The sequence below is a fragment of the Sander vitreus genome, unplaced genomic scaffold, assembly GCF_031162955.1.
Source record: "Sander vitreus isolate 19-12246 unplaced genomic scaffold, sanVit1 ctg154_0, whole genome shotgun sequence".
NCBI lineage: Eukaryota > Metazoa > Chordata > Actinopteri > Perciformes > Percidae > Sander > Sander vitreus.
In genome coordinates this window covers 730,991-801,570 of record NW_027595402.1, presented here as the reverse complement: position 1 = coordinate 801,570, position 70,580 = coordinate 730,991, and the positions used below count along the sequence as shown (strand labels likewise).

General features: G+C 41.0%; 6 protein-coding genes, 1 long non-coding RNA gene and 1 pseudogene across 15 annotated transcripts in view; 2 read left to right on the top strand and 6 right to left on the bottom strand.

Moving 5' to 3' along the window:
• The window catches only part of LOC144513227 (uncharacterized), a 33,293-nt gene extending 31,159 nt beyond the window's left edge, over positions 1-2,134 (top strand). Inside the window, exons 16-17 of one of the 3 annotated variants that reach the window (XM_078244234.1) lie at positions 504-592; positions 898-2,134. In XM_078244234.1, the coding sequence (XP_078100360.1) occupies positions 504-592; positions 898-1,008 (200 nt within the window). In that variant the 3' untranslated portion in view covers positions 1,009-2,134. The remainder of the gene's footprint in view (positions 1-503; positions 593-897) is intronic. The other 2 variants (XM_078244232.1, XM_078244233.1) reach the window with 2 other exon arrangements.
• A 4,561-nt stretch (positions 2,135-6,695) lies between these two features.
• LOC144513233 (tripartite motif-containing protein 16-like) lies at positions 6,696-8,936 on the bottom strand. The gene has a single exon (XM_078244245.1). The coding sequence runs from the start codon at positions 8,889-8,891 to the stop codon at positions 7,272-7,274; it is 1,620 nt and encodes a 539-aa protein (XP_078100371.1). The 5' UTR covers positions 8,892-8,936; the 3' UTR covers positions 6,696-7,271.
• Positions 8,937-11,961: 3,025 nt separating this feature from the next.
• LOC144513232 (tripartite motif-containing protein 16-like) lies at positions 11,962-15,500 on the bottom strand. Its single transcript, XM_078244244.1, has one exon. The coding sequence runs from the start codon at positions 15,387-15,389 to the stop codon at positions 13,653-13,655; it is 1,737 nt and encodes a 578-aa protein (XP_078100370.1). The 5' UTR covers positions 15,390-15,500; the 3' UTR covers positions 11,962-13,652.
• Positions 15,501-17,920: 2,420 nt separating this feature from the next.
• Positions 17,921-23,036, bottom strand: LOC144513211 (tripartite motif-containing protein 16-like; annotated as a pseudogene).
• A 5,186-nt stretch (positions 23,037-28,222) lies between these two features.
• Positions 28,223-48,500, bottom strand: LOC144513231 (serine/threonine-protein kinase DCLK2-like). Its single transcript, XM_078244243.1, has 16 exons — positions 48,226-48,500; positions 46,374-47,726; positions 41,974-42,377; positions 37,803-37,929; positions 37,034-37,165; positions 36,855-36,943; positions 35,767-35,839; positions 35,011-35,116; positions 34,779-34,836; positions 32,698-32,817; positions 32,452-32,598; positions 31,385-31,518; positions 29,939-30,016; positions 29,699-29,795; positions 29,147-29,227; positions 28,223-28,489 (listed from the first exon to the last, which is right to left on the bottom strand). Exons 2-16 carry the CDS (start codon positions 46,801-46,803, stop codon positions 28,364-28,366), a joined length of 2,202 nt encoding a protein of 733 aa, XP_078100369.1. The 5' UTR covers positions 46,804-47,726; positions 48,226-48,500; the 3' UTR covers positions 28,223-28,363.
• Positions 46,081-50,382, top strand: LOC144513234 (uncharacterized). The gene is made up of 3 exons (XR_013501098.1): positions 46,081-46,345; positions 48,315-48,513; positions 50,153-50,382. It is a non-coding gene; the product is annotated as an uncharacterized LOC144513234 (long non-coding RNA).
• A 205-nt stretch (positions 50,383-50,587) lies between these two features.
• Positions 50,588-60,346, bottom strand: LOC144513230 (NLR family CARD domain-containing protein 3-like). Of its 3 annotated transcripts, XR_013501097.1 has the most exons (10): positions 60,204-60,346; positions 59,704-59,788; positions 58,152-58,256; positions 56,957-57,057; positions 55,006-56,797; positions 53,980-54,153; positions 53,023-53,196; positions 52,695-52,741; positions 52,296-52,566; positions 52,104-52,191 (listed from the first exon to the last, which is right to left on the bottom strand). XR_013501097.1 is itself a non-coding variant. In XM_078244241.1 (9 exons), the coding sequence occupies exons 2-9, from the start codon at positions 59,781-59,783 to the stop codon at positions 51,665-51,667; spliced, it is 3,000 nt and encodes a 999-aa protein (XP_078100367.1). In that variant the 5' UTR covers positions 59,784-59,808; positions 60,204-60,345; the 3' UTR covers positions 50,588-51,664. The 3 variants fall into 3 exon arrangements, 2 of the variants coding, with proteins under 2 accessions (XP_078100367.1, XP_078100366.1); XM_078244241.1 differs by lacking the exon at positions 52,296-52,566 and having other exon boundaries at positions 50,588-52,191; positions 59,704-59,808; positions 60,204-60,345; XM_078244240.1 differs by lacking the exon at positions 52,296-52,566 and having other exon boundaries at positions 50,588-52,191; positions 60,204-60,345.
• A 1,028-nt stretch (positions 60,347-61,374) lies between these two features.
• LOC144513228 (NLR family CARD domain-containing protein 3-like) overlaps positions 61,375-70,580 on the bottom strand; it is a 15,598-nt gene continuing 6,392 nt past the window's right edge. For all 5 annotated transcript variants that reach the window (XM_078244236.1, XM_078244235.1, XM_078244237.1 and 2 more), the window contains 5 exons: positions 68,224-70,009; positions 67,965-68,138; positions 67,254-67,427; positions 66,681-66,727; positions 61,375-66,430 (listed from right to left, as the gene is read on the bottom strand). In XM_078244236.1, the coding sequence (XP_078100362.1) occupies positions 65,904-66,430; positions 66,681-66,727; positions 67,254-67,427; positions 67,965-68,138; positions 68,224-70,009 (2,708 nt within the window). In that variant the 3' untranslated portion in view covers positions 61,375-65,903. The remainder of the gene's footprint in view (positions 66,431-66,680; positions 66,728-67,253; positions 67,428-67,964; positions 68,139-68,223; positions 70,010-70,580) is intronic.

The window sequence follows — 70,580 nt, the reverse complement described above, 5'->3', positions numbered from 1 at the left end:
CATAGAGGAAACACTGCTGTTACAGGTGGAAGTTCTGCATTGTAAATCTATTTGTTTAGTTTATAAAAGCGTACGTTTGTAAACCCCGCCCGTCTGGTGATCCTGGGACAAGAAAAGAAACGCCACTCAGTATTTGCAGCTTATATGACTGAATGTACACCGTTTTCAATCTGATGTCTTAGTTTTCATGAGTTTTTTGGATGCTTTTATACCATAATGTGGCTTGATTATTATAACTATGAGATGCCATTTATTTGTGCTTGTTTGGCACACTCTTCGTCTTGTTTAGGTTTTTATTAGTGGGTATTTGAATCATTTTTTGATAATGTTGATAGTTTTGTGTTTTTGATTTGGTTGTATTAAGATTAGCTGTTTTTTTTATCAATTTGAAATGCTTTTTTTCTGTTTCTTTTAACACCTGGTGTTCACGATTGTATTAATGTTAGCTGGAATCTTGTGCGTGAGCGCACACTCTAACCACAACTTCCTGTTCTTGTTTCCAGCTCAGCCAATCCCAGGCCAGCAGTCAGCGGTTAAAGGAGTGGCCAAGTTTGACTTCACAGCAGAGAGCGAGGATGAGCTCACGTTAAAGGTGTGTGTGTGTGTGTGTGTGTGTGTGTGTGTGTGTGTGTGTGTGTGTGTGTGTGTGTGTATGTGTGTCCTGAGGAGTTTTAAGTTTAGATTCTCTGCACAGACTCAATGTAGGTTTATGTAAAATTTAAATATTTATTTAGGCCTATTAAGTTAAGTAATGTTCATTTATCAGTGAGGGCAAACCATTATTTTCAGGCAAACTATCAGAACTGCAGTTTAAGTTTGTCTGTTTCAAAATTAAGCTAAAACATCTCACTGTTTTTGTCTGTGCTCTCCCTCTGTCTTCCTGTCTTCCTCCTGCAGGTCGGTGACATTATTACGCAGGTGGAGTTTGTGGATGAGCAGTGGATTCTGGGAGTTGTGGGCGGGAGGCGTGGGATTGTGCCGACAAACTACATTTCACTTCTCTCATGAGGAAAATCCTGAAAAAAGCCGATGGGGGTAACTAGGAAACAACTTTTTTCTTTGGTTTTTGTAGCCGCTCTCTGTGAACAGGTTGGTGGGTTTTGAACTCTGCAGAGAGCGCTGGGAATACTGACCTCTGGTACAACAGTGTTTCACAGTTTTTCCTCAAAAACTTTTCAGGCAGTTTTTGGTTAAACAAAAGCCGCCTGCTCAGTTTTTATTGGTACCAGAATTCTTAAGTTCCACTCTGAGTGGATCGTCTGTTGAATGGGAACGGGACGGACCTGCGCTGCCTTAACGTCGGAGTAAAACGGATTTTACGCCGGTGATTTGTGTCTTCCTTTCTCTGTGCTCTGATTGACTCCGTGGATTATATCCCACATGGACTGGATTGGACTTTGGTTCTTTCTCGGACTGTTTGGTTCATTAAGTCCTGACCGGCCAGTGGACTTTCCCAGGAAATCAAAAAACCCTGAAGCTCCTACGACTCAACGGTTGTCATCCTGCACTAATGGTTCAAATCGATCTGCATGATGGGAAAGGATGGAAAAATATAATCAAGATCGGACATTTTGCTTTAAACAGCCGCCGTTTGACGACTTTTCCTCTTTGTGTCTGATTACAGGTGTTTAACACAGACTGTTAAAAATGTTATTATGTGTCAGATACATTTTCAAAATCAGGCCAACTTGCAGTATTCGAACTGGAAAAACTTTCAAGGTTTAGAGAGGGGGGACTAATTCACTTTAAAGGGATATTTGAGATGTTTTGCAGTGTGGTTGTATGAGCTACTTCTCCAGTCAGTGTGTTAGCTACAGTAGATGTTTGGAGAAGCAGGCAGGAGTACTGACACGGAAGCTAAGCAATGTCCTGCTGTGGACGGGGACAGCAGCTAAATGCATTTTACACACCTAAAAACATCCATATCAGTTTAAGTGGACGCTATATTTAGAATATTTTCACTACTTTACCTTGCTGTCAGACAGCCCTTTACGACGGGGAACTGAAGCCGTTATCTCTGCTCTCTTCAAAGCCACCAGACTCCTTTTTATGACAAAAACATTTTATCTCTCAGAACACTGTTTTTTTTTAAATGAGTCTGGTGGCTTTGAAGAGAGCAGAGATAACGGCTTCAGTTCCCCGTCGTAAAGGGCTGTCTGACAGCGAGGTAAAGTAGTGAAAATATTCTAAATATAGCGTAAACTTAAACTGATTTTTTTTTTTTGTGTGTCTAAAATGGGTTTAGCTGCCCGTGTCCACAGCAGGACATTAGCTTAGCTTCTGTGTCAGTACTCCTGCCTGCTTCTCCAAACTGGGGGCATGCAATGGATAAGTACCTCATACTGTACAACCCCAGTTTAAAAAAATCTGAACTATCCCTTAAACTAACTGAGTTAAAACTTACGTTTATATTTAACATAGTGTACCGTGAAGAACACTATTTTCATCTTAAGCCAGAGGAAAACTGAATAATGTGGAGCTGTGAGTCGGTCGGCGAGTGCGAGCTGTCGCCGGATGTTTGTCTGCTGAAGCCTCCTGAGAGGAAACACCAGCTCTGGTTCGGGTTGTTTCCTGAATGTTTTTAACTTCCAGCGATCAGCAAGCTGAGGGCCAAAAATTGTCACTTTTAAGACAGAAAATTATGGGACACCAGTTTTAGTTGAAATAAACTGTCAGAATGTTTTGTTTTATGACACTGTAGGTACCTTTAGCTATTTATAAAAGTTAGTTCTTTTGTTGCACATTCTCAAAGCTTTGAAGCTTAAACCAGATCACTTTACACAAAGAACACTATGGCTGGTGTTCATTGGTTATCTAGAAATCCATGATACTACACTGCTAAACATGTTCCAGAGCTTAACTTTTCAGGTTGAGCTGAATGTTTTCGGCTGTCCTGCCGCCCCGATGAAGGCAACGTAGCCTCAAAGATTTGAGAAAAAAGCACGACGTACAGGAGAAAAGTTGTGCGACATGATTTGGAAAATGTTTGGCGGTCACGTAGAGTAAACATGATTTGTATTTAACAGATTTGAACGTGCAGCCAAAACTATGAGACACTAGAAGAGCGTGCAGCTCAATGAAAGCAACCATACATGGATTATGAACGTATTTTTAAACTGTTATATGAAGATAAGCTTTACAAAACTTAAAAATCACTTTTCATACATAAAGATATCATCTTAAAACATGTTTATAGTTTATAATAGTTCAATCTAAATGTCATATACTGTAAATGCATAAGTCACACAGAGTGAACCAGAAACTGAAAGCTGCGATGTTAAGGAACTAAAACGTTATTTGACACTAGGGATGCCCCGAATCCAGATTTTTGGGGTTCGGCCGAATACCAAATCCACTGGTTAAGATTCTGCCGAAACCGATACCGAATCCTCCTCCCATCCTCAGTCCATTAACACCGTAAACACATTAATGAAGGAAACGACGTCCACAGCAGTGTATTTTTCATTTTATATACCTGAAGTTGCTGCATTCTGGCTGCTGTCTGTAGATTCCTTCATCACAGCTCGTATTCTTCCAGATGTTTCAGACCAGATGTTGTAACAGCGGTGATGTTGTGTATTGTTTAGGGTCCTCGCCACCACCAGACTAATCAGCATTGCAGATTGAACGTGTAGCTGGACTTGAACGGCCTTCTTTTGACTGAAAGTACTGCCAAACAACACTTTTTCTGCTCACCAGTTCCATTTCCACTTCCTCACAGCCTGCTGCATTGAACGCTCCACCTACGTCAACACCTTCCCGTAATCAACGGCGGCGTCATTACGTCGACCAGCTTAGCGCGCGGAGTGCAAGCGTAGGGTTCGGTGGGAAAACATTCTAAGGTTCGGCAGAAACCGAGCCCCGTCAAAAAGCCTAATATTCAGCCGAATCCTGGATTCGGTGCATCCCTATTTGACATCCACGTTAGCACATGTTTGATTTCCTGCCGTTAAGCAGTATCGAAAGGCGGTTTTGCACCGACAATAGGAAGTGTGTTGTCACAAAATTATTGTTCGAACTCTTTCATTTGTAAAGATCTAGCTGTAGTTTCAAAAACATGTTCTGTACTTCTGTGTTCTGTGTTAAAACACTAAATCTCAAAAAACAACTTTTCCGTTTTCCAGACTGAATATAAGAGTCATACTTCATGAAATGTGTTTTTTATTAAAGGTTAAACATGGAGGATTTTCTCTCAATGTGCTGTCAGCAAATTTCTATTTGGGTGGGGAGAAAAAACTAAATGTAACAAATCAAATGCAGCCAGATGACAGTAAATGCTCAGTGTGTCATAAGATGGGATGTTTTTCAGCAGTTGCAATACAAAGTAAGAGAGTGCAAACATATGGAGTGCAAATAAAACAAAAAGAAACAATACAAGTGATCAGTAAGGTGCAAAAAAGAAAGTAGATGGGGCTTGGTAAAGGACTATTTCTTGTCCACTTATTTTAACATTGCATTGTGACAGAATCTGAGTCCTGAAGTATGAAGAACGGCCGTGCTGTTAATGCTGTTATGCAGTGGTGTAGTCTACTGTATTGTAGTGTGTGTATACTGTACTGTATGTATATATATATAGGCCAGAATCTGCCTGTGGGGGTGGGGACATATCATAGTGGGGGGGGGGTCTGGGTGTCCGTCCCCCCCCCCCAAGGGAAGTTTTGAGCATCAACAACTTAATTTCCTGTATTCATATACACTTGTATGCACCAATTTGCGATGGAAATGCCTCCATTTAGCCTATGTGAAGAAGGAATACAGAGATGACAATTCAAAATATATCAAAATTATAATGTAAAGTATGTTGTTTTGGGTCATTGGGCATTTTTAAGTGGGTATATGGAAATCCTGGAGCTTCCTTAGTGGGTGTACTGCGTATACCTGCGTATCACGTAGACTACACCACTGCTGTTATGTCAAGATCATCAGTCAATTATTTTGTTATCATGAGAAAACGAAAGATTGTTTCCTCTTATTACTTACAGTGTTTATCAGAGATCAGGAGTTCAGACGACCCAGATGGAGCTGATGGTGAGCGGAAGAATAATCCGATAAACATTAAAAGTATTAAGAGGATGCAAAATGTAGTTCTCTCATAACATTTGTGATCTCGAGATAACGTTGTGTAAACAAAATCAATGTTCTCGGCCTCCGTACAGAAGATAACACTGATTTGTTTATTTGGTCAAACCTACGAAGCGGAACATGTACAAAAGTCTGTTCGTTGTTAAAGAGCAAAACAAAAAGTTTTTCTGTTAGCTGATGTATTATTTTTCATGCACATGGTGTGTGTGTAGCTCACAGATATTACATGACCGTTAAAGTCCTTAAAATGTCAAAATCACGGTTACTGCATCTGATGTCATACGAAAAACTGATTTTGCAATTAATTGACGGTCATAAAAGAAGCACGTAGAAATGTCCGCACTATATATTTGTACATTTTACCACTAGAGCTCAGCAAATGCTCAGTATTTCCTGCAGTTAACCGTTCGTTAGGTGATTCTCATCAGACAATCGGGCACGGGGAGGAAAGACTGGACCGGTTTAGTTTCAGTCAGTTTTATTAAGTTAGGGTTAGGAAGTCTTCTGTTTTCTTTCTGTTGTTGGGAGTTGCAGCATTGAGGGTATTTGCAGACTAATTTAGTGTCATTTCTTTAGAGAAAATCCTACATGTGGCATCTTTAACCTTTAAGACCGTGACACTAACTTGTGTGTGTGTGTGTGTGTGAGTGAGAAAGACGCACAATGAAAGACGTTTATGAAGAGCTTTGTAAGAGATATTTTATGTTTAACCAAACATTCCAACTTTATAATACAAATAAAACTTCAAAACATTTCAACAATCGTTACCTCCGCCAAGGAGGTTAAGGTTTCGGCTCGTTTTTGGTCCTTTTGTTTGTCGGTTTGTTTGTGCATTTGTTTGTTTGTCCTTTTGTTTCTGTTTGTTTGTCTGTTGGTCATTTTGTTTGTCTGTTTGTTTGTGCATTTGTTTGTTTGTCCTTTTGTTTGTCTGTTTGTTTGTCTGTTGGTCCTTTTGTTTGTCTGTTTGTTTGTGCATTTGTTTGTTTGTCCTTTTGTTTGTCCTTTTGTTTGTCCGTTGGTCATTTTGTTTGTCTGTTTGTTTGTGCATTTGTTTGTTTGTCCGTTTGTTTGTCTGCCTGCCTGTGCGCAGGATAAAAAAAAAAAATCCTGTCCCGATTTTCATGAAACTTGGTGGGAGGTTGTAGCGTTGGCCAAAGAAGAACCAATAACACTTTGGAGCAGATCCAAATCACGGGGCAGATACACAAATTATTTCTAGTTTCGTTAACATTGCGAGATTTGTGCTGCATTCATGTGGTGTCTGAATAATCTGTAAAACGCGTTCACGGACATTCATTAACATTGTGAGATAGGGCATGCCTTTGCAGAGGTCTGTGCTCTCAGAATGCCCTTCTAGTTTAATCTTTGTTTCTTCTTTCTTTTTGTATTAATTGTTGCTCTGTTTTATCAGAGGTTGTAGTACCGCTGACGTGTTTTATTTCACCTTCACTAGCTCTGACTTACTGACCGGCAGCTGAACATGAATGCAACCAAAAGATAGAAATGTTTAAAGGAGGATGAGCTGTTTATTTCCCCCTAGCGAGAGCGATGGACACAATAATTCATGTCAAAATGGCCGGAGACTTTATCTCTCAAACAATAAACACGGTCTATGAATTTAGAAAATCACAGGCAGGAGTTTATTACATTTTACATTTCATCATCATTCTCATTTAAAATGCGTCTTCAGAAAACATCCTTTATTTCCTCTACCTATTAAATGTATCTAATAACAGCATAAAATATATAGTTAGCTATTATAAATTTGCTAATGTACAGTCACATCAGTAAAACCTTTGCATTGCATCAGAGGACTAGACAGTAATATGTAGTTATCTTATTTATCACACAGGAAATAAACAGAAATACAGAAATCCACCAAATAATGAACAACTGTAACAGTCACTCAAATTATTGTTTATCAGTTTTACTCACTGCCTCAGAGTCTTCTCTGGGAAGTGATTATAATGTTGACTCCTGACTTCCTGTTTTACACGAGGCATGGGTTGAAACGGTCACACATATTTACACATTCTGCATTTTATAAAAACACAAAAGGTCCCAATAACACCAGCCACCCTGAGTTAAATCACTTAAACCTAAACTGCCTCTTTTATTCATGTCATGCAGAGGTTATGATACATTTCTTTGATATTAACCGGTACTCTGGCTTTTCATGATTACCTTGGTTAACAAAACTCAGCAGTATCTCCACAAAAACCCAAAAGACAAACTCCAGCATAGAGCGGCTCAGTGAATGTGGTCTGGACTCTGTGGAGGAGAGTCATAGTTTCAGAGATGCTGAAGAAGGCCAGAGTACCTGCGCTGTGATCCAGGTACACTCCTATTCTGGAGGATTTGGGGCCTGAGATTCTGAGTGAGCAGTTGTCATGTCTAAAGATATAACTATTGTCACAACGTAATGCCCAAGACTTCTTATTGAATCCAAATAAACGTGCATGATGGTCACCTGATCTGCCAATACTCTTGTAAGCGACTGCTACTGAAGCCGGTCTGCCGCTCATCTCCACCTCCCAGTAACAACGTCCAGTCAGTCCGTCTTCGCTCAGGACCTGAGTTGCCTGAAGGAACCTGTCTGGATGTTCAGGATATGGTTTATTTTTTACATATGTTATTTTTCTGTTCTCATCTGATAAATCCAGAGATGTGCCTGCTGTGTTTGGATCCATCGTGATTTGACATGAATATTGTAAGAACTCTGCTCTGGTCGTAGGCTCTGCTAAAGGCAGTTTCTCAGAAAGAATTTCTTGCATTTTATCTCTTGCTGCTGTCACAGCTTCCATCACATCCTCAAAGTACCACAAATGATTAGTTTTTGATAGTGGTGAGTTTGTAGATTCAGTAAGTTTTGACAGTGAGCAGTAACTTTGAAGAAACTGGGTGAGATCCTCTGAGCGTGAGAGCTCCTCCAGCTCGACGTTTTTCCTTTTTAGTTCAGCAATCTCCTGGTCCAGCTTCTCCTGAAGCTCTTTGACTCGACTCACTTCAGTTTTCTGTTGGGATCTGATCTGCTCCTTCACCTCGGAGCTTCTTTTCTCAATGACACGGATCATCTCAGTTAAGATCTTCTCACTGTCCTCCACTGCTTCATCTGCAGCGCGATTGATAGTTTCCATCTCTTTCTGAAGCAGCTTCACATCTTTTTCTCGTTCCTGGATTCTCCGCTGTATGTTTTGCCGACTTTCACCGAGCTCCTTTTGCTTCTCTGTCCTTTCTGCTGCAGCTGAGACGGTGTCGTGGCCTTTATGTTCATCCATTAAACAGAGGTGACAGATACACTGCTGATCAGTGCGGCAGAAAATCTTCATCACCTCATCATGACGAGAGCAGAAGTTCTCCTGAAGATTACTGGAGGCTTCAACAAGTTTGTGTTTTTGAAAAGCAGGAGATTGGTAGTGAGGCTGAAGGTGTTGTTCACAGTAAGAGACCTGACAAACCAGACAGGACTTGAAGGCTTTCAGCTTCCTCCCAGTGCAGACATCACAGCCCACATCTCCAGGTCTGGCATAGCAGCGATCAGCTGGAGCAGCTTGGTGTCCAGTCTTCTTCAGTTCCTCCACTAAATCTGCCAACATGGTGTTTTTCACCAGGACAGGCCTCGGGTAGAAAGTCTCTCGGCACAGAGGACAGCTGTAGTTTCCTCTCTGATCTCCTTCATCCCAGGAGGTTTTAATACAGCTCATGCAGTAGTTGTGTCCACAGGGAATAGTCACCGGATCCTTCAGTAGATCCAGACAGATCGAACAGCAGAATTTCTCCTCTGGTGCTTGATTTCTTTGCTGCGCCATTTCACCTCTCGACAACAGGGAATGACTCGAGAGTTTCACTTTCCTCACAGCAAATAAATGCATCACCCAGGAAGCCACGCCTTCTTTTCTTTCACAACTGCATGATGATCTGTAGTAAAGTGGCTTGTCAGCTCTTGCAGCTTACAACATGTTGGTCACACCCATCTTCAAACTTGTAGATCTACGAAAGGAGGGAGTTTGAGTCCGTGTTTGAGAAAAAAGGGAGGGCTTACCAGTGTTTGTTTCATTAAAGGAAATGAAGCAGTTTGAGCTGTGGCTGCACGTATAGCCTTCTTTGGTAGAATGTTCAGCTGTCTTTTACAGGTTTACAGAGCTTTTTTAAGTTGATCTATTGACCTGAGATACGCCTGTGAATGTGTCTGATCAAATGTGTAAGCAGCTGAGATTTTTATACTTTTTCCCCCAAGAAATTATAATAGCTTTTATGCTTTTTTTGGATCCAGTAAAATTTGAATTTAGTTAAAGAACTCATGTCTGATCTTGGGCTCTGCTTTTGGCATAAAACATCCTCTTCAGTCTCTGTCATTGAGATCTTCGTCCATTTCAGAGTGTCCTGTCATGCTTTGATTAACATTTACACTTTCACGGTCAGTCTGAACTTCAGCAGTGTGTTCAGACATCCTGTATTCACACTGGATGTTTTTTAGTTTATTTACAGTATAACCTTTATACCTCCAATTAATCAAAGAAAATCTTACATTTGGCATCTTTAACCTTTAAGACTAACACTAACGTGTGTGTGTGTGTGTGTGTGTGTGTGTGTGTGCGTGTGTGTGTGTGAGACAATGAAAGATTTATAAAGTACTTTTAGGGAGATTTTTACATTTAACCAAACATTTCAACTTTTTAACACAAATCAATATTTTCAGATATTTCAGTATTAGTTTACTCTTTTTCTTGTGTCTTTTTATATTAGTTCTGTTTCATCAGAGGTTGTAGTACGGCTGTTGTTTTACATCTTTGCATGCTTGAATATTTTGTAGTTATGTTTATTTCCATTAAACTGAAGTGGTTAGTAGGGTTTCTTTATTAATAATTCAGCGTTTCAGCTGCTTATTCATGTAAAATAGCTGGATGATGAGAAGAATTAGACTTTAAACACTCACAAAATAAACAGTCTGAATCTATGAATTTAGAAAATCACAGGCAGTTTATTACATTTTACATTTCATCATCATTCTCATTTAAAATGCGTCTTCAGAAAACATCCTTTAGTTCCTCTACCTATTAAATGTATCTAATAACAGCATAAAATATATAGTTAGCTATTATAAATTTACTAATGTACAGTCACATCAGTAAAACCTTTGCATTGCATCAGAGGACTAGACAGTAATATGTAGTTATCTTATTTATCACACAGGAAATATTAAACAGCCCAACAGAAATCCACCAAGTTTAACAGTCACTTTTCAGGACAGGCCTCGGGTAGAAAGTCTCTCGGCACAGAGGACAGCTGTAGACTCCTCTCTGATCTCCTTCATCCCAGGAGGTTTTAATACAGCTCATGCAGTAGCTGTGTCCACAGGGAATAGTCACCGGATCCTTCAGTAGATCCAGACAGATCGAACAGCTGAGTTTCTCCTCGGGTGCTTGATTTCTTTGCTGCGCCATTTCACCTCTCGACAACAGTGAATGACTCGAGAGTTTCACTTTCTTCACAGCAAATAAATGCATCACCCAGGAAGCCATGCCTTCTTTTCCTACACAACAGCATGCTGATCTGTAGTAAAGTGACGTGTCAGCTCTTGCAGCTTACAACCTGTTGGTAACACCGATCTTCAAACTGGCAGACCTGTAAAAAGGGACAGGATCCTGGAAATATACAGTCAGAGTTTGAGTCTGTTTATCAGAAAGGGAGGGGTTATCACTGTTAGTTTCATTAAAGACAATGGAGCAGTTTGAGCCGTAGCTGCAGTTATAGATTTCCTTTAGTGATTTGTAGTTGGTTTGAACTTTAGTAGCATTTTCATCTGTCTTTTACAGTTTATTCAGTTGATAAATTAAGATAAGATAAGCCTATTAAAATGTCTGATCATATGTGTAAGCAGTTGAGATTGGTCTTCATTTTTTTATTCTTTTTTTTTTTCCAACAACTAATAATATTAATAATTATCTTTGTGCCTTTTTCTGTTTGGATCCTGTAAAAATTTAAATCTAGTATTAAAGAACTCATGTCTGATCTCGGGCTCTGCTTTTGGCAATAAAACATCCACTTCAGTCTCTGTCAGTGAGATCTTTGTCCATTTCAGAGTGCCCTGTCCTGTCATGCTTTGCTTTGCTTTAACATTTACACGTTCACAGTCAGTCTGAACTTTGAGGATTCAAGAGGTTTATTGTCATACGCACAGTAAAGACATCTGACACCATGCAATGAAAAGCTGGCTTTGCTGGTCTTCCTTACACAGCGAATAAAAAGGAGAATAATACAATGAAGCTAAAACAAACAATAAATACAAACAATGAAAACGTCATGAAGAGATAAAAAGTGGATAAAGTGCACTGTGCCTATAGCTCTGTATGTGGTGTGAGTCCAGGAGATTAGGAGGGGAGGATGGAGTGTGTGGGGGGATATTGAAGTGTTCAGGAGTCTGATGGTCTGGTTTAGCAGTGTGTTGAGCCATCCCGTATGCATTCACATTGGAGGTTTTCAGTTAATATGCAATATTACCTCAATGCCTCCAACTAATCAGAGGAAATCTTACATGTGGCATCTTTTACTTATAGGTCTGTAACACACAATGAAAGAGATTTATAACCTACTTTTGGGGAGATATTTACGATTAACCAAACAATCCAACTTTTTAACACCAATAAAAACTTTCAGATAATTAGTTTAATCTTTTTTTTTCTCATATTAGTTCTGTTTCATCAGAGGTTGTAGTACAGCTGTTTTACATCTTTTCATGCTTGAATATTTTGTAGTTATGTTTATTTCCATTAAACTGAAGTGGTTAGTAGGGTTTCTTTATTAATAATTCAGCGTTTCAGCTGCTTATTCATGTAAAATAGCTGGATGATGAGAAGAATTAGACTTTAAACACTCACAAAATAAACAGTCTGAATCTATGAATTTAGAAAATCACAGGCAGTTTATTACATTTTACATTTCATCATCATTCTCATTTAAAATGCGTCTTCAGAAAACATCCTTTAGTTCCTCTACCTATTAAATGTATCTAATAACAGCATAAAATATATAGTTAGCTATTATAAATTTACTAATGTACAGTCACATCAGTAAAACCTTTGCATTGCATCAGAGGACTAGACAGTAATATGTAGTTATCTTATTTATCACACAGGAAATATTAAACAGCCCAACAGAAATCCACCAAGTTTAACAGTCACTCAAATTATTGATTATCAGTTTTACTCACTGCGTCAGAGTCTTCTCCGGGAAGTAATTATAATGTTGACTCCTGACTTCCGGTCTTATACGCAGACGCGGTGTCAGCCGATTTTTCCGGCGCTTCAGCCCCGAATGTATTTGGAAAAGTTGACTGACAAATATAAAACCGGACAATAGCCTATGTAAACCCCCGAAATCATAAGTTGCCTTATTTCATTGTGCTTTGGCTTTGCACATACTGTATACAGCCTGTTAAAATAGACATAGGTCTTCCACCTCCGACGTAGAGCAGCGTTCAGCCACTTCCCTAAACCTTCTCTCATTCAGAGACCAGAGTCTCAAACAGGGCTCTGAGTCTGTCAGAAGGTCTGAGATCTACCGTATCAGCAGAGCAACGATGCACAGCAGACTATGGTGTAGGTCGATTATTTTCTGAAATATAGTGACTTTATTCTTGTAACAGCCTATTATCACTTTAATTTTCTCAAAATATCACGACTCCTCCAAATCTCAGAGAACACAGATGAGATATATTTTGATTGTGCACAAAGTTTTGAACATGAGTAGAAATATTGCTCAAACACATCTGAAATATTACAGTCCAGGGGTTTATTCATTCTTTAAAATGAATTCATGTATCATTGAGGTGAATAATTGTCATGTGCACATTTAAGGAGGTTACTTCCTCAACAAAATACCCAAAAGAGGAGGGAGGAGTAAGTCCTGCCTAGACTAGATGTGTGCTGACTCAGATATAATTAGAAAGTTGATCTACAGGAGAAGAAATAGATGAAAGCGATACAGAATGTCTGAGAGCTTTACTGCTAAATATTCATTATGTTTTTATATTTTGAATTGTCCCCTATGTTTCCCTTTACATAAAGATATTTACAGCATAAATTGATTCAGAAAAAGGTGGAAATAGGTGCATAAAAATTAACCAGAATGCAGGAAATGAAGTGTTTAATGCTCAAAATGTTCTAGAGGTGGACACCCAGCCCCCAGCATCATAAGTCACCAAAGAAATCTGGAAACAAAATCTTGGCCTTTGGGTTGCCACGCCACTTATGATTAGGCCAAATGTTGGTTCCATCTAACAAACATCTACAAACTGGGGCTAAAATGAACATACAGTACACTGGTTATTAACAAGCGGGGCAAGCCAATCGCTGTTTTGCATTGCATTCAGTTTATTTAAATGGGTCCTAGAAACACCCCTGCTTACACGAGGCATGGGTTGAAACGGTCACACATATTTACACATTCTGCATTTGATAAAAACCCAAAAGGTCCCAATAACACCATCCATACTGACTCAAATCACTTGAATTGACCCTGTAAATCTAAACTGCCTCTGTATGCATGACCTACAGAAGATTTCTTTGATATTAGTCCACCCTCTGCCTCTTTAATGACGGCACGAATCTACCGAACTCAACATTGTCTCCATCAGAACAAGTCAAAAGACAAACTCCAGCATAGAGCGGCTCAGTGAATGTGGTCTGGACTCTGTGGAGGAGAGTCATAGTTTCAGAGATGCTGAAGAAGGCCAGAGTACCTGCGCTGTGATCCAGGTACACTCCTATTCTGGAGGATTTAGGGGCAGAGATGAATGTGTGGTTATCATCATGACTGAATATGGTATAACTATCTTCACATTGTAATACCCAAGACTTCTTATTCTGTCCAAATACACGTGCATTAAACTCCCCTGATCTGGCAATACTTTTGTAAGCGACTGCTACTTTAGCACCCCTGCTTATCTCCATCTCCCAGTAACAACATCCAGTCAGTCCGTCTTTACTCAGGACCTGAGGTATGTCAAATCTGTCTGGATGTTCAGGATATAACATATATTGGCCAGTATATGTTATTTTTCTGTTCTCATCTGATAAAACCAGCCATGAGCCTGCTGTGTTTGGATCCATCGTGATTTGACATGAATATTGTAAGAACTCGGCTCTGTTCGTGAGTTTCGTTAACGGCAGTTTCTCAGTAAGAATTTTCTGCATTTTATCTCTTGCTGCTTTCACAGCTGCCATCACATCCTTAAAGTACCACAAACGATCAGTGTTTGGTAGTGGTGAGTATGTAGATCCAGTAAGTATGGACAGTGAGGGGAAAATTTGAAGAAACTTGGTGTGATCCTCTGAGCGTGACAGCTCCTCCAGGTCAGCTTCTTTCATCATCATGTAAGCATTTTCTTGGTCCATCTTCTCCTGAAGCTCTTTGACTCGACTCATTTCAGTTTTCTGTTGGGATCTGATCTGCTCCTTCACCTCAGAGCTTCTTTTCTCAATGACACGGATCAGCTCAGTAAAGATCTTCTCACTGTCCTCCACTGCTTCATCTGCAGAGTTATTGATAGTTTCCATCTCTTTCTGAAGCAGCTTTGCATCTTTCTCTCGACGCTGGATTTTTTGCTGGATGTTTTGCCAAATTTCACCGAGCTCGTTTTGCTTCTCGGTCCTTTCTGCTGCAGCTGAGACGGTGTCGTGGCCTTTATGTTCATCCATTAAACAGAGGTGACAGATACACTGCTGATCAGTGCGGCAGAAAATCTTCATCACCTCATCATGACGAGAGCAGATGTTCTCCTGAAGATTACTGGAGGCTTCAACAAGTTTGTGTTTTTGAAAAGCAGGAGATTGGTAGTGAGGCTGAAGGTGTTGTTCACAGTAAGAGACCTGACAAACCAGACAGGACTTGAAGGCTTTCAGCTTCCTCCCAGTGCAGACATCACAGCCCACATCTCCAGGTCTGGCATAGCAGCGATCAGCTGGAGCAGCTTGGTGTCCAGTCTTCTTCAGTTCCTCCACTAAATCTGCCAACATGGTGTTTTTCACCAGGACAGGCCTCGGGTAGAAAGTCTCTCGGCACAGAGGACAGCTGTCGACTCCTCTCTGATCTCCTTCATCCCAGGAGGTTTTAATACAGCTCATGCAGTAGCTGTGTCCACAGGGAATAGTCACCGGATCCTTCAGTAGATCCAGACAGATCGAACAGCTGAGTTTCTCCTCGGGTGCTTGATTTCTTTGCTGTGCCATTTCACCTCTCGACAACAGTGAATGACTCGAGAGTTTCACTTTCCTCACAGCAAATAAATGCATCACCCAGGAAGCCATGCCTTCTTTTCCTACACAACAGCATGCTGATCTGTAGTAAAGTGACGTGTCAGCTCTTGCAGCTTACAACCTGTTGGTAACACCGACCTTCAAACTGGCAGACATGTAAAAAGGGACAGGATCATGGAAATATACAGTCAGAGTTTGAGTCTGTTTATCAGAAAGGGAGGGGTTATCACTGTTAGTTTCATTAAAGACAATGGAGCAGTTTGAGCCGTAGCTGCAGTTATAGATTTCCTTTAGTGATTTGTAGTTGGTTTGAACTTTAGTAGCATTTTCATCTGTCTTTTACAGTTTATTCAGTTGATAAATTAAGATAAGATAAGCCTATTAAAATGTCTGATCATATGTGTAAGCAGTTGAGATTGGTCTTCATTTTTTTATTCTTTTTTTTTTTCCAACAACTAATAATATTAATAATTATCTTTGTGCCTTTTTCTGTTTGGATCCTGTAAAAATGTAAATCTAGTATTAAAGAACTCATGTCTGATCTCGGGCTCTGCTTTTGGCAATAAAACATCCACTTCAGTCTCTGTCAGTGAGATCTTTGTCCATTTCAGAGTGCCCTGTCCTGTCATGCTTTGCTTTGCTTTAACATTTACACGTTCACAGTCAGTCTGAACTTTGAGGATTCAAGAGGTTTATTGTCATACGCACAGTAAAGACATCTGACACCATGCAATGAAAAGCTGGCTTTGCTGGTCTTCCTTACACAGCGAATAAAAAGGAGAATAATACAATGAAGCTAAAACAAACAATAAATACAAACAATGAAAACGTCATGAAGAGATAAAAAGTGGATAAAGTGCACTGTGCCTATAGCTCTGTATGTGGTGTGAGTCCAGGAGATTAGGAGGGGAGGATGGAGTGTGTGGGGGGATATTGAAGTGTTCAGGAGTCTGATGGTCTGGTTTAGCAGTGTGTTGAGCCATCCCGTATGCATTCACATTGGAGGTTTTCAGTTAATGTGCAATATTACCTCAATGCCTCCAACTAATCAGAGGAAATCTTACATGTGGCATCTTTTACTTATAGGTCTGTAACACACAATGAAAGAGATTTATAACCTACTTTTGGGGAGATATTTACGATTAACCAAACAATCCAACTTTTTAACACCAATAAAAACTTTCAGATAATTAGTTTAATCTTTTTTTTTCTCATATTAGTTCTGTTTCATCAGAGGTTGTAGTACAGCTGTTTTACATGTTTTCATGCTTGAATATTTTGTAGTTATGTTTATTTCCATTAAACTGAAGTGGTTAGTAGGGTTTCTTTATTAATAATTCAGCGTTTCAGCTGCTTATTCATGTAAAATAGCTGGATGATGAGAAGAATTAGACTTTAAACACTCACAAAATAAACAGTCTGAATCTATGAATTTAGAAAATCACAGGCAGTTTATTACATTTTACATTTCATCATCATTCTCATTTAAAATGCGTCTTCAGAAAACATCCTTTATTTCCTCTACCTATTAAATGTATCTAATAACAGCATAAAATATATAGTTAGCTATTATAAATTTACTAATGTACAGTCACATCAGTAAAACCTTTGCATTGCATCAGAGGACTAGACAGTAATATGTAGTTATCTTATTTATCACACAGGAAATATTAAACAAATACAGAAATCCAACAAATGATGAACAAGTTTAACAGTCACTCAAATTATTGATTATCAGTTTTACTCACTGCGTCAGAGTCTTCTCCGGGAAGTGATTATAATGTTGACTCCTGACTTCCGGTCTTATACGCAGACGCGGTGTCAGCCGATTTTTCCGGCACTTCAGCCCCGAATGTATTTTGAAAAGTTGACTGACAAATATAAAACCGGACAATAGCCTATGTAAACCCCCGAAATCATAAGTTGCCTTATTTCATTGTGCTTTGACTTTGCACATACTGTATACAGCCTGTTAAAATAGACATAGGTCTTCCACCTCCGATGTAGAGCAGCGTTCAGCCACTTCCCTAAACTTTCTCTCATTCAGAGACCAGAGTCTCAAACAGGGCTCTGAGTCTGTCAGAAGGTCTGAGATCTACCGTATCAGCAGAGCAACGATGCACAGCAGACTATGGTGTAGGTCGATTATTTTCTGAAATATAGTGACTTTATTCTTGTAACAGCCTATTATCACTTTAATTTTCTCAAAATATCACGACTCCTCCAAATCTCAGAGAACACAGATGAGATATATTTTGATTGTGCACAAAGTTTTGAACATGAGTAGAAATATTGCTCAAACACATCTGAAATATTACAGTCCAGGGGTTTATTCATTCTTTAAAATGAATTCATGTATCATTGAGGTGAATAATTGTCATGTGCACATTTAAGGAGGTTACTTCCTCAACAAAATACCCAAAAGAGGAGGGAGGAGTAAGTCCTGCCTAGACTAGATGTGTGCTGACTCAGATATAATTAGACAAGTTGATCTACAGGAGAAGAAATAGATGAAAGTGATACAGAATGTCTGAGAGCATTACTACTAAATATTCATTGTTTTTATATTTTGAATTGTCCCCTATGTTTCCCTTTACATAAAGATATTTACAGCATAAATTGATTCAGAAAAAGGTGGAAATAGGTGCATAAAAATTAACCAGAATGCAGGAAATGAAGTGTTTAATGCTCAAAATGTTCTAGAGGTGGACACCCAGCCCCCAGCATCATAAGTCACCAAAGAAATCTGGAAACAAAATCTTGGCCTTTGGGTTGCCACGCCACTTATGATTAGGCCAAATGTTGGTTCCATCTAACAAACATCTACAAACTGGGGCTAAAATGAACATACAGTACACTGGTTATTAACAAGCGGGGCAAGCCAATCGCTGTTTTGCATTGCATTCAGTTTATTTAAATGGGTCCTAGAAACACCCCTGCTTACACGAGGCATGGGTTGAAACGGTCACACATATTTACACATTCTGCATTTGATAAAAACACAAAAGGTCCCAATAACACCATCCATACTGACTCAAATCACTTGAATTGACCCTGTAAATCTAAACTGCCTCTGTATGCATGACCTACAGAAGATTTCTTTGATATTAGTCCACCCTCTGCCTCTTTAATGACGGCACGAATCTACCGAACTCAACATTGTCTCCATCAGAACAAGTCAAAAGACAAACTCCAGCATAGAGCGGCTCAGTGAATGTGGTCTGGACTCTGTGGAGGAGAGTCATAGTTTCAGAGATGCTGAAGAAGGCCAGAGTACCTGCGCTGTGATCCAGGTACACTCCTATTCTGGAGGATTTAGGGGCAGAGATGAATGTGTGGTTGCCATCATGCATGAAGGTGTAACTATTGTTACAGTGTAATACCCAGGACTTCTTATCATATCCAAATCCTTGTATTTTAAAGGCCCCTGATCTCGCAATACTCTTGTTAGCGACTGCTACTTCAGCATCCTTTCTTATCTCCATCTCCCAGTAACAACATCCAGTCAGTCCGTCTTTACTTAACACTTGATGTAACCCAAATCTGTCTGGATGATCAGAATATAACATATATTGGCCAGTATATGTTATTTTTCTGTTCTCATCTGATAAAACCAGAGATGAGCCTGCTGTGTTTGGATCCATCGTGATTTGACATGAATATTGTAAGAACTCGGCTCTGTTCATGAGCTTTGTTAACGGCAGTTTCTCAGTAAGAATGTTCTGCATTTTATCTCTTGCTGCTTTCACAGCTGCCATCACATCCTTAAAGTACCACAAACGATCAGTTTTTGGTAGTGGTGAGTATGTAGATCCAGTAAGTATGGACAGTGAGCGGTAACTTTGAAGAAACTTGGTGTGATCCTCTGAGCGTGAGAGCTTCTTCAGCTCAGCTTCTTTCCTCTTCATGTAAGTGATCTCCTGGTCCATCTTCTCCTGAAGCTCTTTGACTCGACTCATTTCAGTTTTCTGCCAGGATCTGATCTGCTCCTTCACCTCGGAGCTTCTTTTCTCTATGACACGGATCATCTCAGTTAAGATCTTCTCACTGTCCTCCACTGCTTTATCTGCAGAGTTATTGATAGTTTCCATCTCTTTCTGAAGCAGCTTTGCATCTTTCTCCCGTTCCTGGATTTTTTGCTGGATGTTTTGCCAAATTTCACCGAGCTTGTTTTGCTTCTCGGTCCTTTCTGCTGCAGCTGATACGATGTCGTGGCCATTATGATTATCCATCGAGCAGAGAATGCAGATACACTGCTGATCCGTGCGGCAGAAAAACATCATTACCTCACCATGACGAGAGCAGATGTTCTCCTGAAGATTAACAGAGGCTTCAACAAGTTTGTGTTTTTTAAAAGCAGGAGATTGGTAGTGAGGCTGAAGGTGTTGTTCACAGTAAGAGACCTGACAAACCAGACAGGACTTGAAGGCTTTCAGCTTCCTCCCAGTGCAGACATCACAGCCCACATCTCCAGGTCTGGCATAGCAGCGATCAGCTGGAGCAGCTTGGTGTCCAGTCTTCTTCAGTTCCTCCACTAAATCTGCCAACATGGTGCTTTTTCACCAGGACAGGCCTCGGGTAGAAAGTCTCTCGGCACAGAGGACAGCTGTAGACTCTTCTCTGATCTCCTTCATCCCAGGAGGTTTTAATACAGCTCATGCAGTAGCTGTGTCCACAGGGAATAGTCACCGGATCCTTCAGTAGATCCAGACAGATCGAACAGCTGAATTTCACCTCGGGTGCTTGACAAACCTTTTATATCACAGTGATATGCTGATTTGCAGTACAGTTGTTTGTCAGCTCTTGGGCTTTGCACCATGGAACCATTGAAAGTACAGCAATCCTTAAACTCGTTGATCTATGAACGGGGTGGAAACCAGGAAACAGAGTCAAGTCAGAGTTGGATTGAAAAGGAGTGGTTTGAATGTTGATGGCCCTTATTTACACTTTTACAGTCAGTTTAAACTTTGGCAGTGTGTTCTGCCCTCTTTTAAACACCGAATATTGAGCTACGTGGATATAAGAAAGATGGTTTATAACAAAAACACAAAATACAGTTTAGCTCCCTCTGACCCTATGTCCCTATTCGGCGTTCAGATGATCGGTGGTGAAGCAAAGCAGGAAGACAGGACTCCATTAGAAGTTAGTAGAGGTCTTTAGAGCTGCAACGATTAGTTGACTGTTTGCCAATGACTCTGAGAACAGCATAGTATATGTCCATTGGAAAGTACCAGCATCAGACACAGTATGAATCATTTGGTTAACGTTGTAAATTGGAATAAAACTAATTGGTTCAGTTTAGGAAATGCTCATGGTTTGGGTTAAAATAAATTTGTTATGTAATTTACGTTATGTGTTTAAGCAGACTGATCTCATGAAATGGCGTATGTATGACACGCCAATTCGTATGCCATTATTGGCGTGTTAACAAGAGGCATACTCGCTTTTTAGCGTGTTTATCAACGCTGTTTGGCCTCCATTGAGTTACGTTACCTTGCGATTGCATGTGAATTTACGCCGTAGCGAGTAGTATGAAAGGGCGAAAATCCGCCTGGGGTGGTGGATGGGTAACACACAGGACTTTCACCCATTTCACTTGTGTCCCGCGAGTCACGTTTCCTAAAGCCAACCTTCGTTTTCTTCTTTTACTAAACCCAACCGGTTCTTCTTTTACTAAACCCAACCGTAGCTTTCTTCTCGCGATAACACGCCAAGTGGCGTGTATGTTTATGTCCGCTGTATACAGCGTAGACATACACGCAGATAGCTCAAAATGTGTACAGATAACGCGCCATTTGGCTTAAGAAAGTGGGCGTGTATGTTTATGCGAAGTCATGATGTCATGTTGGTTTAAGTTAACGTACTTTACGTACATGACGTAAACTAATTATGTTACGTAAGTTACACCCAGACCAACCGCCCATAAATACATATTATCTTTGTCCCAATATAAGTTTTTAACTGTTACAGTTAAATTAAAATATTTTATTTTATAAAGTAGTTCATATCCAGTAGACCTTATCTATCAGGAAGACAACAGTTACAAAGACACAGCAGGTTAACATGATGCCACTGCATCAGTTTTATTTTCACAGTTGAATTAATCTTTTCTCGATCCAAATCTGGGTTTATGTTTTCGTCAAATGCCCGACGCACCCTGTTCCCAACAAACATACATGTTTCATATCAACACACATCACATTACAGATCATTGTTACCATAAAAACATGCCTACAGCATGTCCTCTAAAGTTCTCACATCTCCGTCCACTTCAACTCTGGACTAGTTTTCCTAAAAGCATCTCGCAGTCAGGAACACTCAGACGTCAAACAGCTGAGCTTCCATTTAGACTTTACAATACTTACATAGACGTTGAGAAAGTTTGAGTTGCGCTGTCAAGAAATAACACATTTTAAGCAACAAACGTCAAAGTTTTGTAGCTACCAGGTTCAAGGTTTAAGGGGTTCAGCATAGTCTTTAAAAAATTGGATTTTCAAAATAATGCTTTTAATGTTTAAACTGATTGACCTCAACGTCCGACTCAAGAGATTACTTTTAGGAAAACCAGCCCAGTTTAGTTCAAACTCCTAATATCTCTACTGCACTTAAAAAAAAAGAAAGAAAAAAAAATCTGTTCCTGTCTGAAATGAGGCATGATGTGAAATGATCACACACACACACACACGTTCACATTCTGCATTTGATATAAACACACACAAAGGGCCTAATAACTACAGCCACCCTGAGTCAAGTCAGTCTGAAATCCACTCAGTCTTTGCTCGCTACAGTGGAACCCAAAGGATTGTCTTTGAAATGATTTAACTGAACTCCACCCGCCTGGGAATTAATTAAAGCTGCATTCAAGTCCCAATGAAGTCACAGTTTCAGGGAATTAGAAGCCTTTTCGACAATATTTTTAGTACACTTCTGTTTGTTACATAAAAGAAAGATGGCGTCAGATACATTCTAAGTTCCGAAAAAAGCATTAACAACCAGAGGAAAGGTTTCTTCATCTTTTACATTTTATTCAGGGAAGGTTCACTGAGAGGCAGCCTCTCTTTTGCAGGAACGCCCTGATCACATTCACACAGTTCCACATTCATACCTGGAAGCTGCCCAGTACAACCACAGTCTGATCTGTTGGCCACTGGGCAGCTCCACTGGAGTGGTTGGAGGTTAAGGGCCTTGCTCAAGGGCACCTCAGTGGTGGTAATGAGGGAGGGAGCTGCTCTTTCACTTTCCCCACCCAGATTTTCTCTTAGCGGTCTGGGGACTGAATTGATGACCTCCCCGTCACAAGCTCGCGTCTCCAACCTTTAGGCCACCACCGCCCCCATTACTCTAATATGCAATCATTTTTCTTGGAAGTTAATGCAGCACAAAACAGAGAACGGGAACAAAGAATTGCACAATGTTTACAGTGTCACAATTCTGCAACAAGATCTCTCAAACTTGAATAGCCTCAAGTGGATTTCAGTACAAAAAATTAATTATTTTTTTTGGGTAGGCAAGACGCACATTTGGGTGGGCTGAGCCCATCCTTGCCCATGCCATCACTGGCCTTAAGTGACGGACAAAAATATCGGAAAATTACAAATCAATGTGATTTTTTTATTGGCTCACGATAGGCCCCTCGTCTTCATTGGCCCCTGGGCGGTAAGCCCGTGTATTAAGGCGGCCTTTAGAAAACCCCTGCATGCAAGAAAAGGAACAAAACTTATAGTGATGGATTCAACCAAGTTTTTGCAAGAAATGAACTAAAAAAAATAAGTCAGTTTACAGACCTTTTGGAAAATAATCGCACAATGGCATAACTGCCTCTCTTCTCAGCTCTAAAACACATTTGTAGTGCTTGTAGTAAACTGTACATTAGCATCAGATGGCAGACAGCCAGTCAAAAGTCATAAAAACAGGAAAGATTTCAGCTACTTGTTGACTCAGGTGTGGCTGCAGCACTCAGAGCATCAACAGAAGGCTCCTCTTGGTTTGGTATAAAGCAAAGAGAAAAGGAATTAAGACTACTGGGTTCATAGCAGGCATAGAAGGTCGAAGGCCGAGCCGCTGATTAAAAGGTTCCACTTTTGCTGCAAACTAATTTAATTGTGAGGAACTGAATGAGTGTGATGATTGATGTGATAATTAGTGTTGGCACAGACTTTACACTGACTACGTTTCTTGTCATCTTAACCCTTGTGTTGTCTTCACGTCGATCAAGCAGCTTTTCTGGGATGATTAGATTTTTTTCTGCGCTTTAAAAAAAAAACAAAAAAAAAACGTTTTTGTTGTTTTTTCCACGTTTTTCATAGCCTAGAAATCTAGACGCACACAAGCGGCAGCAAATGTAATTTGCAGCCAGGGTCGTCTAGCAACTCTCCGTTGGCTTACGAACTGGAAAAACCAAACTCTAGTCGGGCCAATCACATCATGTATAGAGTCGGTGGGCGGGGCTTAACATAATGTCGGCAGAGTTGCGACGGTTCCGCGTGAATTCCCTGCTACTTGAAAACAAAGAAGATGGCTGCTGCTGCTGGCCAACAGCGGTCTTTGGAATCGGCTTTTGGCCGTGACTCTGGAAGACTTGGAGTTCAGCTTTTCTTCGAGAGAAGAACAAAGAACGGCACTGAAGTCATTCTTAACTACGTCACCTTCTTCGTGGCTCTGGTTGGTTGTAGCGCTATCCTATTGCGTGCAGGGGGAATCTGAAAGACAACGGTTTATCCCGCCCCTCTGATTGAGCCCGGCCAATGGGGAGTTCCCAGACCCAACATCTTGACGTGGGTCTGGCTCGTCACGCTACGTTTTTAAAGCTTTTTCCACAAAAAAAAAAGAATAAAATCTCTTTTTTCAAAGTTCTTTTATAAAAAAAAATCTTCAAATGTTGAAAAATGTAATAAAACAGCCAAATTCAATGAAAGTAGTGAACTGATCAGTTATTTTACTTCTGAAGAGTGTTGCATGATACCATCCACGTTATTTATTTTGACAATTTGGTTGAAAGGAACCCTACATTTTCTGATATAAAAACGTTTTGAGAAGAACAACAGGAGGGTTAAAGTAGCTTTTCAAGACAGCACATCATCGCCAAAAACTCCTAATCAGCGGCTCCCGCCAAAATGTCAAGGCCATGGAAAGGTCGTGCTAAGTTCAAAGGTCATGATAAGGTCATAACACTGCATCAGGTCAACGCATTTATCCAGATAACACTTAAAATCAAGATTTAAAAACAAAAGTCACCCACTTTCCTTTGATGCAGACACACACACACACAGACACATACACACACACACTGAAACTCGTACTTTCCACAGGATTTTAAGTTAAAACATTACACTGTGGAAATCAAACACACTTATTTACACACACACACCTTTCCTTCACCCTCAGTATTCTTATAACCGGTTATAACTAACGACAACTTGATGGATGTGTGGATGGAGCGATGTGATTGATGGATGACCCACTAACGTCACATCTCACAGACACATGAACACATAAGGAAAGAGATCCATCATTGTCCACTCGACGATCTCTTTCATTACGGTTTGTCAACATCCCTCAGAAACCTTGGTTTTCATGAGCCCGTTTTAGATATTAATAAAGAGCTAAAATACATGTTCAGGGGTGGAAGAGCTTTAAGTAAAAGTACTAATACAACTCTTTAAAAATAGTCAATTACAAGGAAATGTGCTGCATTGAAAATTAAAAGTACTCAATGCAGGAAAAATGTCCCCTGGGAGTTCATATAATTATATATTACTATTATATATTATTACTTATTCCTCATGAATTAATGTTTAAAGAAACATCGGCTCTTTAGTAAAAACAAGATGTTTTTTTTCGGGATGCTGACCCATGATGTCTATGATGAGAGTATTTCTTTTCATTGTGGTATATTTTTTTTTCAAAACTGCTACAGTTTTCCTACTTCACAACTGATTCACACAGACGGACACCAACAGACAGAGTGATATTTACAGTATTTACAACATATTTTATCCTCCGTTGACTGCAGGCGGGAGGAGAGGCGGGGAGCTCGGGGTTCGGACTGGAACGTGCCCCTCGACCTCAGTCATACTGCCGGTAGAAACCTTTGACAGGTTGGTGAAAATGTATTTTTTTTTGTTTAAATTGTGAGGTTTAGAAGTCACTCAGTTAATTTGAGTTACAGTACGAAGGCTGAGGAATAGGTGAAGGACGGCCGATTCTATGTAGACGAGGCTCATTATTTTTGAAGTTTTTGTGTGTGTGTTTTTCAAAAACAAATCCGGTAAAAATCGGGTTTTGGGAAAATCATAAAACCAAACATCCAGGTGGTAGGTCTGTAGAAAACCACATTTTGTGGTTTTATGAGGAGTTACATGTTGGGACAGATTTCTTGGTGAGAAAATGCACAATTTTCCATTTTCACATTTCTTTTTGTGTCTAGGTACAAGAAAACGGGAACATATAACGCCTGTCTTGGCCTCTCTTTGTTGGCTTCCGGTACGTTTTAAGATCTTATTACTTGTCTTTCAAAGACTTTAAATGGTTTGGCCCCTTTGTATCTGGCTGAACTTTTACATCACTATTCACCAGTCAGAACATTGAGGTCAACCAACTGTCCCTAGGCTAAAAAGTAGAGGGGATCGAGCTTTTGCGGTGGGTGCTGCCATCCTCTGGAATAGCCTTCCATTGTATGTTCGAGAGACACAGACTATATATACTTTTAAGTCCTTGCTAAAAAAAATTTTTTTCCTCTGGCCTTTGGTCCTAGCTGAGTCTGGGCGTCAAATGTGTTTTGTTGTTTCATGTTACTTGTAACAATTCCGTGATGATTTGATATTTACCTTGTTCAGCACATTGGTCAACCACTGTTGTTTTAATGTGCTATATAAATAAATTTGACATTGACATAGATTAACGTGGGAACGATAACATGTTAATTAGTCAGCTTTAGAGGTGCTGGTAGGCAGATTTCTGAAGTTTGGACCTTAGTCTTGAGGCTGAGCTGGGGTATTTCCTCCCTGCTCCACGCTTACGTACAAACATGAAAAAGATATACATTTTCTCATCCAACTCTTGGCAAGAAGGCATATTTTTTTTAATGTAAACTATCCCTTTAAACAGATCTGCTCCTTTTCAAAAGCCATGGTAACCTTTAGCGGGAAAAAAAATCTGTAAAAACCACAAAAAAAACAATGAGCCTTATCTGTCTATACAGCCAATGGTTGTGCTGGGGTCTGAATAGTGGAACGTATGGAAAGGTATGGGCTGAGATTTTAGGATATTAAAGGAATTAATCAGCAGCGTAAACAGGCACAGTACTCAAATATCTCCTCGGGTTGGTGGGCGCCAAGTAGAAGAAATGAGAAATGTCCTTCAGGTCAGCGAAAGGAGAGCTGGAGGGTAAAGGCAGGATAAATGGGACGTTTCCCAGAATACATGGAAGACATCCTGGTCGCCAAGCGGCAGGGACTATAAAGGAAATAATCCCTAAACCAGAGAGACTGTTGTCAATTAATCAGTTGTTTATAACCCTATGGTAGCCTTTTTCAAAGCCTCTAAATTAAGCGTAATTCAGAGCAGAGGTAAGGGTCAAATCCAGGAAATGGGTCCAGTCACATGATACTGTACACTGGGTGATGAAACAGGTTGTGTCCAATAGCACCTTCATGGTGTCCCAGTGTTGATATGGTGTGTGTCCTTCAAGTAGCAGTGCGGCAACTTCATTAGTGTCCAGCAAAAACAAAATGGGACCCCCATCTCTTGATGGAGCTCATCAGAGACAATGTAAATACTTTCCAGTACAGCAGCAGAGACGGGACTTGTGAAAGTCTTCAGTATATTAAATGCTTGTTTAGACCAGAGGAGAGGACAGTTTCCAGGAAATAAATTGGAAATACCAACGGAGAACTTCATGTTGTTTGCAGTGGACAAAACGGCATGTGTCCTAGACAAGTTGTAAAGGATACTGTTCAGTTTCCAGTAAATTAAACGGAACGTCTTTAAAGACCAATGAGAAGGAAACTTATTTGGTTTCTTTTATTCTAGACTAGAGGCAATGAAAATTGTTTGGTTTCCAGTTGATAAAATGAGACATATTGTAGACCAGATTTGAAGGATCTCGTTTGGTTTCCAGTGGATGAAAAGGAACATGTTTTGTACTAGAGGTGAGGTAACTTCTTTGTGTCCAGTACATGAATTGGGATGCGTTCTCGAGCAGAGACAGATATCTTGTTTGGTTTCCAGTGGATGAAATGGGACACGTTATAGATCATACTTGAGGGAATTTGTTTGGTTTCCAGTGGATGAAAAGGAATGTTTTCTTGACCAGAGGTGTGGGAACTCTACTTGGCCTTGGCCTTAAGTTTATAGTCGATCTCGGCAGGGCCGGCATGTGTGTGTGTGGTAGAGCGAGTGACAGAGTGACGGCGATTAGCTTCGGAGTGTCTCTAGAGTCACAGTGAGAGAAACAAAGTGTCTCCCCTGTTCTTTCTGACCACGGTGGGAAATCTGTAGCAGGAAAAGTTAACCCTCTCCTTGATCTCATGTTGTTTATGGAGAAGGAGAACCAGGAAATGAGTCGGGGGAAATGCAACGCTACCAAGCCCCTACGTGCGTCGCCGCGACATGTTACATTTTTGTTAGAGAGGTGCATGTCAGGCTACGGTGTAGGTTCGTGTCTCCACGTACCTACGTACGTAACCACGGCGTAGATTTTACGCAGAAGTATAAATCATGCTTAATAGGGAGGTATTCTAGTCCAAATGTAAGAGAATTCATTTGGTTTCTAATAGGGGAAAACTGGTCCTATCCTAGACTGAGGGTGGCGGATTTGTTTGGCTTCCAGAAGCTATAACTCATTTGGTTTCCAAAAGATCAAACAGGACGTGTTCTAAACTGAAGACGATGAAACTCATTTCGTTTTTATTGGGGAAAAAAAACAAACTTCTAGACCAGATTCAAGGGGAACTCGTCTGGGGGTTTCCAGTCGATCAAACGCACAATGTTGTGTTTGGTTTCGAGTTGATGAAAGAGGACGTGTTTTAGACCATTGGTGAGGGAACTTGTTTGGTTTCCAGGATCGGGGATTCCTGCTCTGGTTCCAGTGCTTCTCCACTGATCTGTTCTTCAGTGCTGCTCACAGTGTGGGAGTCTACGGGAGCCTCGTCCTAAACAAAAACACAACAATAACAAATCTCAGTATGAAAGTTAACATTAGACTGAGTACTCAGACTAAAAGCGACTTGTGTTTTAAAAGAGTTACTCTCTGCTTTAAAGGTACACAATGTTTTTGTTAAGGAACCATAGAACATAGTTACTTCTGCTTTAAAGTATGATCTTCCACTTCAGGGATTGCCGCCGGAAATTCTGGCGTCCTTTTTTTTGGACCGGATTTCAGTTACCTAACGCTTTCTTTATGTTTCTGAGGACTGTGGTTAACTGCTCCTCAGATCTCTGCAGGGTAAATCCAGACAGCTAGCTAGACTATCTGTCCAATCTGAGTTTTCTGTTGCACGACTAAAACAACTTTTGAACGTACACACGTTCCACCAAAACAAGTTCCTTCTCGAGGCTATTTTGCACCGCTTAGCACCGCCCAAGACGATTGTGATTGGTTTAAAGAAATGCCAATAAACCAGAGCACGTTTTTCTCCCGTCCCACAATGCTGTGTGGACTGGCCAGACCCTGTGGAGGAGGGTCTGGCAAAGCGAGACTAGCTTTAACGTAACTAACAAACTGATTTCCGAAAGTGATAAAACTTAGTTCCTCTCTTTCAGCATGTATGTGTGTAGTATTTGTGTAGTTTACATGTGCTCCCTCTTACCGTCACCCAGGGGTGAGACAGCACCTCCTCGGCAGTGAAGCGAGTGTCGACGTTCACCTGCAGCATCTGACTAATCAGCATCTGAGGAACAGGTTGTGAAAAGGTCTGAATTCATGTTCTGTTGAAATCTAACGCAGCAAGACACCTGGTGCCCCATTACAGAAAAATATCCTACTCCTTGCCCTTTCGTAACTTCTTCCTATTACAGAAGCAATTCCTCAACTCATAGCTGCGTCCTATCCTATCTCCGACCTCCTATCTTAGCTTAAGAAATCCTAACTATAACGATAAATTAGATTCTTCAATCCCCACTCGTCCCGTCATGCCTGTATATTTGATTAAAATGATTCCTCAATAGATTCTGTAAACCAAACTCACTTAGTACTCAAAATATTCAACCAAAGTTAGGCAGACAAAACAACAAACCTCCTTAAATTGTCTACAGTTTGTATTAGAGCTGACTGGAAAGCCTTGAATGTCTGACCCCCCCCCCCCCAGCATTGAATCGCTCCTCCTGAGGACAGATTCACTGTCAGTATGAGCGAGTGGTACCTTGGCTGGGAGGCTGATGGCGTCCCAGTCTGGAGACGGAAACTCCAGTTTCCCTCTGAGGATCTGATCAAACAACTCCTCCTGGACATTATTCTCACTGAGGAGCGGAAGAGGAGGGACATGTTTTGAATAAACTGGACAAAAATTACAACATATGTATCGGTTAATAGCATTAGAAACACATTTAATATAATACAAATTGACATTGTTGATGATTACCAAAACTGTGTGTACATTTACCTTCTAAATGGAGGGAATCCACATAGCAGTATGTAGGTGATCACTCCCGCCGCCCAGATATCCACCTTCAGACCATAGCTACACACACACACACACACACACACACACACACACACACACACACACACACACACACACACACACACACACACACACACACACACACACACACACACACAAACATGTCTGTTAACATGTTGTTTTAACAACTAATACCCAGAAACTGAAGCCTACTCCGCACATAGACAGGTTTTTTTTAAACGTAGCTTTTTCTCTGTTTTGGCCTTTCATCCACATACAAACGGTGTTTTAGGTCACTAAACTGAGCTTTTGCATAAAATGGCGTTTGTGTGTTAACGTATAGACAAGAAATACAGAGGTTATGGCTTGTAAAGGCTTGTGTGCGCCGTTATCTACTTTGTGAGGCGTCAACAACTGAGGTAGTCTCGCTTTGCCAGACAATCCACACGCTGCGGAGCGGAGGAGGGTCTGGCTACTCCACAAAGCATTCCGGGATGGCAGAACAACGTGCTCTCATAATCGTCATGGGCGGCGCTAAGCTCCGCACAGAGCCGCTGCTAAATAGCCTCGGGAAGGAACTTGTAACGTGTACGTTCAAAAGTTGTTTTAGTCATGCGAGAGAAAACTCAGATTGGACAGATAGTCTAGCTAGCTGTCTGGATTTACCCTGCAGAGATCTGAGGAGCAGTTAACCACAGTCCTCACAAATCCACCAGAGTTTAGAATAAAACACAAAAGGAAACGGACATCAGCTAAAATACATGCATCCGGCGGAATTTCCTGCTGCACCGTAGCAATCCCGGAAGTGGAACGTCAAGGATATAGACTACAACTGAGGTGACATTTCTTGCCATGGCAGACGTTGCCAAAATAGTGCTGGTTCTAACTGCTAACAGGACTTTTTAAATGTTTACACTAAATGTACAGGTACTCTTTCATTGTATTGTGGAACGGAGGCGTCAGAATGCGCTAAGGAGATCACTGCTACAAAATCCAACGTCGCCAGTCTTGGATGATCCCGTTGGACTTCTAGCTGTATGTAGGATCCCTAGCCTGGATGCCAGCCCAACTTAGCCCCGCCCACAACATTTTGAGGTCGGGAAGTTGGGTCAGGACTTGGAACGTTGTGGATCAACTACGCTCCAACCAGAGCTGTTCGGACCAATCAATCAATCTGAGTATGACCACCTCAGGCTATACGATTTCAGTAACTATCAGGTTTCTGATTGGCCAACATCTTTTCTTTGCGAGTCCGGGTTTATATCGCTGCCTGATGGCTTGGCGTGCTCTTGACAGCGCTTCAATTGTGTTTTAGGGGTTTTCGTGTGGACAGAGATTTTTCTAAACGGTGCATGTATGGACAGGATTTTACTTTTAAGAACGAACGAAGGAAAAACCACCACCGGGTAAAAATACCAGTCTTACCCGGTCTCAGCGATGATCTCCGGGGCGACATACGTCGGCGTGCCACAGACGGTGTACAGCGGTCCCTCCACCACCGTCGCCAAACCAAAGTCACCCAGCTTCAGTGACTTAGTGCCGTCTGGATACTCACACACCTGCAGTACACACAAACTAACACTTCCAATACGCACAGTACTATTACAAAAAAGCAATACAAAAAGAAAATGAATACGCTTATTTATTTATTTTTAAAGTCAAACTATTCCTTAAGTGTATTTTTAACAGTTGTAGCTGGTATTCATACACCTACAACACATATTTTATCCAATAAGTGTAAAGAAAAACTGCTCATATATTCATGAAGCCAGAATTACATTTGAACGTCCCTTTAAATGTATTTATTTTGTCTTATTTATGTATAATTAAATACAGAGTACCGTTACGACTTTCAAGAATTACTAATAGAACATTGTTTGTGTACTACAGTTTGAGTTTGTTTTTTTCAAATACAGGAACTTGTCAAAATAAAAGCCCAACTCTAACAGGTTACTTTAATTCTCTGTTTCTTCCATTTTGGCGAGAAGCTGTTAGAGCTGTGATTCTCTACCTGCACTTGATTGGGCCGAGCTGTCATTTCTCGAATTCTCGAGTTGAATGTGTTCCATTAACAAATGGGATTTTTCATTGTGGGGTTAAGCTATCTTAATACACCCATGGTTAGCTCTATCCAGATCAGCCATTGTTAGCAATACAAGTTGATAACAACGCATTACGCTGACTTTTGTCCATACAAACAGCGTAGCAACATGTCCACAGATTGAGGTTGGACAGAGTTCGTCTGATTTAGTGAGACACAAATAAGACAGAAGTGCTAATAACTGTATGTTACTACAGCTTTCACTACTGTTGATGCACAATGTTCCCACATTTCTAGGACATTTTCAAAATGAGGTCTTGTGTTCCTACATTTCCCTTCAATTTAAGCCCTATCCTCCCACAACATCTTTTAGGTCTTTTAGGTTCATGTTGGATTTTTAGCTTGGGGTAGGCAAGGCTGTCCAAGCTTGTGCGTGCATGTGTGTATGTACCAGCAGGTTCTCTGGTTTGATGTCTCGGTGGACGATGTTCATCCGGTGTAGGTACTTGACGGCCCCGGCCAGGTTGAACACCATGGCGCTGGAGTCGCGCTCGCTGTACTTTGTGGAGGAGGTGATGGCGTCGAACAGGTCGCCGCCCTGAAGGAGGCAAAGATCAAAGATGGGCAAAATAGTCATTTAAATATTTCTTTATATTCTTTATCGCAAAGACAAACAAGGAAGGAGATGAAGAGGCACCTTGACCAGCTCCATGACCAGGAACAGCTGACTGGGCGTTTCATCCACCTCGATCAACTGGATGATGCTCGGATGTCGAACCCTCCGCAGCACCGCCACTTCATTTTCTATCAGGTGCTCCTGACACACACACACACACACACACGCACGCACACACACACACACACACACACACACACACACACACACACACACACACACACACACACACACACACACACACGCACGCACACACACATTTAAAGAAACCTAAAATGAAAACCCAACCTTTAGGAACTTAAAGGTGCAGTCAGGACTATTTGGTTTACAGGTTGGTTGTTGGTTCCTCAGACGCTGCTGAGGTGTTAGGCTTTCTACAGAGACAGACTCGACAAGTTCTCAGATCTCCCAGCCTTCCTGAACTACACACGGTAAGTTCTGCACCTGATTTAATTTCTCCTTGTTCTTTCTGAAGATCGGTTCATTGTTTGAAAGTAAGATGGAGCTTTAAACTCTTTGCAACTTTGGAACTACTGTGGAGTTAGGATTACATCTGCAAAGTAGATTAAAGGTGCTCTAAGCGATGTTGGGTGACGTTACTTCTTGTTGACGTTCAAAGTATTTTCAAACAAAACGAAGACTAGCTCGCTCCTCCCTCCTCCTCATCCCGTCCCCTCCCTTCTGTGCGTGTGTGGACCCTAGGCTGTCTACAGAGACCGCATTTTTTTACAGTGTGTTTAGGGGACCGGCAGCTCGCGGAGAGTGAGAAGATGTTTGCTGTATGTGACAAAACATGTTGTAGCCTAAAAAACGCGTGACATCGCTTAGAGTACCTTTAAGTTAGCCACATGAGCTAACGTTTGCAACTGATGAATAAATAAATGCTATTTCCATATGTTTTTTTGCACAAACCATCAAAATAATAATTAAAATGTAGTAACATTCATGTTTACAGTAGTACCATAACATTATTAAACTGTCATTAATACTACTTGTGTTTTTGTGGTGCTGCTACATGAAAGAGTGTTACTGTCATTATTTCAAGATATGGATAAATGCTCATTTCTAATTGGATGAAGGTTGTGTGTAGTTAAAATGGTTTAGTCATCATCATCATCATCATCTTTGAGGGTGTGAGATCCCCAGGTCTGGATCTTATTTGTCTGTTATAATAATACAGGAGTAAAGGTCCTTGCACACTGAACGGGTTAGATTTTCTGCGTTTTTTCGCATCCGTAGCAAAAACATTTTGATATTTTTACAGGGAGGAAAGTATGAGCGGATCCAGAAATGCAGCACAGAAAGACGCTGGCATTTCATAACTCAGATGGTCTAATGGCTAAAGATGAGGAGAATGGAAGAGGGGAAGATGAGACGCAGGCAGAAAAAGAAGAGCAACAGTGTAGTGATGCAGACAGGGAGAGAGAGGGCGGCGCAACTCTTTCAGATAGCCGGGGGGGCAAACGCAAGAAGACGCAGGCAGAGAGGACAGGCAGGGAGAGGTTACTGTACCTGGGAGAAGCGAGGGATGAAAAGAGGGAGAAGGAGAGAGAGGCCGAGCGACAGCAGGGTCACATTTTGTTTTGTTTTGGAGAAATTTTCACGACAGATTAATTAATATGCATCGGACTCAGCGTGCAAGAGACTAGAGCTGTAATCGGGCCTTAAAAGTTCGGCCCGACAAGGCCCGAGCCCGACAGAATTCGGCGCGAGCCCGACAAGTACATTTTGATTGACAGCTTTTTAAAAGCCCGAACCCGTTTACAGCCCGACATTATTCAAATGTGCGCGCACACACACAGCTCTTTTGCCTTTTGTCAAGAATAAGTCATTGATAAATGTTTTAACATCATTCATTCATGACTAACGGAGGCTATAGGCCACTTGGAAGTTGGAACAAAGAAATAAAATAAGTCTTCCAGAGGCCAGCCCCCGTTTCACCTCCTCAGCATCCATTTGAGCACTAATTAAAACGCATCACCTGACCGCTCGACCCGGAGCGCAAGCCCGAGCCCAGACCGAGCCCATGTAAAATGATAGAAATTAAGACAAAGATCTTCAGCTGTACAATGGACCTTAAGAGTGCTATATATCAGTGTTACCTTCCCGCAGCAGCGAGCTTTATCAATGATCTTCAGAGCGTACTCCTGCCCCGTCGACCTGTCAATCAAAACACAACACAAACTTTTACAGTAGTCCATCAGTCTTAACAACATTTGAACTTTCATGAAAGTAACTAGGGTGTTATCATGTACAGTATCTGTCCATTTCTTTGAATAATAGTTTGGACTGTTCCAAAAACAACAACAACAACAAAAAAAAAAAGCTCCTTACCTCTCCACGCAGTCTTTTACCACGGCAAAGTTCCCGTCTCCGATCACTTTACCGACTTGGTACTTCTCGTTGATCATGGAGGAAGAAACGGTCCGATTACCGTTCACTGTGAGGAGGAGACGAAGAAGGGAATATTCTTTGACTTTTATAGTTAGTTTATAGCCCATGACCTTTACCTCTTCTCTAACGCTTTGAAAATGAAACTCTTGAACCCAGAAACTCAAAAGGTTTTCTGTCACCTTTTCACACGTTAAGCCACGGAGTCTTTTCTGCTTCACAGGTCAGTCGGTGTGCTGACTTTCCCTCAGAGCGTACGCCAGACTAACCCTTGATGCCTCGAGGCTTTCAAGCTGCCACTGACTCACACTGCTGCAGAGCTTTTTTTGGGCTCTTCAGTCTTTTCTTGATATGCTGTTTTAAAAAATTCACTTAGATACTCAGTCTAAAAACCAACTTGCATGACGCAGCTCTGTTATGAAAACCGTTCCGATTCATCACCTCAAAACCTTTCTGTAAAGGTCCATTCTGTTAGCTGTTTTATTTGGGCCTAAACTTAAAGATATAGGTTTCAAATGTATCGTAGTTTGATCCTAACCTTTAATGCTGGCTTTCTGAGAGCATTAAAGATTAGCTTTTCTGACAATCTCAACAAGAAGTGACTTTAGCGTCAGTTCATTTAGATTTCCAGGCCATTGATACAGACTTTAGACTATTGATGGTAAATATCGAAACATAATCACACACACACACACACACCTTCGACAGGGGTGTCATCAGGCTGCTCGGCTTCTCCGTTTACATCCGTGGAAGAAGCTCGACGCGGAGAAACCTAGAGAGGAAAATAAGAACGATGTATTCTTTTGTTTTTAAAGAATTGTGTGAATCCTGATTGGAAAGAGAGGAAACAAAAGTGAGAGACCAACGCAGGATGAAAAGGTGGAAACAGACAAATATGGAAAGAGGAAAGAAGGAGTTCCTGATTCAAGATTTAAAAGAAAAAGAAAAAGATTAAGACGGAAAAGACACAGAATCTCGGAAGCATTTCATGAACAAATTCAAAACCTGCTGATGATTGACTATTAAAGAGTAACTACCATTTTTTTCAACCCTATTTTTACTATGTGTTTGTGTATAAGTGACTGATGGGAACCACAGTCTTTGACATTGGTCCAGTATTAAGCGAGAACGCTGCAGTTGGCAGCAGAGATACAAGCTACAATGATAGTTAATAGAGTTATTGTCCAGCTTGTATTTACCTTCACAAAAGTGTTTGTTTTGCCGCTGACAGGCTCAGATTAATATTCTAAGTGTCTGACAACATTATGGAAAGGATGTCTAAGGAGGTCGACCTTTCTGTTACAGAGTAAGATCCTTTTTTTAAACATAAAAACATCCGCGAAATTGAGTTCGCTAAACCCACCAGACTCCATGTAAATAAACAGTAATTTTAGTATCGTAACATACACTTCATTCAAAGTCGACAACTAATATAATACTAACTAATATTCGAAACGAAATAAAACTATGAAAAGCCGTCTTGGGTCGTCTTTCCACTTTTCCAACCATCACAACTCTAGTTTTGGTTGAAATAAACACATAGTTTACCGATTTACATGTGAAAATACATTGGCTCTATACACGCTAAAAGTAGTGCTTTTTTAAATGGAGTCTGGTGGGTTTAGCGCTAGCGACTTCAGAGCTGTTTCTGGTTAAACAGAAAGTTCTCAAAGAGGTGGCAAAAAGAGCACTTTCGTGAAGGTAAATACAAGCTGGACAATTGCCCTATTAACTAACATTGTATAGAAATCAATCGATCGATCAACCGATTAATCAATTAATCAGACCTTGAGGCTGCGTCGTGATCCAGGGCTGGTGGGGGAGGGGCTTGACCTGAACGACTTCTCAGCTGACTGCGATCCTGAGGCCTCATTGGCTACACACACAAGAGAAAGGAGGTCACATGATTGGTCAAAGTAATCTGGTAATGAAGCCTATCAGGTCATTTTAGGGAGATTTAGATCACCTGGGCCTGGAGACTTTGTTCTGGGCTGGCCTTTGGGCGGAGTCTTGGACGAGGAGAAGCTGGAGCCGCTAGGAGTCTTGGGAGTTGTATTTTTCGGAGGGGCGGTAGAGCGAGATACCTTGACTTTGCATTCTAGAGAGAGAGAGAGAGAGAGAGAGAGAGAGAGAGAGAGAGAGAGAGAGACAGACAGACAGACAGACAGACAGACAGACAGACAGACAGAGACAGAGACAGAGAGACAGACAGAGATATGAAACGTATTTCACATTTATTCTTATCAGTATGATTTAAGCAAACATAGTAGAGAGAGACTGACGGTAAATGTTGCCAAATCTTTTCCAGAAAAAGTAGCTAGCTCTGTCTCCAGAAGTCGCCAGATAACATCATACGTTATTGTCATTGGTGATATAATATATTCATATAATATATATAAATATAATAAATGTACCATTTGCATGAAACTAAATGTTTTGTGTCAACTAACTTGCCTTTGCTCAGATTGTCTGAAGTTGTGAAATTTGTCGCTAGTCGTTTTTTAGGAATAGAGTCTATTGTTGTCTATTGTATTGTTGCAAACATGTCAAACAAGTGAAAAGATAAGGTGCATGTTACACTAAACAATGTTCTCTTTTCTCTTGTTTTTCTGTTTTCAATTTGATCCTGTTTTTAGTTATAACTTGTGGTGTTCATCTCTTCATTCTTTATCCAGCTTTATCTAAAAAAAGAAAAAGAAAACAAGAATGTATTAAACTGTGTTTGTGTGTCTCACCGTTAACAAAAGCTGGTGTTTTGCTGCAGTGTGTGAGCACAAAGTCGTCCTGAGCGTAGCGAAACTTCTCCGGCCCGCACGCCATGAACACGTCGTCATCCCCGAAGAAATCCTGCAGACAGGTCAGCTTCACACACACGCACACACACACACATACACACACACGCACACACAGATTAATCAAACTTTTGGAAACACTGCAGTGATTGTGTGTGTGTGTGTGTGTGTGTGTGTGTGTGTGTGTGTGTGTGTGTGTGTGTGTGTGTGACCAAGCAAATGACAGCTGGTATATTCTAATCACGTTTGCTGCTGCCAACGCTTCAATGGACTCACACACCAAAACACACTGTGCTGCTGTCTAAGAATTATTTTGAGGATTAAATACAAATTGTATCTCAAAATGTCCCAGATTTAGACAGACAGACAGACAGAAAATATGGGAGATGAACAGGAAAGAAAAGAGGGATCAAAAGTGTAGGAGGAGAGAGAGAGAGACAGTTCGGTCTCGGTCACATCAGAAAATGTCAGTAGTGGAAGAAGTAAAAGTACCAATACTGCATTTGTATTCTACTTAAGTAAAACTACAGTATTATCAGTTAAATTAATGATTCATTTAATAAGTATTAAAAGTACGTGTTCTGCAGTCCATTATTAGATTGTTCATACTGATGGTTAAATATATAACAATACATTGTAATTTAAAAGCTTATCGTGTTTGTTTTTTTACGTGAAATTGTCATCTGGAAAGAAACTACAGCTTTCAGATAAATGTAGTGCAGTAAAAATTAAAATATGTACCTCTAAACCGTAGCATGACATGGAAATACTCAAGTGTAGTACCTCAAATGAGTTATTTTACAGTATGTTTAAGTTACTTTCCACCACCTGGCAGTCTTAGTGCTGAGCTAACTGCCTGCGGCTTCATATTTAAACGGACAGACGGTAGTATTTATACCCAAATTATTTCTTTAATAGAGAGATAGTAGTACTCGGGATGAACTGGCTGTGAAACTAAAACTAAAATGTTTTCTTTCATGGTTTTACACATTCACCTCACACCTTCCCTCAGTTTCTCCCCTCTACACCTTCCTCCATCCCTCCTGTCCTCCATCCTTTGTCCTCGATTTCACCTCTCACTTCTCTGTCCCAGCACTCCCCCCGTTTAACTTTTTACTAAACGCCTCGGGTGTGTGTGTCTCTGTGTGTCTGTGTGTGTGTGTGTGTGTGTGTGTGTGTGTGTGTGTGTGTCTGTGTATGCGTGTGTGTCTCTGCGTGTGTGTGTGTGTGTGTGTGTGTGTGTGTCTCTGCATGTGTGTGTCTGTGTGCGTGTCTGTGTGTGTGTGTGTATATGTCTCTGTGTGGAGCAAGGACGGGGTTGTTACTGGATGGCTGGTTACCATGGTGACCACACTGCAGTGTCTGTGTGTGTGTGTGATGGGGTTTCTGTCCCGCTGCTCGAAGTGGCTGCACAAACTGAAAGGACGACGGGTCAAACACACACACACACACACACACACACACACACACACACACACACACACACACACACACACACACACTCTCTCTCTCTCTCATTCAGACTGACTGAGTCTGAAAGCCGTCTGAGGCAGACAGAGAATAAAAGCCTTCATTATGACACACTGCCTTCAAAATAAAAGCTGTCATTTTGAGTAAACTCCTTTTCACGGTTCTGTCCTTCAAAATAGGATTGAACAGTAATTAAAAACAACTCAATATTAAACAGCTGACGGTTTATAAAAGCTTCATGGCTGTCAGGTTGAAAGATGACATATATTCATACATGGAACTCCCAATAGGGCTGCAACTAACGATTGCTTTCATGGTTGATTCATTGTTTGATCTTTAAAATGTAAAAACAGTTAACAAAAAAAAAAAATCACAGTTTCCCAAAGCTCAACTTGATGTCTTCAAATTGTTTGTTTTGGCTTTCTATTGTTGTTTTTAGAATTTCTGGCATTTATGCTTCAAAAAAATGACTTAAACCATCAATTGATCGTCAACATAGCTGTTAATTCATTTTCTGTCAAATGACTATTAATTGCGTCAGCTCTGATTTCCTAAAAGTGACGACATTTGGGTTTGACCTGTCAGCAGTGGGATGTCCAGGTGTTTTCAGTCTGTTAAAAAGGTGACTGCTATATGACTATGACTATAGGAACCTTTGGATTTGTACAAAACACACTAACAGGATGTGCAGGATTTTGCTAAATATATGGACTAAAATGTACAGACATTGAACAAAAACTAATAGATAAGCCTGCTCAAATTCTTTGGTTACACTTTACTTGAAGGTATCTACATAAGTATGATATAGTACTTATGTAGATACCTTCAAGTAAAGTGTAACCAATTCTTTTAATATAGCAAGTATGCTAATGCTTCTCGGCTGTTAAACTCCGATACACAGAAGCTTCTGAAATCCACCAAAAGAATCCTTCCATCTTGTTATTTTGGGGTGTCCTTTTTGCACCTAACTCTATAAATCTTAGCAATTGTTTAATGTTGTTTTTGTAGTCTGTTCTTATGTTTTCTGTGGTGTTTGTATGTCTTACTTGTGTAACTTATTTTACATTTAAAAAGAAAGCTCAAGAGTTATAATGTAATGGATGCTTTTACTTTGAAGGCAGTGTATTGCTTTCATTTCCTCGAGGCCGACGCAGCAACGTCTGAGCAAGTGCAAACAGGATTGTGGTTATTGTGTGGAGTCTGTTGTGTGTTTGTGGGTCTGACGCTGATGTGTGTTTAAATGTGAGCTGCGTTCGCTGCAACAACCTTCATTCAGTCACACCGACGCCCCGACAAGCTCCCTGCTGTCTCTGCTTTTCTTCAGCTCTCCGCTGCCATTGTGTCACAGCCGACAGCCTTATCTGTAACTTCAAAGTGTGTGTGTGTGTGTGTGTGTGTGTGTGTGTGTGTGTGTGTGTGTGTTAAAAATAGCCCTGCCAGTGAACATTGTAATCCACAATCCTTAACTCAATATGAGTTGCACAAAAGAGGATCAGAGCATATTCAAAGTCATACAAATTTACTTGAGCTGACTGTCGAGGTTCCACCGCGTTAAACAGACACATTTCACTGAAAGTACCAAATATTAAGCTTCAAAAGAGACCGAACTCACTGTCCCAACACTTCAAACTGAAAGGTGCATCTTCAAGATGCTCTTTTATACATAACCAATCCTGGTTTTCAACACAATTCAGCAGGAACTTTCTAATAAAGTGCTGTAATTACATTTTTTTCCCCCACTTCCTCTCAGCCTGTGTTGTCTGATTCTACGTCAGTTCAGGGATGATATCAGCCGTTTCAAACAACTGGTGTTCATCCGTAGCTATCTTGCAATGTTTACTAATGACTTCGACGTCACAGCGCTGTCGTCATCTGTTTAGCTCGCCTCTGGCCCGCCTATATCAGATACACCGATGTGATTGGTGCAGCTCGGCGAGAACTCTGGATTTCCAGGGTAGCGGAGTATCTGAACACCCTGACAAAGTGTCCACGTTTGGCCTCGTAACCAGCGCTGGGTATCATTCCAAAATCTTCGATACCGTCTCTGTGTAACGTAGAGTTTCTCCTGCGTGTCTCCACGACGTGTAACGTGAAACAGCCAATCCCAGACATTATTAGATCTCGGTAGAAGCATGCTGCGTGCTGATTGGCTCACTGCCGCTGATGAGATTTACTTCTTAGGTACTGAAATTGGGTTCTTGAATGACGAGGCATTTTTCAATACTGGATATTTTAGAGGCAATTCGGTCGGTGCCTAAAAAAATATTGAATTCAGTAGGGCTGCACAATTAATCACAATTTTATCAAAATCGCAATATGGACTATAGTACAATATCCAAAACGCAGGCGGGCGCAATATTTGTTTAAAGGCAAAATATGTGTCAAACCATTCTGAATTTGGTATTGTAGGGCTGCAGAGACGTCCCATCCTACACATCATATCCTACAGACTAATGAAAAACTCTTTGTTTGGTTCAGATTCTCGCATAAATCACACTATAATCATTTAAAGAATATATTAAAAAAATGAGAAATAATGATCTAAAAATGATCATTCCCTCCAATATCTATGCAGCCCTAGAATTCAGTACCCGGCCCTACTCGTTACAAAGAGTTACAACATCAAAAACAAACATCCTCTCACCTGTTTCCCATCCAGCGTGTACAGCCTCTTCACGGCACCGGAGTCCAGCTTGATGGCCTCCGTGATGTCGGCCAGCACCTGGTCGAAGGAGTGCGCCGTCTTCTTGTTCAGCAGGATCCTCACCGCCTTGCGAGGCTTCACGCCGCTGCGGATCACCGTCACCAGCTTGGGCTTGATGAAGTCTTTGCTCTCCCTGCCTTCCCTGCCCTCGCGGCCTTCGGGACGATCTTTAGAGGAGCTGGCAGCGACGGTGCTCGCCGACACCCCCGTGGACGCCGTGGCGGGTCGACTCGAGTTTGCAGCTCCCGCCCTGGCGCCGGCACCTGGCTTCCAGCTCGGGACGGAGATCTTGGAGTAGTCGACCTTTCGGTAAGGCTCGTTGGAGGCACAAACGTAGCACTCGCCTGAGCAGAGCGAGGACGGGAAGAACAAGTTATATTAGTGTATATCTGATTAAATACCGTAAAAAGTAAAGTACCTAAAGAGGTGAAATATTGCAATAAAAGTGACCAAAAACTCTAAATTATTATATATAGTCTTCAAGCATCCAGAGATCGCCTGCGTTCAAGGACATTGAACAGCGATTTAAATGCAAGAAATCCACATTATTCTTTAAAGTGCTCATATTATGCTTTTTGGCTTTCTCCCTTTCCTTTATTGTGTTATATATCTTTTTGTGCATGTTATATAAGTGAAAAAGCCCAATCCATCCATTACCATCTCCAACAGAAAACACTGTTCACAAACTGCTCCAAACAGCTCTGTTGTAGTCCAGCCTTTACTTCAGAGACAAACGTGGTCACTTTGTAACACGTTATAATGCTCGCCTAGCTGCTAGCATGGCACGCCCTCATACTCTGCTTCTGACTGGCTAGTAGTCCTTACCTAGGTACTGTCAGGACACGCCCTCATACTCTGCTTCTGACTGGTTAGTAGTCCTTACCTAGCGTACTGTCAGGGCACGCCCTCATACTCTGCTTCTGACTGGCTAGTAGTCCTTACCTAGGTACTGTCAGGGCACGCCCTCATACTCTGCTTCTGACTGGTTAGTAGTCCTTACCTAGCTACTGTCAGGGCACGCCCTCATACTCTGCTTCTGACTGGCTAGTAGTCCTTACCTAGGTACTGTCAGGACACGCCCTCATACTCTGCTTCTGACTGGTTAGTAGTCCTTACCTAGCTACTGTCAGGGCACGCCCCCATACTCTGCTTCTGACTGGCTAGTAGTCCTTACCTAGGTACTGTCAGGGTACGCCCTCATACTCTGCTTCTGACTGGCTAGTAGTCCTTACCTAGCTACTGTCAGGACACGCCCTCATACTCTGCTTCTGACTGGCTAGTAGTCCTTACCTAGCTACTGTCAGGACACGCCCTCATACTCTGCTTCTGACTGGCTAGTAGTCCTTACCTAGCTACTGTCAGGACACTTTAAACAAATTAAGTTAAAAATGCCTTTTTTTGGCCATTGAATTTTAAATGTGATATTTTTAAATTAGTAAAATTGGTCTTTTTTTAAATTGGTCCCTACTTTTATTTGCATTACCGAAGAAAATAATTGACACAAAAATTAAGCCAACTCATTTTAGGATTTGTGATGGTTTATCTGTCAGCATGTGGAGGAATCTTTAATCAGAACTACACAGGAAGAGATTTAGCAAACAGTCAGTTGAACCTGATTTAAAAAAAAAAAAAAAAAAACATCTTTAAAGCCCAATAATGCATCTTCTGTGAGTGATGTAGCTTTAATAAATTAAACAGTTTGTATTGAAATTATAAATCCTTTATTCTCTCCGGCAGGTCGCAGCCAATCACGTGTACAGTAGCCCGCAGCCACTCTCCTGTTTTACCTTATATGGTTAAAAATGGCTCACCTTCTCTCTCTCCTAGTGTTACTGAACCTCTCTCTACCGCTCTGTAGATAACTGCCGGCAGAGCTTGCTATCTTTCCTCCTTTTTTCTAACACTTACTTGTCAGCCTCTGTAACCCTCATATACACACCTTTCCTCTCTCTCTCTTTTATCCCTAAAACATATTCACACACACACCATGGCAGAGTGCGTGCGTGCGTGCGTGCGTGCGTGCGTGCGTGCGTGCGACCTTGTCTTTCCATGTGCTTTACTTTCACTTTGCTATTCAAAGCAGCTGGACATGACTGCTCTCAATTATTCAAATACCTGACTGACTAACCACTGAACATAGGACAGAAACACATTTTTCTCATTATTTCGACAGCACATGAATGCAGCACAAATCTCGCCCTATCTCGCAATGTTGACGAAAGTGAACCATGTTTTGTCTGTGAATCAGATTCGCTCCAAAATTGAATTAGTTCTTCCTTGGCCCCAAGCTACGCCCTTCCACCAAGTTTAATGACAATTGGGCTAGTAGTTTACTGTAAACCCACAAAAACATCTCTATAGAGCTGCAAAGATGAATCGATTAGTTGGTTTGAGACATTTTTTTTAAGAAAATGTAATGTTTCCAGCTTGTTAAATATGAATATCTTCTAGTCTCTTCTCTCCTCTGTGACATTAAACTGAACATCTTTGAGTTGTGGACAAAACAAGACATTTGAGGATGTCATCTTGGGCTTTTTGGGAAACACTGATCCACATTTTTCACCATTTTCTGACATTTTATATAGTCAGTTGTCAAAGGTAATTAGACACAATTTCTATGGAAGTTGGAATGTAATATACACGCCCAACTTCACAATTGAACATCCATCTTGTAGAGCTGGGCGATATGAAAATCAAATATCACAATATTTTTGACCAAATACATCGATGTCGATATTGTTGGGTTGACTTTTGGTGCTTTCACAAAATATTAACACAATGAGAGTTTTGATGAATAATCATCAATAACGATAAAATGACTAAGTTGGTAAAGGAAACAGTGTAGAACAGTCTGGTGAGTTCAGAAAACGACATCACTCTACTGTAATGCAGCCTTTAAAACCAGGAAAAGACAACACTGGTGTCATATCACGATATTACGATATCCATAATTTAAGACGATATCTAGCCTCATATATACTAGGGATGCACCGATCTGACTTTTCAGTCCCGATACCGATGCCTGGGCTTTGTGTATCTGTCGATACCCGATACCGATCCAATACGTTGCTGAATTAATAATACACTATATACCTTCCACCGTATACCTTCCTTCCACCATGTGGAAGAGACTAAAGGCATCACACTTTCCTAACTAAACATTACTTTCCTAACTAAGACAAAATAACATAGGTGGAATGTATTGAATTCTTATTTATTTGTACACTCAACTCTTCCAGCATGCGACACACGTGCGACAGAGCAAAAAAAACTAACAAAACTGGATCAGCTATTTTGTCAATATCAGGACCGATATCCAATGTTAACATCGGATCGGTGCGTCCCTAATATATATGGATGTCAATATAATATCGATATATTGCCCAGCCCTACCATCTTGACTTGCTCACAAGCCATAAATGTGGTAATCGTTCCTATCTTTACCCCGAACACGTGAAGTCCGACATAGAGATTTTTCAGAGCAGCTAAACAATATGCTGCAAGCCTTTTTGTAGTTTATTTTTCCTCCTTTGCAGCTCTAATGCACAGAGAAGTCATGAATGACAAGTTTCCCACTTCCCATGTCATGGTCTGCTCTGTTTGTAGTTTATTAATTCCACAAAGTGCTTCAGAGTGATGCATCTGTCTTTTAGTATGTCTCCGGCTGAACAGCTTCCTGTCTCTAACGCTCATTAGTGGACATTACAACCAGTCACACACATCAATATTGATGATAAGTGATGTTACTCAGCCGCTGGTCTGTTTCTGTCTAAATGATTTCCAACGGATCCTACTTCCTTTTTTAAAAAGTGTAACCCAACGATGCCAGTAAGGGACAGAAAAGCAGTCTGATTGGATGGTGGATCCCTGAAAACTCACTCACAAGGTGAAAAAGTAAAGTAAAAACTACGTACCTGATGGTCTCGGTATTAATTAACTGTTTGCATTTATTTTCTTAGAATTATTCAGCTGTTGATGTACACAGAAATAAATAATTCAAGTGTGTTTGCCCAACAGAGACAGACAGAGAGCAGAGAGGAAGGAGACCGTGAGGAAGTTTAAAGAGGACCAAGAGGATCAATTGATTTATCGACGGAGAGAGTGACAGGTAGCCTGGACAATTACCACTGAGTCCATTTATTCCTATGAGAGACAGTGTTGGCAGAGTCAACCATAGTCCTCATGAATCCACCAGAGTTTAAAATACTAACACAAATAAAGGGGAAGGAAACGGACAAAATACATGCATCCAGCGAAATTTCCTGCCACCGAAGCAATCCCGGAAGTGGGACTGCAAGGATATAGACTAGAGGTAAGTTAACGGTAACCAAAACGCCTACCTTCCACCAGCTCGTCCATACTGGTGATCTTCTTGCTGCCATCTAAAGTGTAGATTGTGCGCACCCCTTGCGGCAGATGCAGGTTATCCGCCAACGAGCGTGTCAGCTCCATTAGCAGCGCATCGTGGGAGCGGAACCGGTCACTGGAAACGGCGTACACCAGACCCTTGAAGTACCGGTCTCCATTGCGATAGAAGCGAACCTTTTTGGCCCGTTTCTCCGAGGTGAGCGCCTGCAGGGTTCGGGTCCGGTAGTAGCTGCAATTGGTGCTGTGGGCGGGGCTAGGGACCAGGCTGCTGCCCCGGGAACTGGGGCCGGACCCCCCGCCACCAGCGCTGGAGTCTTCTCTCTTGGTGCGTGTGGAGCGTCCCCGGCGAACCTTGTCGCGTTCCTCAAAGTGCTCCAGCTCGAGGGTCTTACTCAAAGACATGGTGAATACTGGTCCGGTAGCGTTCAACAGAGACGGTTGCTACAAAATATTCATCTTCCAACAAAGATAAACCTAGTTTCTAGCTTGTGACAGCGATAATACCTTCAGTTTGAGCTTGGCGACTCGCTTGTAGACCCAGTAGCTGCTAATTCTTCTAGTTCCAGGATATTTTTATAATCCCATGAAGAGTACTGTAGCACTGTAGTTTTTATAAACACCATAATCTGGTTGTAGTCCTCAAAATGTGGTTTTAGAGTCTCAAAATTCAGCTTTCATCCCTCAGACGTTCAACATGCAGGTTTCTAAAGACTTCTACTAGTCCAGTTGGCCTGTTGAAAGAGAATGAAGACAAGTAGGCCCCCAAAAAAAGGTATATTTATGTAACCTGTATCTGGTCCTTGCAGTTGTACCTTTAGTTTAATTTAAGTTTCTGTAACCCAGATGTAATACGAGTAAAAAGGTAGCAGATATAGCCCCAGTATCCTTCTGGAGAACAGATACCGCTTTTGTAAATCCTATGGTATCCTTATCGAACTTTACAGTCGTTTCTGCACTAGAAGAACCATAAATTCTGGTATTTCATTGATGCATCAATCCAGAGAGATCAGAGTTCTTGCTAAAGGCCGCTTCGGCACTTTGATGTCGTTAGACGGACTCTATCCATGTCAATGGAACTGAAAATCGGAGGTACTCTCTATTTAACGGTTTTAACGTGCCCTCGCAGTGACCTTCCTGCCTTCTCAGTGACCCAGCGGTCCCCTCAGCGATCCCAGCACACTGTTGTGCAGACCTGGTACAAGCCCACTTAGTCCCAGCAGTCCCACTTTTGACCTGGCACGATGGTTTGTAGTCCTGGTAATCCGGTTGGTTTTGGGGGTGTCTGTTCTAGTCCCACTTCCAGTGTCCTCAACACCCCTCCATCACTAATGGGGGGAAAAAAAGAGATGAAAATTACTGACAAGATAGATACATGCAACAACCGGCACGTTCAGCCTACAAATGTCTCTCCTGGTGCAGAAAGAGAACACTGAACACTTGGTTTGCATTTAATTTAGGTTTAAATTTCGAGCACAGTTTCTCTGCTTTTCATAGCTTTTGCATGCACATTATTCCAGTCAAATCAAACATGCAAAAGAGGTTGTATTGTTAAGAATATTTAACCACCTTGCTTTGTGAAATTAAATTTGCTGCAAGGCCAGAGAGAGAAATCCCCATTGATTTGCAGTCAAATTAAATGTACCTGCAACACAAGATGAGCTTGTAGGCTACACCAGATTATTATAAAAACCTGTAAGCTGATTGTCTCTCTCTTTATCAGATAAAACGAATAAGACTTTATCCATCTATCCGCCCAAACACCGCTTGGCTGTGCTGACAGCGCCATTCAAACACACACACGTACACGGAGAGGGAGGAACCTACCAATAATGTCGTTAAACCGGTTTGTTGCTATGGATGCTTTCTCCTCTTCCCCTCGGGTGCAATGGTGGGGTCTGTTCCGGTGGATCCAGGCGGAGTGAACCGCTACGATCGAGCCGACCCGGTCCAAGCCGGTCTGCTAACCCGGGATTCAGGGATGCAACGGAGGCAGGCTACACCGGCGAAGGACCGGGATGCACCGAGACAAGCGTTGGACAGCAGCATGGACGCTGCAGCAGAGGGAAGAGAAACCGGCTAAACTCCCCCTCCTCTCTCCTCTCCTCCGCGGCTGTACGTGATGACAGCGTCACTCCCTCCCTCCCTCCCTCTCTCTCTCTCTCTCTCTCTCGCTCTCTCTCTGTCTCTAGCTCACTCTACCACTCGTTCTGTCTTTTCTCTCTCTCTCTCTCTCTCTCTCTCTCTCTGACAGTCAGTTAAATTGTCAAGGCTGCTGCAGCTAATCAAATAACTCATTACAAAGCCCTACAAACAACAGTAACATGTTTTACTAGCCTAAATTAATAAAAAAAAGGACTGATAGTATTGAAAAATAGCTTAAAGGAAGGTTGACATTTTTATGGTTATTCACTTCCTTTTTGACAAGACAATAATAACAGTATATTGAGCCAGGAGACTGTTAGCTTAGCTTATCAGAAAGACTGAAACTAGGAGGAAAACACTAACGTTAGCTTGCGCCAGGCAAGGGGTGTCGGACTGGGAGGGTAAATGGGACTGAGTATCCTAGGGCCCTCATGTGAGGAGGGCCCAAAAGATGCAAGAATGACTAGTTGTGGATGCGGAGAGGGGCCTATAGAGAATGCCTTTCTACAGGGCCACAATTTTGTGTTACGCGCCCGGCCAGGAGCCCGCTAGCTTACATCAATACAATAACGTAAACAAAAGTGAGGAAAAACATTTTTTATCCTCCAGTAAATGTATTGAAAATTGACTGATATTAAACATTTTGGGAAATGTGGTTGTTTGATTTCTTTCCAACAATTAGATGCTAGGTGTACAGTTGAGCCAGGAGACGGTTAGCTTACCTAGCATAAGGACTGAAACCAAGACGAAAATGCTAAAGTTAGCCTTCGTCCTGCCAGGAGACCGTTAGCTTACAACAATACAGTCAGTGACGTTTAAAAAAAGTGAAGAACAACATTTTTTCAGTGAAAATATTGAAAATGTTTAGCCTACAGTTCATAAATAAATAATTCTCCTCCATTATAGTCAGCTAAATATTTGATGAGCAGTGATTAAATGTTTAAGGATGTGGCTTTGGATGTCACAGCTTATGTTGCTATACTAAATATTGGCGATATTAGCTTATTGCAAATATATTTTGCAGAGACAACATTGGTATATGTGTTTATTTGTCGACTGATGAGAAACAAGAAATTACAGTACAGAAATGTTAGGTTCTAAGGGATCCGTATCAAAATTGTTTATTTTTTATTTATTTTTAGGAATGACTATGGAGACAATATATCGTTATCAGACTTTTAAAACATCGATAGCGGTATTGGCCTTAAAAAATCTGGTATCAGTCGAGCTTTAGTATCATAATAAGCAACAATACAGACAGCATTTTATGATCTAATATGATGATTATGCGTAAAATATAAAGCTTGAGTCAGAAGACAATTAGCTGAGCTTAGAATAAAGACTGGGTACAGGCCAAGAAAGTCTGGCACCTTAACTCCCTGTAAAAAACCACACTCATTTTTACACTTGGTTTTTTATTACGGATTAAAAAAACAAGAGATAATGGATTATTAGTGCTAGTGTTTGTTGACAATCATCTACGCATGGCACATGGTTTTTCAGAGTGAACGTTGCTTTCTTGATTTTTGGGCCAAAGAGCACCTATACAATCTTAACTTAGTGATATTATCTTTCACCTGCTGCCTCTTCTTTCGCTCTTCTTTTGTAGAAGTCAGGGCTCTTATTGTGACACATGGATGAAGAAGCCCCACCCTCCCTCGGTGTGTCTGGGGGCCGACGACAGCTGGGACGCGAAGCAGCCAGACTGCCCCACCCTTTACTGTGAGCCAAACCGGTGAACCATTCATCCCAATATGACAAGGTGGACAATCCATTGTGTTTGTGTACACATGAACCAATACTGATAACACTGTTGCATGTAGCGTACTAAAACAATAATTCAAGTAATAATTAAAAATCCCTGCTATCCACAACGGCGTTTTTAGTGTTCTTAGTTGAGGTTAAAAGTGTTTTTTATTACATATTTGTGACAAAGAAGACACAAAAGATTACTGAAACGTTGTTGCTGCTGGCCAGTGCAATACACATCAAGTCCTACAAGATTGCTTAACTGATCAGTCCGGAAAAAAAACACCCACACTCGTTTTTTCCTCATATGCGGAAAGTTTATTCTCAAAAGCAATATTACACTGTCAAGCTATTTCATCGCAACAAGATTACACTGAGTACTATAAACTGGTATTCAATGAAAAGATAGACAAATGAAATGAAAGCTCCATGTTACATTATATCGCTGTTGTTCCTCCTGCCCTACTTCTCAATCATTTTATTTATTTAGATTAACTGCAACCACTCAACAAACTCAGGGTGTGAAACTACAGGCGGAGCGTTTCTCCTTTTAATAAGACATGAACTTCCCTAAAAACGTGATTTGTGAGTATTGACCTTATGCTACTTTTGCCATACATTTCCATATTTCTATTATTGATGTATGCTTCATGTATAATGTGTCACTGAACAAACTAACAAAGCACACAAAAGCTGCCAAAAGTCTGCCAGGAACTAGGTAGACTGTTTCAAGTCAGGAGTTCTTAAACCAATTTCAAGACACACACATAGTTAGTGGTAAATACATATTACTAAAATATTACTTTTACAAGACTGCTTAAAAAAAAGGGAAAGGGCTGCAACTTTTAATTTGTCTTTCTCTTAAAGTTGTCGATGTGATATAGTAGCCATCATTGATTCGAGTGTCCCCTCCCACCTGCACACGTTTTCATATAAAAAAAAGTCCAGGCTCTTTTTTTGTTTATCAATATATTGTATTTTTTTATGTTTTTTTTTATTTTTTTTATTTGTGTTTTGTATTTTTTTTTCTTGATAAATTGATATGTTTTTTTTTTCAATGAAATGTAAGAAAACTGAACAAAAGTATAGTTTCCCAGAAGTGTTAATGGCATAATCCTCACACCGTTTGGTATCATGGATTGACGAATGACTACAATTTCAATCAATGGATTATCAAATACAGTAACCTCATTTCAAACTTCTAGGATGTACATTTAGTTAGTTAGTGAAACCCGAGGTTCTACAACTTCAATCTATTAGACAGTAGGACATTGTTACACTACAAATACAACTATTTGTTTATACCTTTTATGGGAAATAACCAATTCTGACAGAAAGTAGTGGCTCTAGTGTGAATGCATTGAAAGGTTGATTATATTAGCTGACAAAAGAATGCAGAAGACTGAGTGTGTTCAAGTTCAACAGCGGGATAGAGGGGCTCATTGAACGTTGTTTTGTAGGTATGAAGGCGGGTCCGACTATCAGAGGAAACTCTGTAGAATGACAGAGTGCCAGCCGGCCAATCCAGATACACCCCCACCCGACTAGAGCGCCATCCAAGTGAAGTCACATCTACTTTCTTGTTGTTGTGCAAAACGTAATTGCCATCCTTAGAGCAAACTAGACACCAAGACTTGTCATCGTATCCCATCTCATCCGTCTTCCCTTTCTGGGCAGGTTCTCTGTATGTGACCCCAATTCTTAAGGGTCCGAACACCTCGACCTCCCAGTAGCAGCGCTTATCTAGATCCTGTTCACACAGCACCTGTTTGTCATAATCAAACCTTTCTTGGTGACGGGGTGGCTGCTCGTCTTCAACCCAGGTCACCTTTCTGTTCCCTTCAGCGAGAAGGAGGTTCTTGTGGGCTGTGTCGGGGTCCAAAGTGAGCTCACAGGCATCTGGAGGTAAGAAAACACTTTATTTCGAGAGAATTCAAAACATTTCTTTAGATTTTTTCATCATTTCTGCCAGGGAATTAGTCTGGCTCCTCCCTCCTACGTACTTCTGCTCAATTTTCATTTTCCTTCAGTACGTCGTCTGGGTTTGCGGTATATTCGAGGGTTTTCTCCAGCCAAATCTTAACCGGTCCAATCAGCGAACAGAGGGAGTGGCTGAGAACGATGACGCTGAGGTTGTGTGCTAGTTTGAGTTGTAGTTCCGTAATGGCGGTGGAAAAAGATGCAAGGGAAGCCATTCGGTCCGTTGTGGCAACGGATATCCAGAAGTTAAAGCCTGAGTACGTAGGAGGGCGGAGCCAGGCTGCCAGAGTGGCTCTGGGCAGATCCAATAGTTTTAAACTTCAACAGAGTACCCGCCTTCAAGGAAGTTAACACTCTCTGTACAAATGAAATGTACCAGAGTCTGGTAGGACCAGGCTACCAGGGAATATGCAGATACTTACATTTCTTAAAGCCTGGTTCCATCCTGTGACTTCCACCATGTTCAGTGCTGTTGAGAAAATATTTAAGGGTTGATGGTTATTTAAGTTTAAGAATTTAGTCAGATAATAACATTCCCCCCAACTTCAGATTAGTGGTAATACTGCAATATGTGGCTACATGTAAGTAGTAACTAGAACTAAATCAAATTCAGTTTTTATTGTTGCATATCTTCATGATTTTAGAATTGTAGTGTTGTCATTACTTCAATCTCACCGTAGTGGATTTGTAACAGTATTCAACACCTATTTGTTCAGTATGAAAGTAAATAATGTTGTATTTTATAATTACTTGAGTATGTCGAGCTTGTATTGTGGATCGTTCTTCAGCTCAGAGAGCAGCTTCTCTCCTGATTCTCCCAGATTGTTGTAGCTCAGGTCCAGCTCTGTCAGATGGGAAGGGTTGGACTTCAGAGCCGAGGCCAGATAAGCACATCCTTCCTTTGTTACCTGACAACCTGACAACCTGAGAAAACAGTGTTTGGCTTATTAGCATGTAGATTACAGATGTATTTGCGCAGATCTCTGAATGACTGAAAAGATGGTAGGCTTAAAATGATGAGTGGCCTTTAAATGGGCTATGTATTGTACAACTGGTGCTGTTGAGATGGCTGTAGCTATCAAAAAGGAATTGCTAAAGTAAATTATATTTCCTTGAAATTGTCGAAACACTTTACTTTAAACCAGGGATTCTTAAAAGTATTATGATTGGCAATAACAAAATAACATTTAATCAACTCTTTTATAACTTTTTAGCAACATACATTCAAGTCCGTACGGATCACGGATCAACTACGGTTTGTTACACTTGTATATTCAACATCGCTAACCATTTATTTACCAATACAAAATGTTTTTAAAAATAGAAAACGTGACACTTCATAAGGTCATAACACATGGTATGGTCCAGTTTGATCTGCCATTTGGTCTGGATGCACCCATTGGTCCGAACTTTGAGAAGCCCTGCCTTAAACCATAACAGGTAGAGGAAAAGTCAAAGGGTCACCAAAGTCAGAAGGATTTATCATCTGGGAACCATGAATGTTTGTACAAAATTTTTTTCAACCCATCCTGAAGATCTAGAGAGAGTTATTGAATATGTAAAAATGTTGACCCTATGATGGCGCTAGATAAAATGTCAGTAATTGGGATCCATCCTCTGGGGACCATGAATGTTTCTATGATAGTAGGAAGATTACTTGTCCGCCCATTACCATTATATGTTACTGTACTTTATCTATGTTAATACCTCAGTGTCTCCAATTTGCAGTATTGACTTGGAAGTCCATCGCATAGCAGCTCCACTCCTGAATCTGTCAAGTCATTGTTGCTGAGGTCCAGATCTCTCAGAACTGAGTAGGGGTGCCTGAGGGCCAAGGCCAGGTGCTCTACCAACTCTGCAGTCACTTTGCAGTCTGCAAGTCTAAGGGTAGATATTGAAGTTATAATGTAATGAGAAAAAAGTAGCTTTAAAAAAAATAAATCCATAAATATTGACGTTTTTAAAACTAATGTGAGATACGAGGAGACTATCCTGCTCTTCTTGGTCAGAACTAACCATACATGTTCATTCAAGGATCACAGTTGTTATTTGTTAAGGCGTCAGTATGCTTCCAATAAAGAGCTTGTAGGATCTTTGAACTGCATCTACCACCCACTCCCCCACACCTTTCTGAAATGTGGGGGGCGCATTTAAAGTCTTTGTAACTTTAAACTGACAATCTGACATTCAGACCAATTTTGCGCAGCAGTTGGCTACAAACCAGTTTGTTGAAAGCATGTGTATATATATATATATATATATATACACTTTGTCGATCAAAAAAACAGACAGACTCAGCAACTGTATGGCCTATTTCTCGCTTAAAATGTTTTCAGAAACACTTTTCGGTGAACTATTTTCGTAAAAAATGAGATCGTATTCAGAACGAGACGCCATTAGTCTGTTTTGAAATTCGGGAGCAGCAAGACCCAGAGGACGCGTTCGTCCAGTCAGCTGCCATGTGTTGCGTTCGTCACGCTCATCCCCCTCGTCGTTTATATACTGTCTGTGGTCGTTCCGGTAAGTGTTTTAACATAGGTGTCGAAAGTGGGCACTACGGCAGTAAGTGGTTAGTGCACGTTAACAGTGGACTGACGAACTGTGCGACGCACACACGCTCCGAACCGAGACATGAACCAAACGGTTCGGATGTTTTTTCATGAACCGTACCAACCTTAATAAATATATATATATGTGTGTGTGTGTCATATATTACAGAGAAAGTAAACTTACATGGCCTTTCTGCTGGTCCTCACAGCTGGTATCAGCCTCCTTCGGCCTTCATCTGATGTGTTGTAACTTTTCAAGTCCAACACATCCAGATCATTCTTTGATACCTGCAGCATGTAGGCCAGCGCAGAGCAGTGCAGTGGAGTCAGCTCTGTTTTTGAACGATCTGACAGTTTGAGATATTCCTGAATCTCATCTTTGACTTTATGGTCTCTCATCTCGACCATGGTCTGGAAGAGGTTGATGCAACTGTCTGGAGAGAGGGCCTTTCTTCGGATGGCTTTGAGGTGAGTCAAGATTTTCTTTTGGGTATCTTGGCTTGGGTCCAGTGATGTCAGCAGACCCTGAAGGATTCTCCGGTTGGGTTCTGCCATGAGGCCAAGGAGGAATCGCAAGAAGAAGTCCAGGTGGCCGTTCTTCTTCTCCAACACTTTGTCAACGGTCATCTTCAGAAGATCAAGTAAGGGATGTTCTTTGTCCTTCAGATCGAGGAAGTTGCCGAGCTCTTTTGTATTCTTGTTTGTGAAACAGTCATAGACAAAAAGAGCAGCAAAGAACTCCTGTATGGTCAGGTGCACAAAGAAGAAGATCTTTTTCTGGGAAAAGACTTCTTCTTCCCTAAGAACTGCACTGCAAAATCCAGAGTAGACGGTTGCCTCTTGTATGTCAATGCCACAGTCTTCTAGATCTTCATCGTAGAAGATGAGGTTGTTCTTCTGCAGCTGAACAAATGCAAGCTTGCCGAGTTTCAGAAGAAATTCTCTCTGTGTCTTCAGAAGTCTCTCTTTGTTTTTCTCAGTCTTCTTGTCATATTTTCTGCTTCTGCGTTTTGTCTGGGCAAACAGGAAATGAGCCATCATCTCTGTGAGAGTTTGCGGAGTCTCAGCTTTCTCTTCTCCCCCAAAGATCTCCTGAAATAATAGGGCCGAAATCCAGCAGAAGATCGGGATCTGGCACATGACGTCGAGACTTTGTGAAGAGTGAATGTGTGAAATGATCCTGTCAGCAAGGCCCAAGTCATGACTGAATCTCCTCCTGAAGTATTCTTCTTTTTGTAGGTCACTGAACCCTCGTATCTCCGTCACCATGTCAACAAACTCTGCAGGGATCTGATTGGCTGCTGCCGGACGGGTTGTTATCCACAGTTTAGCATCAGGAAGAAGGTTTCCCTGGATGAGGTTTGTTAGGAGATTACCCACAGATGTTACTTCACTGACCGATGTTACCGGCTTGTTCTCGAAGTCCAGTGGAAGTCTGCTTTCATCCAGGCCGTCCAGGATCACGATAACCCTGGCTTTGACGAAATCTTCTGAATCTCTCAGATCATGGAGCGCAGGGTGATAATCAGTCAGGAGCTCATTCAAGCTTTTGTTTTCTGTACTCAGATTCAGCTCTCGGAAAGCAAGATTGAAAACAAAATCAATGTCCTGGTTAGCTCTCTCCTCGGCCCAATCAAGAATGAATTTCTGCACAGAAAATGATTTTCCAATTCCTGCAACGCCCTTCGTCAGGACTGTTCTGGGGGGTTTCTTTTGGCCAGATGGCCGTTTGAAGATTTCACAGAGGTGGACTGAATTTGTAAAAGATCGTTGTTCCAATTTACGTTTAAGGTGCCTGAACTCATGCTCTGCATGTGGATTTCCACTCTCTCCAGCGATGACGTAGATTGTTGTATAGGTGCTTTCCAGAGAAGTCTGTTGGTCACTATGGCCTTCGTACACCACGGTGTATTGTTTTTGCATTGTTTCTTTAAGATTCTTCTTTGCTTTCGAACGATGGCTGTTCCCTGCAACAACTAAATACAAAAGTTTTCATTCAGATTCATTAAAGGTCATTCTTTTTCATCTACTGCCTCAGTTGGCCAAGATGTAAGCCATATACCTGTGGTTTCCTTCATGTCAAATGAATTTGAATAGAACCTGCAACCAGACGTGAAGTACATAGTTAAACTTACACGTGTCTTCCGCAGTATCTCTCTGGTGTCCAATGGCTAAAAAGACTGGATCCCTAAAATCCTCCAAACACTCTGCACTGGATGACTCTTCACTCTGCTGTCTATTGGAACAAACAAAAAACAAAATTATACATCAATTCTTGACAGATGCATAAAGACAATGGAAAGACGAGAACTCCTATGAACAGAGTGAAATATTCATGCTTATCCAAAAGCAGACAGACACCAACATGTATATATTGCAGTAACAAATGGATTTACCACTTTCAATGTCATTAATCTTTAAAGGTGCTTTTCTCGATATTCAGAACATTAATACAGCAGTAAACAACTATTTGCTATGTAAAGATATAGTGGAGTGATGGTGTCATGAGCAGAGAATGAAGTCACACACTGTGAGTGCCTTGTGTGTTGGTATCTGACACCGAGGACGATGACAAAGCGTTGGTATTTGATGAGTTGGGGAACTATGCTGCGTGGCATTTACCTCGGAAGTTGGAAGCCGGAGCTGGGAATGACGTCACACCCGAGTTGACTGCGTACCAGTACAACAAGTCAGAAATTCACAGTGGAGTTTTGCTCTAGCCAGATTAGCCATTGTTACCTGTTACCATGGGGCGGCTGTGGCTCAGTGGTAGAGCGGTCGCCTGCCAATCGGAAGGTTGGTGGTTTGATCGTTCGAATGTGTGTGAACGGTGAATGGTTCCTGTACTATGTAAAAGCGCTTTGAGTAGTCGTTAAGACTAGAAAAGCACTATATAAAAACAGTCCATTTACATTTAGCGATGCCAGTTGATAACGCATTACGCTGTTTTTTTGTGCACACAAACAACAAGTCCACAGAAATGTGTGTACGACTGATTTAGTGATAAACAGTGTATTACTACAGCTTTCACTACTGTCGATGCACGGAGCAGCCATGTGGGATTTTGGGGTTGGCTTTTGTCAGAGTTTGTGAGGAAATCTGACTTCAGGGGGCGTTCCAGTTGAAATTTCCGTCTGGGTACTCTGAAAATCGTCCCAGTTCAAGTGGAACACACTATTAGTTGGTAGCGAGAGCCATGTGGATGCCATCCCAAACCACTTTTTCTTCTGAATATCAAGTACAGCCCCTTTAATAATTGTAATAACACATGGCCTAACATGCTTTAAGATAATGTAAATTTTTTTCATTTACAGAATACATTACAATTACCTTTGTATCTCTCCAAGACCAAAATTGAGTGGCATGTACATGGATCCATCGGTCTTCAGAGAGACACAGCTGGGATGTGTGGACTTTGCTGCACTCATCTGTGAACTAAGAGAAAAGATTGTATTATCTACTAAATAACAAACAAATGACCTTTTCCTAAAACTGATTGATATCTTAATGCATTAGCTGTACACAATATTTGTTGAGGTTTGGCTTGGTTAAAGGGTAATTTCCTTTTTTTTTCCCTACGTACTCTATTTTCTTATGCATTGGTGTCTTAGTAACTAATGTGTGGTGATGGCGCAGTAGATATTACACATGCCTTTGGTGTGGGAGATCTGGGTCGATTCCCATACATCAACCAATGTGTCCCTGAGAAAGACACTTAACCCCTAGTTGCTCCAAAGGTGTGCGACCTCTGACATATATAGCAATTGTCAGTAGCTCTGGATACAAGTGCCATCTAAATGACATGTAATAATAATAATAATGTGGATAAAATCTTTGAAATTGGTATGTGAACCGGCCTGCAATGTTATCTTGTAGGGCAAATGTTTGTCTGCAGCCTTCTTTCTTAACAGTGGACCGATTTCAAAGACTGTTGTTCCAATCAGTCACTTAGACACACGTGGGGAAATAGGGTTTTAAAAAAAGGTTGGAAAAAAACATTTACCTCTTTATGCATACAAGTATGTTTTAGACCTGCTGGATTTCTTTTATTTAAGATAAAATACAATTCCATTTGCACTTTTCATAAATAATAATAATATCTGTTTTGCAGTTTATATAAATGAAGGCATATCTTTCTGTCATTTGTCCGCAGCTCATTCTGTTAAAAAGATCCTGAGAAAATTGTGTCGTGAACTTTGAATATTCAAAAATCGTGAGTTGAGGGTATCGTTACATTCCTACTTGAAGGTTTGCATGGCTTTCACTTAAATGTACTACACCAGGGGTCTTCAACGTTTTTAAGCCAAGAACCCCTTAAAGTTGCATATTAAGCTGGGCCTACAATAAAGTGTAGGGCGGCCTAAAGCCTTCATACATACCTTTTACTGCATAGAATACTAAGCTATTAAAATAGCCTAATAACTGTTTGATTTTATAAATCATCTTTTAATGTTAAAACATACATGTGGCATCTGTGGATGGCCTTAGTGACTACCTAACCTCACCTATAGGCCAGTAAGCAGTGGGGATTTATATTTGCTAATACTATTTTGGATTAATGTTACTGTAAGACTTTTTAATTTTTGAAAAAATAATAATTTGGAGGACCCCCTGTGGAAGATCCCTGTAGTACACTACATATAAACTTGTGATTTCATATGATCATAATGGCGACACCTGCTGGAGTAATGAATGTATACAGAAACCACGATGAAAGTCCCTGATGACCATACGCTGTTGATATGTTGTTCCATAAAGGTCATTTAAAAACGGGATACTTGTCAACTTTAATACAATATCAAGCATGACATCACTGTTATTTTTGCTTTAAAAAAAAATAGACTTCCAGTCACATTTGTGTCTTTTTATGACATGGTATTACCTGACGGACGGCTCGCTGATTGGCTGCTGGAAGGACTCAGAAGTCAACGAGGAGTCGTCAGGCCGTTTCCTCTTCTTCATGACCACTCCCAAGTGCAAAAAAGAACTAATTTAATAGGTTTGTAAAGGACACAAATGTTTCACATGGACACATTATGAGTTGTTTTCACTCTGTACACCATCGTCCATCCGTGTATTTAATAACTTGTGCCTACTTAATCATAAACATTCAATTAAAGCGTCCAAAGTCTAAGTGGAATAAAAGTAGCTGCATGCTGCCAAATAAGAGTTAAGCCAATTATATCTGTGTTAATAAAGAATTATATGTATTGGCGACATTGTTTTCTAAAACTCCGACTTGTTTAATTTATCTACAGCTCAGCATAATCCATCTCAGGCCATGAGGAAGTAGAAACAACAAACCGCAAACCATCACTACCCTGCAGGCAACAAAACCCACCTGACTAAAGATTACCAAACAAATCACGAATGACGACTTACTTTTATGAAAAAAAGAAAAACCCTCCTTCCGTCCTCAGGGCTTTTTCTTCAACAAAATCAGATCTGATCTGGTCCTCTTAAGCAGCACAAGCTAAATGGTGACGACGATCACTGCACCATTACTTTCACTTTTGTATTGAGACAGCCAGGATGAATAGATCTGATCCGGGATATTCTGCAAAAAGGAGTACTTTTACTTTTGATGCTTCACTTTTAATGTTTTTGTTGTTAATATTTTTACATCGTTGTTGCCTCATGTTATTGCTATTTTTACTAGTTAATCATCTGAATAACTTCATCCACCAGTGATAAGCTGACCAAAACCTTCTTTAAAAAAATATCTCTTCAAAGGTCCGAAACTAGAAGAGTTAGTGAATTACAGTCAGAGACAGTGTTTTCTTTACAGAAAATGTGCAAATGTAGACGGTGACATGACAGGCAGCACAAAACAATGTGTTGACAGAGTACATAACTGAACTGCATACAAGTGTATGATGTGAGTAGATGTTGCATGTATTAGATAAGAAAGTTGAGGTTGTAGGGCTCGAGGTGAAATGCAGTTTGCAAGAATATAATAAGTGATGTGATTCATTTTTTTGGCTTAATTAGTTCATTCTGTTTCTGTTTACCAGCTGTCTGTGATACATCCAGACACAACAGACTTGTGAGTACATTCTCAGTTGTTCTTTTGTATTTTAATCTTAAATCAGTAGTGAGACAACGTAACCGTGCATTCTGTGTGTGTATGTTTAAATATAACTGAACATAAAGTAAGTAGTAACTAAGTATACGTTATCTATCACAGACAACCAGTAGCCGGCTACAAATGGGTTTACATTATATAAAGTGTTTATAAAGTGTCTGAAAACATTTGATCCTCTTGACAAAGCAATCGTTTTCAGCACATTTGGTTTTTAAAAGATATTTATTCCCCTGGTAGCTCATCCTCAAATCAGAGATCACTTACTTGATTTTAAAACGATGATTCTTGATTCTTTTTGTAATTCGGATCTAAAACGAATCAAACAAAGACAACCGACGACCCCGCGACGCATTTGTTCAGTCAAGTGTTGAGAGGAGATACTATTGCAGTTAGCGACATGTTTACATCACAGTAGATTGATTTCTGGGTCTGCTGTGTGAGGTTAGTGAGATATCTTTCACCACAACATTCAGTAAACACCTTCCTTTTATTGACAGGTTACATGTGAACACTGAGAAACAATCAGAAACATATCAACATTAGGGTTAAATACATGAAGAATCCATTTTTATAAACCATCCTCTCTTTTTGAGAGATGTGTCCACTCCAGGAAATATCAAACTGGAGTTGGGTTGTTTTGATAAAGAATCGCATTTATCTTTCTTTTGCAAATGAACTCTTTGCATGTAACACTGAAGCCCAAATATGAATGAACGGTATATGAGTGCTTGACATGTATTTCTAAGTTTTAACACATCTGAAATATCCCAAATCTGTATTTAAGTCAGTCTTGATTTCTCAGTCCACAAAACATTCAGTCATCACAGTGACTCAGTTCAGTATTTGGGGATTTTATTAGGTCCTTAACATGATTAAACTCAGATTTTAATACAAGATATAATGTAACAAAGTGATGCCGATAAACACGATCAAACAAAACAGCAGTTAAACCAAAAAATGCAAAGATTATAAGAACTTTTATTAACGGCATAGTCAAATCTGATGCTTTTGCCACAATGTTCTTTTAAAGGAGACCTATTATGCTTTTCTGTATTTTCTGTCATATCTATATTGATAATATGTGGAATGTCAACGCATTCTCACGAACGGTATGATGATATCTTACTAAGATTTATGCTCGGTTGTATTAGCAGCAGTTAGTAGGTGTGTTTAGCTAAAAATACAGAGCACCGCGAGCTGACACTCGTTTCGGCGGAGATTACGGTGAAATTTAGTCCACAAAATATAAGCGTTGTGCCGCGACAAAAGTTAAAATTAGGCACCAAAACGACTAGTTAAGATAAGGAAAAAGATGTCATGGTGGTTTGGATTAAAACACTCCTAAGGAACACGCATTTCCTGATTGAAAGTCTTTAGTTTTCCCCGGGAAAGTGAACTCTGCTCTCTGGCTTGAAAGTCCTACATGTTAACGCCCACCCAAAAATGAAAAAAAGTCATAGTATAGCATGTCGAAAATAAATCACAAAAACGTCATTTTGAAAAAAGTCACAAAAGCATCATAGTATAGTATGTCGAAAAACGTGAAAAAAAGTCATAGTATGTAAAAAAAAAAAATTAAAAAACATAGTATAGTATGTGGAAAAAAAGTCATAGTACAGTATGTTTAAAAAAGTCACAAAAACATAGTATAGTATGTGGAAAAAAAGTCAAAGTACAGTATGTTTAAAAAAGTCACAAAAACATAGTATAGTATGTCGAAAAACGTGAAAAAACAGCATGGTATAGTATGTCGAAAAAAAGTATGTCGAAATAAAGTAAAAAAAACATGTTGAGAAAAGTCACAAAAACAACATGATAGATATGTCGAAAAAAAGTCACAACAGGTTTTTCTACTCTTTAGTCATCAAGCATAAACCTAAAAACAGATATATAATAGGTCTCCTTTAAACAACTGACATCCCTACAGTTGTGTTTCGAGCATGACTGAAAACACAGTCTCCTCCAAAAGTTACCACCCAAATCTACAACATCAAACTCAAATTCACACAATATTAACACAATACACGATGCTGCTGAAGCTAATTCATCTCATCAACACATACCAATATGTTCCTATTAATGCTAACGATAGCTGGTGATTGGAGCTGATATTCAGCTTTGAAATAAGCCTTGTTAGCTTCAGGAAGTGCAAATTAACAGTTTTTAGACATGGTTTTCTAACAAACGTTATGCATGCATGCATGTACCATCCAAAATTAGGCAGCTTTAAGGAGATTATAGAGGACAATCAGGAATTTACACTGTACAGATATATGTAGGTGTGACAACTTCTCTAATAGTTAACATAAAAGTATAAAAGATGAACTGCTTGAATAAGATAAGGGGTCAATTGTGATCAGGTTTAAAAGAAACACACTGACTCTGAGTAGGAAACGAGAAACAAAGAGCGGTGCCCTGAGTCAAAGTCAAACGTTTTGTTAGTTCATCTATAATGCAGAAGTATTTTGAATATTCACTGTAAAATAAAAAGTTTAGCTGCAAGGTGCTGGTTTATAAACGGATACGATTGAGCTGCGTTACTGCAAGTTGATAGTGTTGAGAAAGATCAGATGAGGGAAAGAGCAGCCGGAAAAGTCATATATTAATCACTTTTTTACATATAAAGGATAGCACAAGAGTCTAAACACACGCATGTATCTCATCCTGTAAAACTAGGTAACAGAAACGTAGATGACTGTTTTTGGTCTTTGAGAAGAATCAAATAAGTATAACTAAATATACTGAAGCATTACAAAATCTGGTTGATAAAATAATAAAAGATAGAGGTGCTAACCATACCTATTTACAACTTAATACTCAAAAAAGGCCTAAAACGGTAAACTACTCACAACATACTGATCTGCTGCTACACAGTCACAGTGTAGCAATATTTGCAATAAACTGAATTATTATCAGTTATTTGTGACACTGAAATATTCCGTTAAACCTGTACAACCTCATACAATCCTGTATAATTGAATGTTACCTACAAACCTGTACACGTAAAAGTTATTTAGTCAAATTGTAAACAGTAAAGCAGACACCAGGAGCTTCTGACTGGGGGAATATGTGTGAGTTCAGACTTTTATAGGACATAATAGGGTTTCTGGAGTTGCTGCTGGCGACGGCGCAGGTTTGGTTTTAAGGCTGGTAGAGACATGTTTGAAACCCAAGCTAATGTGTTTGTGTTCACTTCCTCTCTTTCACTAACACACACACTCATAACATAACAGCTTCATGGTGCAGAACTACTTTAACCTGACAAGCCAGACCCACATCAAGATGTTGGGTCTGGGAACTCCCCAAAAATTTTAACGTTTTGATTTAAATCCCTCTCTTTAAAAAACTTCCACATTTTCCGTCACATTACTTCAGCTAACTAAGTTGTTTTACTGCGACTTTAAGAGAACTGTATACAATATTTGAAAGATGGCGCCCCATTCATTACATTTTAGGCTTCTGCAAATTTTGGGCCCATAGCACTTACATTGCTGCCATGTTAGCAACGTTCTTGCTAGATTTGGCCTCTTTGGCGAGTTTCTTTTCTAGACGAATCTTTCGTCTTTCATGCTTCTTGCGGTCAGCGCGGTCAGGCCGGTGTGGACGCTGATATTACTCAACTGCGGCCTGGGCGAGTCGTTCAACTCCAAGATTTTTGTTACAACGCAAACACGATCTCCAGTCCGGTTTTACAGACACACATGGCAAAATATTTGAAAGATGGCGCCCCATTCATTACATTTTAGTCGTCTGCAAATTTTGGGCCCATAGCACATGCATTGTTGCCATTTGGCCCCCTTTAGCAACTTTCGTTTCTAGACAAATCTAGCGACTTTTTGGGCAGAGCCTCCCTCCTCTCCCTCCTCTCCCTTGAAGAGAGTCACCAATCTTTCTCTGTGAATGTCTCTGTATTTGGTTGCGTTTTATCACTTTGCAGCAATTTTTCGAAATGCTGTGCATATGTTGTCAAATTGGAGAAGATTTACCAAAATGATGAATAACACGGCTCGCAGGGAGGTCATGTTACACTAGCTAGTTGTTGGCTAATCGGTTCTGGTTCTTGTCATGTTGGCAAAGTTCTTATTTAAATTTTGACTGGTTAAGAAAAACAAAACACAATGTCCTCTTTTTCTCTTTGGAAAACAAAATGAGAACATGTCTGGTAAATGCTTGCTTTGCGTCACACTGCTAGCGTTGTGGTCTTGAGCACATGGCAAAAGAAAAGGCGGAAACACAACATGGAGAAACTTCACCATGGTGGCAAGATCACTAATATACTGGGCTGAACAACCAGTCGGACAGCGCTCTCACTGACTACCTCAGTAGTCCCTTGATTGTATGGGACAAGTCCCGACCATCCACATGCAAATTTACGTCTTTTGGTTGCTCGTGTGATTGCAGTGAAAGTTTAGTTAGCTATGTGTTGATGGAGCTATGTTAAAGCGCTGACACACCAAGCCGATTATCGACCGTCAGACAGTCTGGCGAGGTCGGTGACTCGAGTCTGTTCGATGTGTTCCGTGCTGTCGTCAGTCGGAGGAGCCGTCTGCGTTTATTTGGGCTGATTTGACTTGTTGAATCAGTGGGCAGTCAGACTCAATGATCAATTACTGGAAATGACGAGCGGGATGAGCGTGAGGAACACCTCTCAAAATACGACGAAAATCTTTTAAATTGACCTTTGTCGATCTGAAATGAAGACAGATTCAGCAAATGCACGGCCTATTTCCTTGCCTCCATTATGGTCCGTTTTCTGGGAGCAGCCAGACCCGACACGTTTGTCCAATCTGCTGCCAGTTTTAATTTTTTGGGCGACAATACGTCTGCTGTTATGGAGACGTATTACATCTCCATCTCGCGCACACGCAAGAACGTACGCTCAAGTCGGCGTCGCTTCGTTATGTTCCGAGGCACTTTTTTGACCAAGTCGTGCAGACTGATCAGTCCGACTGCCTTTTCTGCCGACAGTCGGTCGTTGGGTTGGTGTGTCAGAGCCTTTAGCCAACAAAAAATGCAGATGAATGAGTGTGAAGTTCAACAGCGGGATAGAGGGGCTCAATGAACCTTTTTTTGAAGGTATAGAGGCGGGTCCGACTGTCGGAGGAGACTCTGTAGAATGACAGAGTGCCAGCCAGCCAATCCAGATACACCCCCACCCGACTAGAGCGCGAGCAAAGGGAAAAGACATTGATACTCTCGTTGCTGTGCTGAACAAAACAACCTTCATCAGAGCACATCAGACTCCAAGACTTGTCGTTGCGCCCTAGCTTACAATCTCTCACATCCCCTTTCCTGCCAATGCTTCTGTACGTTAACCCGATGTTGAAGGGCTCCTCCACCTCAACCTCCCAGTAGCAGCGCTCATCTAGACCCTGTTCACACAGCACCTGCTGGCAGAGATCAAACCTTTCTAGATGAGGGGGATATGGCTGCTCATCTTTCACCCAGGTCACCTTTCTGTTCCCTTCAGAGAGAAGGAGGTTCTTGTGGGCTGTGTTGGGGTCCCAAGTGAGATCACAGGCGTCTGGAAGTAAAGAAATCCTTTATTTCAGGAGCATAGACTGTAGTTATATACAGCACTACAGTCAGCAAGTAACAAAGGAATTCTTTAGAAAAGTTGTCTTCCCTCCAGGAAGAATTGTCAGTATTCCCGTTCTTCTAATTTAAAAAGGCAAAAAGTTCAGCAGTCACCAATTCATTGAAATTACTTGTTTGCAATGTATCACTGTGGTCAAAACATGCAACAAATGTCCAGGATTTACATTGATACTTACATTTCTTGAATCCCGATTTCATCCGTTGACTTCCACCGTGTTCAACACTGTAAAGAGAAATGACCATCAGATAAAGAACAACCATTTAACCGTTTTTCTCTCAAAACCTTTCCTATCAGAATTTCAAGGTGTGCACCCAAGATAAGTGTAACCAAGTCAGTATCCGACCAAATGTCTTCCCTTCTGTTCCTGAGTTATAGTGTTGAATAATGTCCAGAAAAGAGTTTTTGCAGAGCATTATGATGTGTCACAAACCAGACGATCCCAGACGAGCCCCCTGCTTGTCACTAACCGGCCCAAAGCATGTGACAAACAGGGGAGACCAGATTAAAGTGCCAATGAACGTTTTATGAACAAGATAACTATTTACAAAAAACATAAGGTGTGGTAAGTGTTGCCATCAGCGGTGAGTGGAGTGTGCAGTATGGATGAGTGAAGAATGTGTGGATCAATGTTGACTGCAACAAAAAGTAATTTGAATTCCCCCCCAGGAGTTCCTTAGATATCACGTTAGCAAGAATAGGACGGACAAATGCACAACCCGAAAATATGTAAATCTGGTATTGTAATTACTTGAGTACGGTGAGCTTGTTTTGTGGATCGTTCTTCAGCTCAGAGAGCAGCTTCTCTCCTGATTCTCCCAGATTGTTGTAGCTCAGGTCCAGCTCTGTCAGATGGGAAGGGTTGGACTTCAGAGCCGAGGCCAGATAAGCACATCCTACCTCGCTGATCTGACAACCTGACAATCTGAGAAAACACAGGGTTTAGTTTATGGAGTGGAGAAAATGAGTTTTACACAAAAGTTTGATGGTGGAAGTACTGAGGCAGGAAGCATCATGGCCCAGCTCAGACTGAAGGAGAAACAGAGACAAAGAATGAACTTTGATATGTAAACATCTAACCCCAGAAATCCACCAGGCACGAATGCGACGCGTTCCGGCTGTGGCTTTGTCTCGTCTGCAGACATTCGTTATACCATTGGGAGTGCATCAAAGCGGAACGTTTTCCTGATTTCTTCCCTTTAGTTTAGTTATGAACGAAACTGATCAAAGGTGATTATTTTGAAAATGTACCTGATGCTCTAGACATTGCACACCCTGCCCGGCCTGTCAAACACCCGACAGCTCCATCAAAAATAGACTGGGCACGTATTTTTAGCGAAGCAGAGTGGAATGCCGCTATTGGGATGCTTCTGCGCTGCGGCTGGTGTATCACAAGCATTTATTTGAGTGGCTGCGATTGCTGCCGCCGGCAGATGCACGTGGTGGAATTTAAGGGTAATACCTTAGTGTCTTCAGTCTGCAACATTGACTCGACAGTCCATCACAGAGCAGCTTTACTCTTGAGTCTTTCAGGTCATTGTTGCTCAGATCCAGATCTCTCAGAGCTGAGTAGGGGAACTTGAGACCAAAGGCCAGATGTTTGACCCATTCTTCAGTCACTTCGCAGTCTGCCAGTCTAGGGGTGGATAATACGGTTATAATGTGATAAAAATAAAGGGGCAACCAGTTTATGTTACATATTACAGAGAAGGTAAACTTACATGGCCTTTCTGCTGGTCCTCACAGCTGGTATCAGCCTCCTTCGGCCTTCATCTGATGTGTTGAAATTCTTTAAGTCCAACATATCCAGATCATCTTTCGATACCTGCAGCATGTAGGCCAGCGCAGAACAGTGCAGTGGAGTCAGCTCTGTTTTTGAACGATCTGACAGTTTGAGATATTCCTGAATCTCATCTTTGACTTTATGGTCTCTCATCTCGACCATGGTCTGGAAGAGGTTGATGCAACTGTCTGGAGAGAGGGCCTTTCTTCGGATGGCTTTGAGGTGAGTCAAGATTTTCTTTTGGGTATCTTGGCTTGGGTCCAGTGATGTCAGCAGACCCTGAAGGATTCTCCGGTTGGGTTCTGCCATGAGGCCAAGGAGGAATCGCAAGAAGAAGTCCAGGTGGCCGTTCTTCTTCTCCAACACTTTGTCAACGGTCATCTTCAGAAGATCAAGTAAAGGATGTTCTTTGTCCTTCAGATCGAGGAAGTTGCCGAGCTCTTTTGTATTCTTGTTTGTGAAACAGTCATAGACAAAAAGAGCAGCAAAGAACTCCTGTATGGTCAGGTGCACAAAGAAGAAGATCTTTTTCTGGGAAAAGACTTCTTCTTCCCTAAGAACTGCACTGCAAAATCCAGAGTAGACGGTTGCCTCTTGTATGTCAATGCCACAGTCTTCCAGATCTTCATCGTAGAAGATGAGGTTGTTCTTCTGCAGCTGAACAAATGCAAGCTTGCCGAGTTTCAGAAGAAATTCTCTCTGTGTATTCAGAAGTCTCTCTTTGTTTTTCTCAGTCTTCTTGTCATATTTTCTGCTTCTGCGTTTTGTCTGGACAAACAGGAAATGAGCCATCATCTCTGTGAGAGTTTGCGGAGTCTCAGCTTTCTCTTCTCCCCCAAAGATCTCCTGAAATAATAGGGCCGAAATCCAGCAGAAGATCGGGATCTGGCACATGACGTCGAGACTTTGTGAAGAGTGAATGTGTGAAATGATCCTGTCAGCAAGGCCCAAGTCATGACTGAATCTCCTCCTGAAGTATTCTTCTTTTTGTGGGTCACTGAACCCTCGTATCTCCGTCACCATGTCAACAAACTCTGCAGGGATCTGATTGGCTGCTGCCGGACGGGTTGTTATCCACAGTTTAGCATCAGGAAGAAGGTTTCCCTGGATGAGGTTTGTTAGGAGATTACCCACAGATGTTACTTCACTGACCGATGTTACCGGCTTGTTCTCGAAGTCCAGTGGAAGTCTGCTTTCATCCAGGCCGTCCAGGATCACGATAACCCTGGCTTTGACGAAATCTTCTGAATCTCTCAGATCATGGAGCGCAGGGTGATAATCAGTCAGGAGCTCATTCAAGCTTTTGTTTTCTGTACTCAGATTCAGCTCTCGGAAAGCAAGATTGAAAATAAAATCAATGTCCTGGTTAGCTCTCTCCTCGGCCCAATCAAGAATGAATTTCTGCACAGAAAATGATTTTCCAATTCCTGCAACGCCCTTCGTCAGGACTGTTCTGGGGGGTTTCTTTTGGCCAGATGGCTGTTTGAAGATGTCATTGAGGTTGATTAATGTTTCTGCAGATTGTTGTTTTTTCAATGTAGGTTTGAAGTGTCTGAACAATTGTTCTTCATGTGGCCCTTCACGCTCTCCATGGTTGATGAAGAGTGTTGTGTAGATGCTGTTCAGGGGGTTCTTTTGGTCACCAAAACCTTCAGATGCCCAAGTAAATTTCTTCTGCGTTGCTTTTCTATGATTTTTCTTTGCATTCAAAAGATGGCTGCCCCCTGTAACAATCACATGCATGCTTGCCAATTACAAAATTTCAACAGTGATGATGACGTATTAATCTTTTACTTGCATTAACTTTAGTAGTAGTTCATGTAAAATAGGGTGTCACGATTCTCCAAATCCACGATTCAATTCAAGTTTTCAATTTAAACCTTTTTTTTTTTCAGCTGGGACATCAATGTCACAATAACATCCCCAATGGCAGAAGGATACTTTCCAACAACAGTTTAAGTTTCTCAGAGTTTACGAGGTTCACATGAATACACCATTAGTTTACCGAGGTGCGATGAATGCACCAAGGAGTTGCGTCAGAGCCCATAGGCTTTACCTGCCTTGTTTGTTTCCATAACTCACTCACGGGGAAGGCAAAATATTGCCACACAGTGACTTCAGGGAAGCAGGAGGATTTTCCAGTTCTTTTGTAACAATAGCCTGTGGCTGTGTCTCAAAGTGCCTACTTGCACACTTCAAACATTTGTTTTAAGTATATCGTGTAGATAACGCAAAAAGTTAGTGCACTGAAAGTACCCAGATGACCCCCTAAAAACAGTCAAAAAGTTCAGTGTG

Bases quoted from the DNA above. Each gene is read 5' to 3' on its own strand.
- LOC144513233 (XM_078244245.1), bottom strand. From the start codon at position 8,891: ATGGCGCAGCAAAGAAATCAAGCACCAGAGGAGAAATTCTGCTGTTCG.
- LOC144513232 (XM_078244244.1), bottom strand. From the start codon at position 15,389: ATGGCTTCCTGGGTGATGCATTTATTTGCTGTGAGGAAAGTGAAACTC.
- LOC144513231 (XM_078244243.1), bottom strand. From the start codon at position 46,803: ATGTCTTTGAGTAAGACCCTCGAGCTGGAGCACTTTGAGGAACGCGAC. The intron at 37,166-37,802 runs GTGAGACACACA...CTCTCTCTCTAG, and splicing joins AACACCAGCTTTTGTTAACG to AATGCAAAGTCAAGGTATCT. The intron at 29,796-29,938 runs GTAAATGTACAC...TCCGCTCCTCAG, and splicing joins GGATTCCCTCCATTTAGAAG to TGAGAATAATGTCCAGGAGG.
- LOC144513230 (XM_078244240.1), bottom strand. The intron at 57,058-58,151 runs GTAATTGTAATG...TTGTTCCAATAG, and splicing joins GGTCTTGGAGAGATACAAAG to ACAGCAGAGTGAAGAGTCAT. The intron at 53,197-53,979 runs GTATTAACATAG...CTGTTTTCTCAG, and splicing joins TGCAAATTGGAGACACTGAG to GTTGTCAGGTTGTCAGGTAA.